Raw genomic sequence first — 72089 nt, 5'->3', positions numbered from 1 at the left:
AAATTAAAAAGTCGACACTGATCCCTGTTGCAGCAAACACTATCTACACCCTCCATAACACATACTTGTCAAAACCTAACCCACGCCCCAACGGACAACACCGCTCCTCCCCAAAGCCATAACTGGACCACCCCGTATATCCAATACCTAAAAACCGGCAACCCCCCATAGGATGCGGACAAAACTTGGCTGGCTAAGGCCGCCAGGTATACCATGATAGGCGATGATCTTTACAAACGCGGGTACGGCCAACCCCTCCTCAAATGTGTCATGGAAAAGCAAGCACAGTATATTATTAAAGAGTTACACGAAGGCATTTGCGGCTACCATTCCGGTGCACGTACCATGGCCACTAGAGTACTTAGAGCCGGATACTTCTGGCCGACCATAAAAGCAGACTGCTAGGACTATGTCAGAAAGTGCAAACCATGCCAAAAATATGGCAACCTCATCCATCAGAAGTAGGAACAACTCCATCACATAATATCCCCATGGCCCTTCGCAAAATGGGGAATGGATATCGTTGGCCCCTTCTCACCCGGCAAGGGACAAGTGAAATTTCTGATTGTAGCCGTCGACTACTTCACCAAATGGATAGAAGCCAAACCACTAACCACTATCACGGCCCAGCAAGTCCAACAGTTTGTTTGGAAGGATATTGTATGCAGATATGGCGTCCCACACACCATCATCATCGACAATGGCCGACAATTTATAGATAAGGAGCTAGCCAAATTCTACACTTGCCTGGACAGCAAACACATCACAAGTTCTGTAGAACACCCACAAACTAATGGACAAGCAGAGGCGGCCAATAAGGTTATCCTAATGGAACTGCGCAAACGATTAGATAGCGCCAAAGGCCGATGGACCGAAGAGTTAGTAGAAGTGCTATGGGCTTACAGGTGCACCCCTCAATCAACAACAAATGAATCCCCTTTCAGCCTAGTTTATGGTGCAGACGCCATGATACTAGTTGAAATTGGCGAACCATCCCTGTGCCGAGAACTATACGACCCAACCCACAACCATCAAAACATGGCCACTCATCTCGACCTCCTACCCAAACTCAGAGAAAAAGCCCAGATACGCAATTTAGATGCCAAACGAAGAGCTGCCAGAAAGTATAACATAAACCTATGTCCACGATCGTTCGCAATCGGGGACTTAGTATGGAGAATGACCAGTAGTGCAAGAAAGAAGGATGGCAAATTCTCCGCCAACTGGGACGGCCCATACCGCATACGTGAAGACGCAGGAGGAGGAGTTTATCGCCTTGAACATTTCTCTGGGGAAGAGATACCTAACACTTGGAATGTATCCCACCTTAAACTTTATTTCAGTTAAATGTATGTTGCAGTAAGCCGAACACTTGTAACCTTGGGTGTACTCTTTTTCCTCACCTGGTCTTTTTCCCCTAAGGAGGGTTTTGGCCAGGGAGGTTTTAAAGAGGCACCCCATATTCAATAAATAAAACGAAGGGTTCTCAACTGTACAACTTTCCTATGTTTTTACTCTCATTCGTTTAAGTTCCCCACCTTTACCACAAGTAAGCGGCCTGTAACTTGATGTTAATTCATTTAAGTTCCCCAACCTTACCACAAGTAAGCGGCCTGGGTCGAACACCCTTAACTTGATGTTAATTCGTTTAAGTTCCCCACCCTTACCACAAGTAAGCGGCCTGGGTCGAACACCCTTAATTTGATGTTAATTCGTTTAAGTTCCCCACCCTTACCACAAGTAAGCGGCCTGGGTCGAACACCCCTAACTTGATGTTAATTCGTTTAAGTTCCCCACCCTTACCACAAGTAAGCGGCCTAGGTCGAACACCCTTAACTTGATGTTAATTCGTTTAATTTCCCCACCCTTACCACAAGTAAGCGACCTGGGTCGAACACCCTTAACTTGATGTTAATTCATTTAAGTTTCCCACCCTTACCACAAGTAAGCGGCCTGGGTCGAACACTCTTAACTTGATGTTAATTCGTTTAAGTTCCCCACCCTTACCACAAGTAAGCGGCCTAGGTCGAACACCCTTAACTTGATGTTAATTCGTTTAAGTTCCCCACCCTTACCACAAGTAAGCGGCCTGGGTCGAACACCCTTCACTTGATGTTAATTCGTTTAAGTTCCCCACCCTTACCACAAGTAAGTGGCCTGAGTCGAACACCCTTCACACACGATATTGCACGCAAACAAACATCTCATACATACACAAATAGAACGAGCAATTAACCAAGAAGTAACTGACATTCATATCAAACATCAAAATAAAGCAATGTACGAGTTATTATAGACTTAGAATCATTAAACCAAATTGGAAATATCAAATTGAAAACACTAAGCCTCCTTCTGCTCGGCCTCTTCTGTCACCACCTCGTTACCACCAACATCAGCATCAACCGCATCCTTCACCCCATCCCCTTCTGGGCTAGATTCCGCCTCGTCTATAAGCACACCATCAACGACATCTTTATTGACATCAAACCTAGCGTCATTACCGTCCACATTCTCATAAAAATTGACGCTTGACGAACCCCCTTCTAAAAGCCATTGATGTGTTCTTGAATTATGCAGCTCTTTAAGTCCTCTAAATCACCCTCCAGCCCGTCGTGTTTTTCTTGGATATCGTCATAGTCGGCCTCAAGCTCTGCAATCCTGCCCTTCAGCTTTTCTTCAGAATCAAGGCATCGTACCCTCCACATAGCGAGCCTCTTCCTTTCCACTTCCCACTTCTCCTTCTCCTTCTCCCAAGTTTCCTTCTCTTCATCGTGCTTATCAACTTTCTCCTGCAACTCTTCCATCTTGGTCTGGCTTCCTTCTTTTAGCTCTCGTTCGTATAAAGAACCCACACACCGACTAAGCAGCAAGGTCTTGCTACTAATTTCAACCATGGCCTTCACCAAAGCTCTTGGCTCCATATTGTTAATTGAATTTATCAGCGATTCCGGCACATTAATCTCAATATCTTTCCTAACAGTAGTTTCCGGAAGCTTAATCAACCCAGCTTCTAGCCCCTTCACCCCACTGGCCGAGCCTGCCCCCATCATAGCAGCTCGCACTTTCTTCACGTCCTTGCCCTTGCCCGCCCTAATAGGCAACTCCGCTTTCCTTTTTGTACCTCCATGCACGTGGACGTCTACTAGAGAATCCTGCAAATTGGGAACCACAGTGTTCCCGGCAGCTATAGCCTTCACCGCCTTCTCCTTACGAAGGGTTTGGAAAAGTGTCAAGTTCTTCTTGCCAAGTTGCGCCATATGCCTTGAAGTACACAACACACAAATCGTCAAAATACTCCAATCAATAACAATGCTCAAAGTTACAAAAAAATACCTTTAATATCAATAATGGGGTGAACTGAATTATACACCCTAACTAAGCCCTTAGTGGGCATCTTATCGCTAAATTGCATCAAAGTATCCACCACATCCTTCTCACCCACCGACAGATCTTCCCTCGAAATCACCTTATATCTCCAAGGGTTGCTGGTCCAAAAGAATGGGAACTTAGTATTACCATCAGCAGTATAGAAATGTGACCGACCAGCCGATTTTACTATAACTTTGAAGAACCAATCTTTGAAATGCTTGAATGACTGAGTGAAGGCCTCCAATTTGTTGAAACCAGGCTGGCTGATTAACGACAACCATGTTATCGGACTCTTCGGTCTCGTGACAAAAAAGTATAGGAACGCTCGGGGAGACGGTTTCAAGTACAGCGCCATGCACAGTAATCTGAAAGCTTGCAAGTACGCCCAGCTGTTCGGATGAAGCTGAGTAGGGGCAACGTTCAACAATCGCAGCACTCCCATAGTGAATTCGTCGAATGGTAGTCGGATGTGCAGTTGTGAGAAGTGGCAGATATACATATAGAAGAATTCTTCGGCTGCTCCTTCTCGGCCATGGCACGCGCATTCAACAGTAGTAACCCGCTCTAGAGCAATTATGTCCCTTCGCGCCCCCTTTTCGAAAATAGGTGTACAATTCAACCACGATTTTAATAAACGCGACCATCGGAACAACGATCGTTGAGTCCGCACATCTGCCGCTACCCATTCATATCCGGTCTTCGCCGGCCAATTACTCTCTGCCAGCTCCTCGGGCGGATCTTCCCTAATTTCAACCACCCTCTCCACTGGGATTCTCCCTACACTACCCACTTCTTCCCTATCGCTATTATCATCTCGACTACTCCCGTTATCCCTAGACCGCTCACTACCCGAGTCTGACAACGAAAAACTATCGCTACTACTAGACATACCTGATTTCTTTCAAAAAGATGACGGAAGAGCAAGAGAAGATATCGGACAACTCTAAACGCACGCGAACAAATTTTTTGCAAATGAGACAGAGTGAATGAACTGCCAACATCATCTTCATTTATACACACGAATTTCAAGCGTCATAACCCTTTCCCGCCAAAAACATAACTCTTTTCAATCATCACAAAGTACCAAAATGGCGGCGCCAAACCTCCCTAAGTCAGCCTTCTTACGCCTTTTCACCTACCACAAACCTTTTCAACTGCCACAAGCCTTTTCACCTGTCACAAACCTCTTCTAGCCTTAACATTGTTCATCACACTTAAAGGCTGGGGGACTGGTGTATCACACCTAGCCAATCTCGACTAGCATATCAATACATATCATCTTTCACCGACACATCGTATCGGCAAAGGCTGGGGGACTGATGTACTGGACCTAGTCAACTTAACCATATAAATGACAACCCTTACATATATGCCGGAAACAACCCAAGTACACGACTTGGGTCGGCATGGACTTAAACTTGTAACTGAACGAAGGCTAAACTAACAACAAAACGGCCAACCTAGGACAGTGTGGGCAAGGACGACATCCGACAAGTTGAGAAGTAAACGGATCAGACCGCTCCTAAAGACTTAGCAAAATGAAATCCCTTCTGCCATCCAATGAGTCCACAATAGTCGAACTAAGGGCCTGGGCCAAGGCCCAGGCCCACTTACAGCCCAAACTGAGGCCCAAACCAAAGCCCGGCCCATGCCATAACCAGACATAATTAATACTCTATAAATACACGTGGACCCCATTAATTAAAGGTACGCATTCATTAATCACTGATTTGACCTTTTAAGAGTTTTGACTCACTTGAGCTTCGGAGTCCCTTATGTAGGTAACCCCTCTTGGGTCCAAACCGACATGTACCAACCGGGAAGAGGCCAATTGAGGAGATAGCGGACTACATGGGTAAGGTGACACTTGTGCCTAACTTATCTTGTTTGTTCTCTGTAGGAACATGTATATTTTTTTAATTATTATTACTATTCATAATGGTGTTATTATTATAAGTGTTTTTTTAATTATAAAAATTGTTGTTATACTAAATACTTTTGCAAAAGAGATTTTTAATCTTTTAAAGTTTTTATAATTTATAATTTATATTAATATTATTATTAGTCTTTTAATGGTTAAATAAATACAATAACAATTATATTAATATTCTAAAAAGATTTAAAATAAAAAATAAAAATAAGTTATGCGTACATGCGCATGTCATAGACTATTATAATTATTTCGTAAAATCATTTAATTGCATCATATTTACAACTTCATTACTTTAATAATAACATTTACTAGAGTTCTCAAAATGAATTGAACCCACGAGCCAACCCGGTCCACCACGGGTCTTGGCCTGGTTGAGTTTATTTTTTCTTTTACAAATTTCAATACGAATTAATTTTTTACCCTTCCACCTAGAATCCGGCTCACTCAGGTTGAACCTGTGGTGAGTCGGGTTGGTCACACAAGTGTTTTTAATTATGTTGGACTTTGAATTTGGGTTGGATTAGGTTGTTTTTTTTAGCCAACACATTGATAATTTGTATTTTTGTGATTTTGGTTTGTAATTGGAGTTTAAAGTATTTTTGGATTGCATTGAAGTTTATTTAGATTTTAATCAAAATTGTAATTTAGATTTTTTGAGACTGAAGAAAAATATATATATTTTTTAATTAAGTGAGTCAATGAGTTAACCTGTTTAACCCACCAACCTATGGTGGGCCGGGCCGGGTTCAAATTTTTTTGGATCACTAATAATTGTGCCGGATTGAATTGGCTCACTAAATGGCCAACTCATGGTGGGTCGGGTCGGACCTGGACGCGATACCCGTTTTGACAACCCTAACCTTTACAACAATATAACCTAATTTTCATGATATTCATTATTTTATTTTTATATTATTATTATTATCAATTATAACTATAGTTATTATTATCAGTTCTAACTATAATTACAATTATTATTATTAACTATAATTATTGTTATCATTATTATTATCAACTATAATTATTGTTATCATTATTATTATCAACTATAATTATTATGATCATTATTACTACTAACTATGAGTATTATTATCATTATTATTAACTATAATTATTTCTATTATTATATTACTATTTTTATTATTACTATTATTATTAAGAACTATAATTATTATAATAGTTATTATTATGATTATTTTCATTATTATGGTTAGATATACATTTTACCTTTATTTACTATGTAGGGATCATATTTTAATTACTTGCCTTTTTTATTTGTTTTGTTGTTCATTTATCTTTATATTGGAACAATTATTTCAATTCAAAAAAATAGTTACTAGTAAAATAATAAAACTGAAAAATATTTTTTATTATAAATAATTATTTAAATTTAAAATATAATAATTAAGAGGATAAAATTGAAAAAACAAAAAAGGTACCAAAGATGTTTATCTCTTTATATATATAATTGCATTATTATTATTTTACTTTTATCACTACGCGATATTATTATAGCGTTATTATTATTATTATTATTAATTATTATTATTATTATTATTTGTTCATTTTAGCTCTATATTTATTATTAATAATTATTTAAATTTAACAAATAATAAGTAAGAGAATAAAATTGTAAAAATAAAAGAGGACACAAAAAAAATTATATCTCTTTATATATTTAGTTATTGTATTATTATTATTTTTATCACTACGGGACCAGATATTATTATAATGGTATTATTATTATTAGTAGTAGTATAGTTACATACACATTTTTATTTTATTTACTATGTGATCATATTTCAATTAGTTGTCCTTTTTATTTGTTTTTATTTTTTTATTATTGATGTATATCTTTATATATAATTATAGATTATTATTGTTAACATTAGTCTTAGTATTAGAATTGACATTAATATTTATAACATAAACATTATTATTATTATCAATAGTTTTTTATTATTGGTATTATTATTATTTTTATTATCATTATTACTATTCATAGTGGTGTTATTATTATAAGTGTTCTTTTTAATTATAAAAAACATTATTATACTAAATACTTTTTGCTAAATAGATTTTTAATTTTTTAAAATATTTATAGTTTATAATTTATATTAATATTATTATTAGTATTTTTAATAGTTATAAATATAATAACAATTATATTATTATTCTAAAAAGATTTGAAATAAAAAAAAGAAAAAGAAAAATGTGCATACACGCATAAGACTTTTATAATAATTTCGTAAAATCAATTAACTGCACCATATTGTGATATCAATTATATTTATTATATTTAAAACTGAAATTATTATTACATCACTTAGATTTATTACTTCATTATTTTAATAACAACATTTACAACAATATAACCTAATTTTCATGATATTTCATTACATAATATTTTCACTACTCTATTATTTTAATATACAAAATAAAAAAAAAATACAACTCGTGGGTACGCACGGGTTAGTCTACTAGTTATATAGCTAAAATTAAAGAACAGTTGAAACTCCACTAACTTGGAAATCCTGCTAAAAATTGATCCACTAATGCTCTTCTTTGCTCCAACTAGGGATGGTAACGGGATGGGTGGGGACGGGTTTCATTATTTCATACCCATATCCATAGAAAAATTCCATCACCATACCCAAATGGGTATCAAACTTTTGTCTCATCCTCATCCCCACCGGGTAACGGATATAATCTCGTACCCATACATACCCATACATGTTTTCTTACTATTTCAATATTAATTTTAATTAATTTTTATAAAATAATAAAAAATTATGGTAAAGGAAACATAATATTATCAAATATTCAATATTAAGAATATGATTGTTTATTTGATATCAAATACTTTGAAATAAATTATAATGGTTTACATTTTAGATTATAATTCCAAATAAAATTTCATGAGAACCAAAACATTTATTAAATTTGCAAACATTAAGGAAACCTAGTTGATAAAATTTGAAAATATTTTTTAAAAAATATAAAAAGAAACAAATATTCAAATTAAAATATATTTTAAATGTTTGTTTACTTCAATTTTTTAAATTCTAATGAATATATTTTGTATACACTAATAAAAGTTATAATACATCACTAGATCAAAATGACGCAAAGAACAAATAATAAACATAATAATAAAATTTTCACATAGATCTTGTATCTTTTGAGCTCCAATATATGTTGGATGGTGATAACAAAAATTCATGGCAATTACATTAAAATTTTATATTGTAGTAAATAAAAGTTATTTACACAATTATTGTGAAAAATTACAGTATGATTGATAATGAGTTAGAAAATAAAAAATAGTTAGATAAAATATATCGAAATAATATTCTACATGATGAAAATAAATATCAAATAAAAATATTAAAGAATTAACAAATGTGTGTCTTCTTAAAGAGACTATTGAAAGAAATTGCACAAAGAAAAACAAATGTATAATTAAGGGTATGATGAGATGAAAAATATAGAGATCTAAGAAACTTTTCAAATATCAACACATATACTCAATGATTAAAATGGTTAAGAAATAACAAAAATTGTTTTAGCGAAACAAAACAGTTCTTCAAATGAAACAAAAATTAATAATAATAAATAAATAATTTTATTTTTTATATTACCTAGTAAGTGAAAGGTTTATAATATTAAACACTTAAATTGAGAGTATTAAACATTCTCATGTGAAAGGAAAATATGTTAGAAAATTGATTACTCAAATAATACTAATAATAATATAAATATGAAATAACATAATAATAATTATTAAACCAATAATAATACTAAGTCAATATATAAAATAATGAATTTTAATCAAAGATCAACAATTATAATAACAATAATAAATAAAAGATTAAAGGTAAGAAGTAGAAATATCCTAGGTTGAGGCACGCATAACGCTATCCTTAGAAAGAAAACGCCCCTACTACACAGGGCTAAAAAAATACACAATCATATGTGTTTCTTATCATATGCGTTTCTCTCCCAAGATACAATAACCCGTCAGATCGATCGAGTGTAGCGAAGGATCTCCGAACCTTATGAACACCACTGTCTTAAAGATAATATAAAGAAGAAAAGAATAACACTTTTAAGAATGACTCTGGTGTTTGTTTGTTTGTTGTCTTTGTTGTTGTGTCTTTCCCCATGCACCTAGGTGGTATTTATAGGTAGAAAAGAGAGACAAAGAAGTAAATAGTAATAAGAATATAGCCGTTAGCCATTAAAAACATTAACCCATAAATTAAAGATCTATAAAAACATGAGTAACAGTAAGTTTTTTATTTTAATTATTTATTTTTTTAAATTATATTAAAATATTTCTAACAAAATGTACAATAAATAAAAGATAAAATGAAAAACATATTGGAGATGCGAATGAGTTTCATGACAAACTAAATAATTATAAAAAAATAAAAAATAGAAGGTATATATATATATATATATATATATATATATATATATATATATATATATATATATATATATATATAAGTTTACTTAATTAATTGTGAATATTTTAGTAATTATCACTCATCACGATGAAACATATTATTTAAAATAATAAACAATTAAAATAACACACAAATGACATCCACATAACTCAAACCCCAAGTCCTCTCCATCTAGTCAAATACCGTTGATAAGCTAATACTATTCCACAGCATTAGATGTAATAAAAGTTCCCAGTATCCATATTTATTAAATTAATTAAATTAATCTGGTCTGTACTCAAATAACATGTAGGATATGGTTTTTAATGTTTCACGTTTATAGACAAGAAAATATATATGCTGATATTTTAACTAATTTTATGATTGTTAATGTGTGAAATTTTATTAAATTTAATGTTGTACCTTCTGTTATTGTTTTTTTTAATATGTTTGGCCTCATTTTTGTTTGTTTATGCATGAGTTTGGTTTGATCTATCGTGTGTTTCTACATTTCTATTCTTTTTAACTTTTAACTTTTACTAGGATGATATATATAAAATACTACTTTGAAATAAAATTACATGTTTATGTTTTCTATACAACAATGTTTAAATGTATATATAATTGTCGTTGTCTATTATATGGTCTGGAAACTTAAATTGCGAAAGGGGCAAAGAAACATAGTTTAAAAATTGTTATACTAAGTTTTCATAAGATTGGAACAATAATATATGGGTCATATTGTATAACTAGTCAAACACCCGCATAATAAGCGAAATTATAAACATAATTCACAATAACGTTATAAATTCAGCATGTAATTCTTAAATAATATAAACTCAATTAATAATTATGTGTTAGAAGTCCAATCACAATGTATCTATATCTCCCAGTATCTCTCTATCATATACACACTCAGTTCAAACATTCGTTTCATATCCGGTTTATTCCCGGAAACGTCTTTGCGGGAATCCAATTAATTGAAACCATAGAACTTCATAGATAATTTAAATCGTGGTCCTGTAAATTGGATATATATTTTCATTAAGCTATAACAATATGTATTCATCATTCTGGGTTTTTTGTCTCCGTTGAGGATTGGATAGCAAAGACTTTTTTGTTAACATCATTCTTAGAGGAAAGTCCTGCACATTGTAAACAATTTTGTGTCCTCCGACAGAGAAACACCCCGAACATGGTCCCCAAAGAAAATTGAAAAAGTCCCCTCAGCATAATTTCCTTCGATCCTTCTTAACTATTTTGAATCTATATAACACAAAACGTACATAGGTGGAGGAAAACGTGATATCATAGAGGCCCTTATAAATGGCCATAGCTTTTATAATAAAAAAAACTTCAAAATAAAGATGTTACCTCCTTTTTTCAAGCCCCTCCTCATACCAACTTCTGGTTTTGAGATTGTCTAAATAGTGGTTCACAAAATTATATATATTGACCATTCATGGGCATGTAGTCCATACTTCCTATTTTCCCCCTTATTTTAAGTATGCCAACTTTAGTTGAAATATAACTTTTTTTACCTACAAATTTTCTTACACTATTTGGGCATCACGTCTATTTCAATTTCAAACGAATATTTTATATTTATTTTTTTCATTTTTGAATTTTACCATGAGCCCTTAAAAATTCTATCATTCTCTCTTCCAAGTTTTATACTTTCCCTTCTTGCTCAAGTCCATCCCTCTTCTCATATTCTTTCCTACATCTTCTTATTACAAAACACTAACAGAGACATAGTTGTAGGGTTTGGAATTTCCCTTATTTTTTCATATCTCAAAACAAAAAATTTACGATCAATATATAAGGATTTTCGGTCCTAGACCTACATTCTCCTATTAATTTAGTGACTTGTCTATGACTAATTTACAACAAACATATTATTGACAAATTCTAAATATAGAAGGGATTTATATGATTGACAATCAATCAATAATAATTTAACACTTCTTCTTTTTGATTCGGTGTACTTTTTCAATTTTTAGGACTTTTTAATCCAGTTAGTTATTTTTGCCTCAATCCAATGGGTCAAGACTAAGTTTTATAGGATGAGCCAAATTAACATGTTTATGTAAAATAATAAATGTTTAAATTCATGTACCCACTCTTGAAGTTGTTTACCATGTAAACCTTAATACAACTTTTGTTCTATAGTCATAAATAACCTTTACGTACTCGATTAGAACTAGCATGGTGTTCCCTTTCTTTATCTTAGGAGAAGACAAACAAATAACTTGAAGTGACTTTATATAGTGATATGTAAGTCAAAAGTGATAATACTTGTAATCAAATTTGATTAGTAGAGTCTTTGAAGTTGACAAATGAGAACTAAATATCACCTACACCAGGGTGATAAACCAATATAAACTAAAGTATTCAAAATTATTTTTCATTACTTGTATACAAGGCCTTGTTGGTTTTATCGTGTTGATTTTATCAAATGATGGTGAAAATATTTGAATATATTTTAGAATTATCAAATGACTTGCTATCAACCTCCACACAAGACTGTCTTGGGAAAATTTTTCAAAGCATTTTAAAGCTTTATTCAAACCTTTACTTCCTTTTTAGATTTAACCATTTATTTTGGTTGGTATTAGAGTTAAACTCTTGAAATTTGTGCAACAAGAGGAGCATATACATTAAATATCAAGAAAAATAATTTTTTAATAACTAAATTTTGACAACTTTCTCTTACAACCTGAGATGACATCTGCTAAGTGGTTTTTCATTTTTCCATTTTCTTACTTCTCTATATTCTAAAACCACTCAAAAGATATCACCTCATGTTGTAAAAGAAAGTTGTCAAAATTTAATTGTGAAATATCATTGTCCAAATATCAAAGAAAAACTCGAAGGGTCGAATTGTGAAGAGATTTGTGTATGAACAAAAAGTTTGACTGCTATAAAGAATGTATGATTGTCTTCTTCAGGTATTAACGCATATGCATGATAGATATTATAACGAATGATATATACATTCCAGTAAGAAAAGATGATGAAGCATGTAAAATCATGTTTTCATATTAGTGAAATGGAAAATATAAAAGAAGGTTCATTCCCTACATTTCCACCTCTTCTCAACCCACTCAATCTCTATGATGGAAAAAGTGTAGTTAATGCTAATCAATATATAAGCATCATAGGTGCTCTTCAGTTATTGTCAATGAAAAGGTCGGACATAGCCTACATAATCAACAGGCCACAATTCATTGAGAGTCCATCGTCACATTCGATACCTAAACCTAAGAAGCTATTAAATGTTATTGTAACCGATAACAAAGAAGCATGAAGTAATATTTAGAATCAATTTAAAATTTTCAATTGTTATGTAATCTACGTATGAAACGTATACTGGGCAAATAATATCAATAAGAATAATACCATTAACTTTTTATATGTAATCATATCCTAAAACGATGTTTACGAAGATAAGATGATGTAAAATATTGCTTAACTTTATACAATTCACCCTTCTGTGTGCTTATTTCTTTCAAAATTGAACTTGGGAAGATTGATGACTCATTCTTGTTTAAAATTAAGAGTGGGCAAAAGATTTAAATTGAGATCAATCTATAATAATCTAAATTCTTATTGTTTTAAGTCTGCTTAAATGGATTTGTTCCAAACCCAAATTCAGTCCTTTGGGGCTGTGAGCTCTCTTAAACCCTAAGGTTGCCTTACCATTCATTTCAAGCTTTTCCCACATTCTCGGCTAAAGTAAATTTTTATGAATTTCTACAATTTGCACTCCACTTTAAATTTGTAAACACAAAATAGGAATTTTTAATTGTCTGACTCATACTCTTTATGATAATGTTTTTGATAAATTTTATTTTTTATGTGTGTTAAACAGAGTTTTACTTTATCTATTTCCTTATTTATTATGCGTCGAGGAATAGACGCATTTTTTTTTTGTTACATTGATTTATAATTATTGTGTCTCCTGTTTTCGATAATTCTCCCCTTTTTATATTTTTCCAAATCATGCTCGAATACACTCGAAAATAGTTTGATATTTCTAAAATCGTAATATATTGTTCATGGCCGATTTTGAAACCGCTGCCATGAGTCAATGAGAGGTCTAAAAAACTGTGTTTTTATTTGAATTGTAATAAACAATAATTAATAATAAATTAAATCATAATAAATATTGGTATATATTAATCATAATAACAGTAACTAATATAATAAATAATAATAAATTATTCATAATAAATGATAATATATTATAATAAATAATGATATAAAGTAATAATAAATAATATAAATATAAATAAAAAATAATAGTAAAATGATTCATAATAAGTAATATTGATAATAATAAATATAAATAACAGTAAATAATATAAATAAATATAATAAATAACAATAAAACTATTTGTAGTAAATGATAGTAAATTATAATAAATATAAATGATAATAAATAATAGTAAAATAATTTGTAATAAATAATAACAAATATATAAATATAAATAATAATAAATCTGGTGTGAGTTTATTTTCTAAGATCGATGTTTTTCATTAAATTTTGAAAAAAAAAACTTTAACTTTGTTTCTTTTATTATGTAAGATTAGTGTTATAAAAATGGGTTAGAACATCTGAGTTAATCCGGTCCAACGTTAGTTTTGGCCAAGTTGGTTCAAAAATGTTTTACAAATTTCAGTACGGATAATTTTTGATTTGGTTCACTAAAAATCTGGCTCATCAACCTATAGATAAAAAATTAGATAAGTGTTTTTTATTATGGCTTTGCATTTAGGTCTAGTTGGGTTGTTTGTAATTTGTTGTTAGATAGTAATTTGTATTTTTGCGATTTTGGTTAGTATTTGGTGTTTAACATATTTTATATTGTATTTGAATTATATTGAAGTTTATTTATAGTTTAATCAGAATTATAATTTAGTTTTTTTTACCGAAGAAAAAAAATTGTATTATTTTTTAATTAATTGAGTCAGTGAGTCAACCCATTTAACCTACCAACCCATGGTGAACCGACTCAAATTCAAATTTTTTTTTTGCTCGCTAATAAGTGAGCTAGGTTGACTTGGCTCACTAAGTGGTCAACCTATGGTGGACCGGGCCGGGGCGAGTGACCCGTTTTGACATATCTATGTAAGATGTTAATGATTTTGTGTTTTTGTTTGATTTGTGTTTTTCCTTTCCGAATGAGATGCGAATAATTTTGTTTTTAGATAATAAATTTTGCGTCTTATTCAAAACTACTTTTAATGGGTTATGTCTTTGTTATCATCTATAATCTATAATTATATGTATATATATATATATATTTATATATATATATATATATAATATAATATAATATAATATAATATAATATAATATAATATAATATAATATAATATAATATAATATATAAAGAAGATTCTTTCTTTTATGTCCATATTTCATAACTTCAATTTTATCCTTTATAATATAACTATTTGTTAAATTTTTTTAAACTGTTATTTTTACATGTTTTATATAAAACTATCTTCTCTTCTTTTTTTTCCTATCCATCAATAGTTACTTTCTATTATGTTCTTCATTCATCTCACTTTGTTTTTAATAAATATAAATTTATTTTGTATATTAACTTAATAACATTATAATATCGTGACATACTAATATAATATCATGCATATTTTGTTTACGCTAATTATATATAAAGAGGATTTCCACTTTTGTATCTACAATTTTTTTTCCTATTTTACCCTTCATAATATAATTATTTATTATTTTAACAGTTACTTTTACATGTTTTTTATAAAACTATCCAAATAGTTATTTTCTTTTTTTCATTCATCAACATTTATTTTATCTTCCTTTCTCCATTTATTCTACTTTGTTCTTTATGATATAATTATTTATTATTTTAATAGTTACTTTTACATGTTTTCTATAAAACTATCCAAATAGTTATTTTTTCTTTCTCATTCATCAACAGTTATTTTCTCTTCCTTTCTCCATTTATTCTACTTTATCTTTTATAAATATAAATTTACTTTGTATATTAACTTAGTAATATAATATTATATATATATATATATATATATATATATATATATATATATTTAAAAAATATGTATACACAAACGCTATCGTGTATATGTTTACACTAGTCATGATAATGACAATTCACTTTCCACTAAATTAAAAATTATATATTTTTATTATTTTGATTATTTTATTTTTTAATTTAAAAGGTTAATGAACGTTATTAATATTTTACCAAGTAAAATGAATGATGCCAAAAAAATGTTTTTTCATATCGATTTATCTATCTTTCTTTTGTGTTCATATTTGTTTTTCAATTTTTTTCTATATAAAAAAAAGTGAACACAATTATCCAAAATAACGATACTACCGTAGAGAATGTTTTTCATTTACAACTTCAGGAACTACAATGTTTTTCAAAAGATAAAATTAAAACATAGCTCCTAAGATCCTATATTTACACTATATTTACACAGTTGCATCAACATCTTCCTCTAGACGTAACTCAACACTTGTTTCCTTATCAATAACAAGGTGCGCTCAACACTAAAGCTCACAAGGCTCACTATTAAAAGAGCACTCAACGAAACAAATTGGTGTTCAACAATGAAAACCCTAAAGCTCTCTAACTTGAGAGTGACCAGCAATGAGAACCAACATTCAGCATCAAGGCCACTAGAGCTCTCTAAGTTGAGCATGCTCAGTGGCAGGAACTATTGCTCAACGTCTTGTAACAAAAAACCCACTAACTTGAGATTTTGAAGTTAGCACTCAACGCCATGATAGAAGAGTTATGAATTGGCATAATTTAGCTTGCTCAATTGCTCAAATTGGGACTTCTAACTCTTTTCTACTTTATAGTTATTGCAAAACACTTCTCAAATAGGACCAATTTGAGCAGTTGCTCAACTTATAATTCTTCCATTCACAAAATACTAAAACCACCCAACAAATCAAACAACATAATTTAGTATCACTTAATTTACATGTTATATGACAGATTCAGTAAACAAAGTCCAATATCATTCCCCAACCAAAGCAAAACTCCTAATCCAAGTTCACAACATATAAAATGAGAGAATTAGCTTCCCTCACCTCAAATTGAGCTCTCACTACCAAGATTGTCTTAAAACCCTTTTTTATATCCCTCCAACGCTTTCTATAGACATAGATATAACCCTAGATTAATGATCTAAATGCATATTTGAAATTACACGACGGTAATGCTTTATAAGGATTTCCTAACTATCCCATGTAAGTGCTCATATGTTCATAGCTATACAACACAAAAGACCCTATAATTAAGCAAAAATTGGGCATAACCTATAAAAGAATGATTGGTTTGAATGATTGCCCTCACTGCAATGATCATTGAGATGTACTTGGATCTTGAAGAAGATGAGAATTGAAGTCAGAATCAAGGAAGAAAGTTAGAGAATATTTCTAGAAATATTGGAGTTTCATGTATAAATTGGTTTTGTTTTTATAGTACTCCTATCTCTAGAAAACAAAACTAAGATGTACTATAAAAGTAAAACCAGTTTATACATAAAACTTCAATATCTCTAGAAATTTATATATATATATATATATATATATATATATATATATATATATATATATTTCCTTTTAACTAATGAAAGATTTATGTACCCATTTTTATATACCTTTTTATTTCCTAAAATATTTTCTAAGATATTAGAGAATTTGTACGAGAGGTGGAATAAATAAAAGAAAGAATATAAGAATGAAAAAAAAATTGTAATATAATTTATAATTACATATGTTATTATTTTAATGGTTTAAAGATACATCGAATGATATATATATATATATATATATATATATATATATATATATATATATATATATATATATATATATATAAATAAATAACTAAAAGTACAATATTTTATAACATAATTATTATAATTGAAAATAATATAATTATTTTAAATCTTTTTGAAAAATACAACTCGAAATAGAAAATGAGTTTAAATATGAATTTCAAGTATTAAATGTATATTAAATAAAAATTTAAATATTTGTAAATGCAATGTTAATTAAAAACAATTGAACAATTAAAATAATAGAATAAGAACTTGAATTGTATCATTGAAAAGTGAGAAATTTTGTAGACAATAATTAAAAGGTGATTAAAATTTCAAACTCTAAAATGATGACCAATTTTACACTGATGACGACATCTTTTACATAGTGGTGGGTTGTGTCATTGTAACTGATGTTGTTGCCGTTCAAGAATGTTGAGTCCATATAATACAAAACACCATAATAGACAAAATTTCTAAATGGTTTTCTATGATAACAAAATACTATATAGAAATAAAAATATAAGTGGTTATTGATCTTACATGTTTAACACTACAAATCTAAGTTAAAAAAATGTGATAATGCCTATATATGAAATATTTTTGTTTTAATTACTCAAATAGTTAGATATGGAAAATAACCTTTTGTGTTAAAGTGTTTACACTATGATACTTTGATTATCTAACATGTTCTTTTGTAGACTAACAAATATTTATCAAGTTAAAAATCATCAAATGATATATGATTAGTCTATTCAAAATAACTCGGTTAGATGATACATCAATTTACTCCATCAGACACTATAGGATCAACAATCAAATGATACAATTAGACAAAATAATGGTCTTTTAGTCAAAGTTCACATTTGTACTAATCACATGATATAGTAAAGTGAATTACTAGACACCCCAAAAGAATGAGATGACTAGAAGACTCATTAATGAATCAAAAATACTATATATGTTTAGATGATACAAGATCAGAAGAAAAGGATTAGACGATATGAGTACAACTCATTAGATGATACAAACTTCATCTATAAGATGATATAGGTTTAACTACCTATCAAATGATAAATTTTTGACTTCCTATCACACGATACAAGTTTGACTACCTACCAGACAATATAGGTTTGGTTACTTATTAAATGACATGATTTTGAACTTATTAGACAATATGAAGTTGAACTATTCATCATACGACTACAACATATCGTCTGACACATTAATATTATTATCTGGTTGAATTTATCTATTACTTTGCTAATTTTCAATGGTTTATCTTATGAACTAATTGATAACCACAATGATAAAAGAATCTTTAGAAAAAGAAATTAATCTTATTAGCAAAGATTTGTGTTTAATTAAAATTGCTTCAAATTTAAAACGAAATCATTGCAAAATCAAATATCAGTGATACTGAAGTATTCAATAGTTATATGATTTAAAGACTTTAAATGAAGAAATATAAATATAGAAGTTACATAGAGAAATCAATCAAAAGAAGAAATCTACGTTCAATGAATTTTAAAGAGAAAACGTTGTAGCATGTGTTGAAGATTATATAAGAAATTCCCTTATCAAGTACTAAATATGAAGATAATTAATCCCAAAGTTACATCAGTCATTTACTTATGATGAAAATCATTCATCGTAAACAAATGTCTCTGTGTTGCCACAATCATTTACATTAAAAATGGAAGAAAGACAAAAAGAAGAAAAGATCCAAAAAAAAGAAGGAAAGAATCAATGAGAAAGGAAAGAATAAAAATCCTTCAAGATTATATCAAAATGAAGATGTTGATATGAAGAAAATTAATCTGAGAAGATTCAAAAATAAAGAAACCTCAATAGTTATATTCGCAACACGTATATAAAACAAGCCCAAGTTGAAGAACAAATAGATCATATTATTGAAGATATAAAGAGTAGTAGAAAAAGATATTTACATGAACACAATAGTAGAGAGCAAGAACGAGAAAAAGGAAAAAAGAAGATATATCAAGAAGTTGTGCATTTACAATGTCTATAAACCATCATCAAGTGTGTTAAAATCAATAGTCTAAACTGAGTGAAAACAATAGGTGTGTGATAAACCTTTGTAATATTTTTCACTTTGTGAAGTATACCTAGTGAGCGTAAATTATACTCTCATGTTTTGAGAGTGTTTCTCATTATTCCATTGAGAGTTCTTGGTCTTATGAGTATATTAAAAATGTGTTACTTAGATAGGTTATACTTATGTTACCTAGAGAGGTTGATGCTTGTGTTATCTAGAGAGGTTGATACTTGTGTTATCTAGAGATATTGTACTCATGATACCTAAAAGATTGATACTCATCTATAATCAATTGTAATTGATTAGTGAAACCTCTTAAGTGATGTACTTAAGAGAGATTGGACGTAGCATGTGTGTTTTTGTGAATTAGTATAAAATTATGTGTATGTGTGTTCTTTATTTTATATCTTCTAGTCAAGTATATCTATGTGTGAAAAGCTTTTAAAATATCTATAAGATTTATTCATTCCCCTTCTAGAGCCCATTTGCACTATTTTAACATTGACACCTAATATAACACATAAAAATATAAACATTTGAACACAAACACATGTTAAGATAAGTGTCATTCTATAACCACATGTTGACATGTGTCGCATGAAATACATGCATATCAACATGTGGTTCAACTCATGTCATTCGAAACACACACATCGACATGTGATATAACTCATGTTAATGTAAATGCATGAGCATTAACACTATTACCGAGCCATTTAAAAAAAACAAATAATAATTATTTTTAAATAACTTTGTTTTTACTTTCTAATCAATTAAAACTTATTCTCCATATTTTTAATTAATTATTTTAATTTACTTTGTTCTAAAATTAATTTTATTTTATTTTTCTTATTCTTATTCTTATTCTTTTAGTTTTTCTTGCCTTTCCACCTAACACACAAAATAAAAAAAACTAAACAACTAATCCATAATTTGAATTTCAAAACTGTATCCTGGAGGGTTTCTTTGGTCGGAGGTCCAAATCGAAGATGAGAATTCTAAGATTCTAGAAAATTATAATAATTAAGAAAATAAATAAGGTTAAATAGATATTTTAAGAAAATAATAAAAGGGTTTAGTAATTATTTAATTAAAAAGATATTCTTAGATATAGCTAGTACTATTAAATAAATGAATATACAAGTAAAGGAGGTTAACTAGTATTGGTTTTTCTTTTGGGTGTTGATTGAGTCCGTATTATTGCTTTGTGGGCTTTGCTATGATAAAGGTTATTTTTTTCTAAAAAGGTATATAACATGTTCACGGACTATGTGTGAGGAAAGCTAACTATCTTGCTTGTATACATGTTGTATTAAATTGTGAGTGTAAAGGAAGCTAGATCATGATTTCTTTTGAGTTTTGTGTGCGGTTGTTATTTGATGAGTAAAATGTGTTCTTAGTAGTGAAGGTGTTGAAAGTTTTGATTTTAAATAATTAATCTAAAGTTGAAAGTTTTCTTGTTAAATGGTGGTTGTAAGGGGAGCTAATATTCTTGTTCTCTTTTTTGCTTGTTTTCTTGTTTATTGCTTTGATGAGTTAATGTGTTTTTGAATTGAAGATGCTGAAAAGTTTTGGAAATTAACATGCCTTTTGTTTTGGTGTTCATATGATGTTAAAAGCGTGTTTTCAAAAAGGATTGGATAGATAATAGGGAATTGTGTAAAGTTTTGTTATGTATTTGTGTGAGTTGTATTGATTTGTAATTTTATTGAATGCATGTGTGATAGAGGGCTACCTCTTGATCCAATACAAAGATGAAGGAATCTTCAAGTGACACGAAGTTGAGGACAATTTTGCTTCAAATAGGAGGGTATGATAAATGACTATCTCTTGATCCAATACAAAGGTGAAGGAACCTTTAGGTTACACGAAGCTAAGGACAACTTCTCTTTAGGAGGGACGGTATGATAAAGGACTATCTCTTGAACATATATAAGAAGAACTTGAGGAGGACTTTTAGCATTAAAAGGACATGAAGACATGAAGACCATACAATTAAAGAATAATTTATATAATTAAATTTAATTATGAAAATGATCTAGCTTGACATGAATACACGAAGATCATACAATTAAAGAATAATTTATATAATAACATTTATTAATTAAATTTAATTATATAAATGATCCAACTTATATTTTTTATAGTTTATTTTATCTTTTGATATCTTCATTATCTTTTGATATATTTGATATCTTTTGATATTTTTCATATCTTTTGATAGTTTTTTTTATATATCTTTTGATATTTTTGATATTTTAGATATCTTTTGATTTTTTCTATTTTTATCTTTTATCCTTTAAGGCCTATAAAATCCAAGGTCTACAACATTTGTAATCACTTTTCAGTCATTAATAAAGTTTTTTCATTAAAGAGAGGATTCTCTTGCTTCTTGGCTTAGGCTTCAAGGTTCTTATCAAAGACAATGGTCTTTGTGGCAAATCTTCCTTTATCAAAGACTAGGTTCTTTGTAGCGTTAATATTATTAGGTTCTTATCAAAGACATGGATCTTTATGGCGAACCTTCTTTAAACTTATCAGTTTCGATCGTGGCATCTAGACTTATCTATCTTTGATTCTGGCGTCTACCCTTTTTTATTGGATTCTTATCAAAGAGAGACCTCTTTATGGAAAATCTCCCTTTGCTTATTAATCTACTAGATTGTGGCGCATTTCATCTCTGTCTTATTTTGTGTTCTTTACTCTTATTTTAATTGTTCTTTATAGAAGATATTCAAATTTAAAAAAGATCGTAATCTTTTTAGTAAGGATTGTATCAATGTGAGTAGCTCCATGTGAGCATTATGTGAGTTCTAGTTAGAGTTGAGTTGTTTCTTAGGACTAGGCCTTTTTGAGCATTGTTTGAGGCTATGTTCGGAGCATGGTCCTCGAGTGGGTACCTTGAAAGGATCCCTCTTGGTTGGTAGCTTGATGGAGTGGAGGATTCTTAGAGTGTCAAAGATAGAGGGTTGATGTCTTTGGGAAGATAAATTTATGAATTATGTTTAGGTGTTCTTATTTATGAAGGTCTTTTGAGTGTCTAAGCAAGAGGATGAATGTTTATGGGTAGAAAACTCTATTAACTGGTTTTTGATGCTTGGCTCTTGAGTGTTGAGGACAAAGAAAGAATATCTTTGGATTGAGAACTTTATGAATGAAGGCTTTGTTGCGTTTTAAAAATTATTGGTAGGTTGTTTTAAATTATCTCAATTTTCGAATGACTATTAAGACGTGTGAAAGTTGTAAGACCCGAGAAATTTAAATAATTAAATAAGTAATTATTTAATAAATACAGGTAGTGGAAATCTTATGAAAATTAATGTTAGCTTTTATGACGTGGAATAATACTAGCTCAAGTGGTTGAGAGTACTTGGTTATCTTGAGAGGACTTAGATTCAAGTCCTATGTAAGCCAATTGTGTGTTAATTATTATTATTTTTAATAATAATATGTGTGATCATGAGGAGTGATAATAAAAGCCTAGATGTATAGGAATTATCATGAAACATGAATTGGTTGGATGGTTGTGCCTTGACTTGACATTGGCATGGTGGTGTGTTTGAACCTTGGTTAGATTTAAATCATAACAAATTTTTTTTATGCCTTGGGACGAATTGAGTAGATGAAGAGCAGCAGATCGGTTCTACGAATCTGGACACAAACAAAGAGAAGGTGAATTGGAAGGAAGAGATAGTGGAGATCAAAGAGAGGGCAACTTAGAGCAAGGAAAAAGCTAGGCACATTTTTTGAACGTCGAATCCAGGTTAGGGGAGTTGTACTTCGTATTTTGTACTAAATTGTATAATTTTGGACTGAATAAAATGCATATGATCCTTGAACTCTGCTAAAATCGCGTAACCTATTCGGGTTTCTGGAAATTTTTAGAAATCGCTTGGCAGCGTTGAAGACCCGCCAGGTGACTCATGCCTCCAGAACCCAATTTCTGGGTTTTCCTATGAACCGCCTGACGGTTGTGTATGGTTCGCCAGGCGATGCAAACTGACTTGTTCAGTTTTCTAGTTTTCCTAAGTTTCTATGATGTTTACGATACTTTGAATTGATTCTCTATGTATAATTATATTATTGGCAAGGTATTTATATGTTTGGGATTATATTAAATGATGAATGGTATGAATCTTTGCCTAATTGGAGGTTAGGGTTCATGTTGGGATTGGGGATGAAGGTACAAAATATATGTTTATGATTGATGTTATGTTTCATGAAAATGGTACAATGTTTGTTTTGGAGTCTTTAATTATGTCCATTGGGCTGAAATTCAGTGTGGTATGTTTACTTGGTAAAAGATTATGTGTAAGGGAATTACCTTGATAATTGAATAACTGCATGACCTCAATTATGAAACCATGAATTTGTTGAATTGTGTTTCAGTCAGATGATTATGACTGGATAATTGTAGTGGTGCTATGAATTGTGTGATGTATGATTAGGGATTCATTAGAACATGTTCAAAAGTGTCAAAAACTAGTAGCACTTGCGCTACTGGTATGGCGCCTAGCGACGCGGGGCGAGCCGTCAGGCGACAGGGACTCAAAACAGTGGTAGTGGTCACTAGAATCATGTGGCGCCTAACTGCAAGGGTGGTTCCGCTAGGCGGAAGTGGACTAACAGAGGAATTGGAAGGCGCATGGCGCCTAGCGGCGCGAGGTGACCGCTAGGCGATCTGGAGCTCATTTTCGCCCAACGACGTGGATGAGGCGCCAAGCAGTTTCAAATGCAGAGGTGGACTGCGTGAGGGATTCTACACAGCTTTGGATGACAATCTTGATACAATGGCTTGTTAGGGGTCCAGTTACAAGTGCAACTTGGTAGTCTTGGAACAAATACAAACTGCAGTTCGTATTGGGGAACTCTGCTTGGTGTTGCAAATTATGGTCATGGCAAGTTTATTCTCGCGTGTGGTCTATCAGGTGGTGGCCTATAGTTGGAGGGGCGAGTAAACACTCGGGGCAGCAAGGATCAATCAATGTAATCATCAAAGGGTGTAGAATCAAGAGGCGTCCAAAGGAAGATGTGAATGTTGGGTTTGACTGTTGGGTTTTATGTTAGAGTAATGGGTTTAAAAATTAGTACTTTATTGTATATTGCATTTCTTTTATTTGAGCTCACCCCATCTATATGTGTTTGGCAATGATCATGTAACTCGTTACATGGGAGCAGATGTTGATGTAGGTGAGCCCGTGGATACTTAGAGTCGAAGAGGGGCCAACTTGGGACTTTTTCATGGATTTATTTTTCTATGGATTTTCGTATTTAATTTGTAATCTAGATTTTTATTTGGATTTAGAGATGTAAGGATTAAATTAAAAGTTATGCTTTCAACATTTTGGCGCTTATCATAAAGTTTTTATCTTCACACGTTTTGGGAAATGTGTGGAATAAATTTTATCTTTTTATTTATTTGTTATCCATTTTTATTTAAATAAATAATATTCAGCCAGGACGTTACAAAAGTGATCTAGGAAAGAAAAGATTTTAGTTTTTTTTCATTTGTGACTCACCTTTCTTTCTTAAGAGTCTAACTTGGTGAACTCTCATATGTTTTACTTTTAACAAAAGAAATAATTTTTGGAAAAGTTGTTATTTTTCATATAGATTTTAAACACTTTCAGAGTTTTATTTTTAAAATTGAGGTTTTACTTTGTTATGTTAGCTTACCTTTAACTTTGTAGTTGTGGTTTCCACCTAGGTGATTGTATTTTTATACGGGAGCGGATGATCATATAGGTGTTAAGGAAGATTCACAACAATGAAGGATTTTATGTAAGACATTAATTTTCATTTTATTTGAGTTTTAAATAAATTGGTCACGATTTTATTTTTAAAAGTAAATGTTCTTATTGGGTTTAGATTCTTGGACTGTATAATGAAGCTCCACGGTGGAATTTGATGGTTGAGTGAAGCTTCCTTGCAACAAAATGGATGAAGCATCGAAGGTTGGAGATGAAGTGGTAACGAATGTAGTTTGGTGAAGGTTCCTGAGAGGTTAGACCAACTTAGGGAGGAGGGCTAGAGGAGACATCTAGGAGAATGCTCTATGATTATGTAGCCATGGATCTTGGCCAACCACACTAATTAACCATGTCCACTATGATTCTAGATCTAGATCTAGATCTCCTTATTTGGTGGATCAAAGAACATATGGTAAGTCACACTTTACACATTGTAGCATATGCTTAATGTGTTTAAGTGTGAAAAGCTTGCATTCAGCCAAAGTTGAGTCAATGAGGCCGAGGGCCCATTTGTACTTAGTCTTGGTGAATTTTGGTCCATTTCCATGCTAATGCACACATTATTAAAAGATGAACTAATTACATTGGCCAAAATGCAAATTAATCGCAATTAGCAATCTAAATATTAATGTCTTCCTTGACCCATTTGAATAATAATTGAATGGCTTTGGACTCAAATGGATTTTGAGATTCACCTGCTTTTTCAATTCTATTAAGCATTCCTCTATTGATTGAGCCAATTGGGCTTGGGCCTTGAGTTGGGCTTGGGCCTAAGTCATCATTGTATGACATGTGGCAGAATCCTAATGGTGCCTTTATGAGGTAGGTTGGTCCGGATAGGGGAAGATCCACCTGTAAAAGACTTTCCCATGCTTAAGCAAGAGCTTAGAAATATGTTTAGAGTATAAGTAAAAGTATGAAGAATGTTTCAGTGCGTTGTACTTCCTGGTCAAGCTCGTTATATGAAAATAGAAACACTCTCTTATATAGTGTGCGTGAACATATAACTATTTGTTTCTATATTTCTATATGGTATCAGAGTAAGGACAATCCAAGGAGGTGTGAGAAAACTCTTGACATTTGTTAACAGTGGTGAAAGGTTCGACAGTTAGACTGTTGTGTCAGGACAACAAAGAAGGCACTGTGCATGAAGTAAGGGTGTTACTTTTCCAAGGTCGGAAGGTGTAGTCTCTTGAAAGTGATCAAGAAGACAACAAGGAATCTTAGATGGGTCAGAGGAGGCATGGTGGGATTCAATGGAATCATACAAGGTGGTATACCCATATTTTACAACAAGCTATTTGATGAATGACATATCAAGATGTTGGCCATTTTTTGTTTTCAAGATGTGGCAGAATTTATCACTATCGGGTTAGAGAGTTCAGGAGCAAAAGCGATTGACGAAGAGAAACATGCTTACAAAGCACACCAGGAATTGGACAACAAAGCAAAATTTTTGCTCTATCAAAGCGTGAGCCCCAAGATCTTCAACAAAGTCTCTAAAGGAAGCACTGCTAAGGAGATATGGGATATCCTAATCAAGACATATGGAGATGGTGACAAGAACAAGAAGGTGAAACTTCAAACCCTGTGCAAACAATTCGAGTTTATCACCATGAATGAAAATGAAACAATTTGAGAGTATTTTGACAAAATATAAGCACACATGAATGCTATGAGGGCGTGTAAGGATTGTTAGCATAACCAACCTTGGTGAAAGGATTTAATGAAGCAAAGTGCATGAGATCACATGTGATTGATGAAGATTGACGAATATCCATTTGATGATCATGTTTATATTGTGTTAAATGTGGAAATTGAGTGTAAAATATGATGTTTACATATTGTACCATATTCGTAGGCTATATGACATATGTTAGATGTCTTGCTAGTTATGTGTGTCCTTTTTAATCTATTAAAATGGGTTTTAACAAGTTAAGAAGCTTGTGGTATATAGTTTCTGATGTGAATGTATTCAATCAGTTGAACTGTTTTTCAATCGACTAATTTCACTTAAGTCAAGTGAAATCAACAGATTGTACGGACAAATCAACTTGTTGAATTCACTTAAGACCAAACTATATAAGTTGTCTTTCAAAGAGTTGAGGCACAATTTTTGAGTTTTTGACAGGGTTAAAGTTAGGAAAGGAAATTCATGATGACACCAATGTAGAAAGGGTATTTGACAGCGGTTATTTTTACTATTCTGCCCTGGTTCCAGAACCGAGACACATAAGGCTAAGGCAAAAAAGGGTAAGCTTTTGGCCTTGGTTGTTACCTAAGGCAGAAAACCCCCTTTTTGCCTCAGTTCTGTAGAGAACCGAGGCCATATACTGTCTCTTTTTGCTACCATAACGCCACCATAGCAACCACTACCACCGTAAGAAATCCTTCAATAGAGGTGGCGCTGAAGGCCAAGCCAGTCCTTTATTATGGTCCAAAACCAAGTCAATGGTCTCGAAAATCACGGAACCAACCTCCCCCAAAGTGACGTACGCCAGTCAGATCAAGGTATGGCCTAAAACAATGACGTGCAGAAGCTAGCAATCGGTGATGGAAGAAATAGAGAAGTGGAACGCGTTTTCAAAACGAAAAAAAAGGGAACGCATTTCAACTTACCCCTTGCGAGAAATGACGGCACGACGATGGCTGGAAGTGGGAAAGAAGGCGTTGCAAAGGCTCGTCGAAGTAGTGGACGCATTCGTCGAAGTAGAATGGTGGCACTATGGTGGATGTTGGTTTCCGAGAGAGAGAAAGAGAGAGAAGAGAGAATGGAGGTTATAGGCACGAGGAAGACAAAAAAATCCACTACAGGATACGTCTTTTTCTATGGACAAGCTCCAATCTCTTAGAGCTCTATGAAGGAACCGGTGGTAGCTTTGTCTTTCACGTGAGGCTAAATACATTGCAGCTCTCAAGTTGCATGTCAAGCTGCCTGGTTAGTGATGCTGGTAAAGGAGTTGAAGGTTGAAGTAGCTCAACAACCCAAATTGTTTATGGACAACAAATCTGCTATAGATTGGGCTAAACATCCAACTGCACATGGTAGAAGCAAGCACATAGAAACAAGGTTTCACTTCCTACGTGAACAAGTCAATCATGACAAACTTGAGATTGCCTAGTGCAAGTCAGAAACACAACTTGTAGATCTTTTTACAAAAGCCTTGAAAGGAGAAAGATTCAGATTCCTTAGACACTATGTAAGTGTTGTTAAGATTTTCACTTAAAGAGGGATGTTGTAATTAAGTCAAAGTGGTGTGACCGTTACGACGATTATATACTTTGATATCAGATTCTATATGTTGTTATTCTTTGTGTACATATAAAAGTCTTGTATCCATTTCTTTTTTGGTTTAATGAGAATAGAAACATTTTCTAGTTAAAGAAGGATGTTGTAGTTAAGTCAATGTAGTGTGACCGTTACAACGGTTATATACTTTGATATTAGATTCTATATTTTGTTATTCTTTATGTACTTATAAAAGTCTTATATCTATTTTTTATTTATTTAACAAGAATAGAAACACTTTCTTCTGTGTAAACATATAACTATCTATTTCTATATATATTTCTATAGTAGTCAAGGTATCTTAGAAAAAAAAATGGGACCTTATAATAATTCAATTCCAAATTTTCAACATGTTAATTTGAAAATTTATTCTTACCGGGTCTGTTTGTAAAATTGTTTTTAAAAAGTAGATTATTTGTAGAAAAAGTTCAATTTTTTACACTAGAAACAGTAGTTCTATTTAATTAAATTAAATTATGTGAAAATATGGAAAATAAATAGACATGAAGCTGTTTAATTAGAGTAAATTATGTGGAAGTATGGAAACGATGCAGATGGTGGTGGGTACAATTGTCATTATGAATATGGTCATTTTAAGCCCTATTCCCACAGGGCACTTTTTCAACCATTTTCTACCGATAACTGAGAAAAGTCACTGTTTCTTGTCTTGTCATTTAGCACTTAGCACGGTGAGAGAGAGGGAGAGGGAGAGAGAGAGAGAGGGAGAGAGAGAGAGAGAGAGAAAACGCGCCAGCAAGACAACCATTCATAAAGAACCATTTGGTTAGGGTTTTTAGGGTTTTCGGGACATGGGCTCTTAGTAAACAACAATGCAAAAAGGAAAGTTGGGATTTTGATTCCTTTATCCTTCATTATTTTGTGCTTATACCCATTTTATTTTCTGTTTTTCAAATAACAAATAGTTTCAATGTTTAAATAACGTCCGGATTAATATTGTTATTATTACTGGAGCTATATTCAAAATAATAAAAATATAAAATACAATATTTTTCTATTATATTTTTCTATAATAATAATATTATTATTATTGTTATCACTGGTAGTAAAATAGTTTTAATTGTTTAATATATCTATACTATTTATTAATATAATATGTTAGTACCTCAATGTTGCTTTCTGATGTTAGAAAGTATCTTAATCTATCATCTTGAACAACTAAAATATGATTATTCTTTTAAGTTAATTGGCGTTTGTAGACTCTGTAATCAAAAGTGTAATTGATTTTAATTATTTATATTTACTATATAGCTATATTTTTTTATAACATCATGAATAGGTTTATCTTTATTATAAATCTAGAATTTATGAGATTTTTCTTTTAAATTACATTTTTTTGTATTTTGAGACTTTATTTATGGGATTTCAGTCAATTTCTACCTGCGTTATGGAAAGTTTAATTCTGCTTGTGTGAATGTAATGTTGGTTATTTGCTTTTAATTATAAGAAATTACTGACGAAATATTTTCACGACAAAATAATGTAGATAATAAAAATAAACTTAAATAGGTAATATATAGCAAGCTAAATAAAGTTTGCAATATTACTTTTCTAATAATGTGCTAACTAATAAAACATTGATTCTTATTATAATGAATTTATTAACTTTTATAATATTCTTACTTAATTATTTTATAGTTCTGTAAAATATTTTATAGACATAACATGGAAATTAATTAATTTTTTAATGTGTCTATTATTGAATAATTGATTGAATTCAAGTAATACAAATTTGACAGTTAAAAGAAAAATATTAAAATGGTTACATTCACATCTGTCCATGTTTATTTTCTAATTTATTATCATTAAATATTTTTATTCACATAAAAGTTAATTATGTTATTTTTTTTCATATTTTTTTGAAGTAATTAATATTCTTCTTATTTATGATAATTATTCTATATAAATAATCCAAAATAGCTGTCATATTTTGGTGTGATTTTGGTCACTTTTTCTACAATTACTTATAGCAAATGTTATTTACTCTCTTTCATGTGCTTAAATATGAAAGCAACAAATATTGTATCCAAATGGAATAAGTCTTTATTTCAATATAAATTTCTAAACATAAGGAAAAAAAAAGTAACAACTCTTGTGAAAGATTAATTTAAACATTTGAGCGGTTTTTTAAATGAACTATGTATTTGAAAATTTCGGTGTGTTAAAAAAGTAACTGAAATTTATAAAAAAAAAAATTAAATTGATCTTTTGAGTATAAAGACCTGTAGTTTGTGATTTCTCAAAAATTTTTTGTTTTAGTTTTATTCATAAACCTTTTCTTTTATAAAATCTATTTTTATTACATTCAAAGAAAATTAGTTATTTTAAATTCACTTTTAATAATTCCTACGAACAAAAAACATTTTAAATCATAATAATTACGTATATAATTAAAACTTAGATATGTTTCTAGTCATCGTAAAATTAACTAGCTATAATTTTGGTTTCTATAGTTTCTTCCTTTACTTTTTATCTCAAAAGTTGAAATGACCTTTTTATTTTCAGTAACATGTATCAATTTTTATTCTAATCCTTATAAAATATTTTTCTATTCTAAAAATTTTCATTTTAGTTTTCAATATATTATTTTTAATAAAAATAATTAATATTCATTTTATGAATATTAAAATTTGTTAAGTAACAATATATTAACAAGCATTTAATAATCGAAATGATCATTTAAATTTTTAATCAACAGATAAAGTTAATTAACATATATAATAGCAAGCCTTAAAAATAAAAACTTTCAATTTCATACAGCAACCAAAATCACCAAAACCAAAACTGAGTGGTTTCCCACAACACAAACACATTTTCGTTATAATCGTCAGACAAGAAAAAGGAATAACAGTGAATTAATGAATAAACCGGTAAAACAAATCGAAAATGCAGAGTAAGATTTTCTGGTGATTATCTATTTATTTATTTTTATTTTATTTGAAGATTTTGATGAGTTATTTGATGAAGCTTGTGGAGCAATTAAGTGTAGTGTACGACTGAATTGTCTTTAATTGTGGCTACCCTCCCCACCATTCCTCACCTTACCACATCCTTTCTTTCCTTCTCTCGCCTATTCTTTCTTGGTAACAGTAATATTTGTATCTTCAGCTGCCAGGCGCCGTTTCCTTTTACTCTCTCTTTCTCTCTCTTCCTTTTTCAAAATCCAGTTTTTACTTACTCTCATCATGCCTCACTCTTCTCCATAACCATTCGCACACACCCAATTCTTTTTCCTTCTTCTCCATTCTCCACCTGACACACTCACACACCCAAATTCAAATTTCACTACCAAAAACAATGGTGGGTACATACACACTACACACTCATACACATCTTTCTGCTTAAATTTAATGACCTTTCACACACCTCACTGCTTTCTTCTTTAGCTATACCATTTTTATGCCTCTTTTCAACTTAATTCGCTTCACTCTCCTGACGCAAACACTCCTCAAAATTCAAATTGCAAAGGGAAAAAAATAATCATGGTGGATGTCCTTTCTTCCTCTTAGGCTTTCTCACTTTGCTTCTTTTCTTGCTTCCTGTTTTCTTCTCTTTTGTTCTTCCATTTTCTGTTTATTTTGCTGAATTTCTTTTAATTCACTTCGTTCCTTCCTTCAGTCACCCGTGCAGTTCGTTCCTTCCTCGTCTCATGCTCCTCGTTGGCTTCAAGTCCTCCTTACGGAGAAGTTCTACAACGCTTGCATAATTCACGAGGAGGCGAAGAAGAACGAGAAGAACGTCTATTGCTTGGATTGTTGCATCAGTCTCTGCCCTCACTGTTTGTCCCCTCACCGCTCTCATAGACTCTTGCAGGTACTGTTTTTTCACTACGTTGCACAGAAGATGCAAACAAATCCGATGCTCAATTCTTTTAACTTCTGTTTACACCCTTTTTTGCAGATTAGAAGATATGTGTATCATGATGTTGTGAGGTTGGATGACGCTGCAAAATTAATTGACTGCACTTCGGTTCAAGTATGTTTTTACCTTTGATTTTCATACACAGGTTCAGTTCATTCGGCATAATTGAGCCAATTATCAAGTTTCGTTAAAAAACACGCTTAAAAAAAATAAAAATTATGGCGGTGTCTAATCTCCTTCGTGCAACTTCACCCTCAACCTGGTGTTTCAAGCAAGCTAATTAAAAGGAGCAAAGTTATCAAGTTTCGTTAAATGTTTTGTTTTTTTCCTTTCATGTCTGTCTTACATGATTGTGGGTGGTGGAAGTTGCACAAATGGATGGTTGGGTTTGTGAAATGTTTTGAGCTCTATCACTCACACCCACATGGTTACTTTCTCTCTCTACAGTCCTACACAACCAACAGTGCAAAAGTGGTATTTTTAAACCAAAGGCCACAGACAAGGAACTTCAGAGGCTCCGGCAATTTCTGCAGCACCTGTGACAGAAGTCTGCAAGACCCATACCACTTCTGCTCCCTTTCTTGCAAGGTCCTCTTTTATTACTCCTAATATATAATGCATTCCCATCCTTTTTTGTGCATATAATTTTTTTTTCCTCTCACGGGTCTTTTTCTCATTCATATACCTGTATTGTTTTTCTCACAGATCAATTATCTCGTCAGAACAACGGGTTCTCTCTCCGGTTACCTCTTCGAGTGCAACTACTTGCCGTTACCAGAATCTGGGCTCGACGATGGTCTGATGACCCCTGACTCGGTTCTGGAACCGGCCGGTTCGGCCCGAACCTCGTCAGGCTCCGGAGGGTATGGCGGGGTGGATTGCAGGACCACCCTGGCTTGCACTGCAACCACTGAGATTGTGAGGAAGAAGAGAACCGGCGGGTCTGGTTTCCGGCCACCGTGCCGACCGGCGTGTTCGCCTGTGTCGGAAATCTCGTCGGGTCTGATGAACCGGAGGAAAGGGAACCCCCAGAGGGCCCCGCTGTATTGAAGGACTAGCGAGAGGGTGAGGAGGTTCTCTCAGATGAAAATGAGAAATGAAAAATGAAAACCGTCTCATGAAAGGAAACAACTTTTTGGCATTTTGCTATTATCATTATCAATTATTCTAAATATTACTATGGATTTTAAATCTGGGATTGGAACTTAATACACTTTACGGGGAAGAAAAACCTCCTAGTTTTGTAGATTATCACCCTCTGCTTCGTACGTTGCTGCTGCTATGTATCTATGTACCGAGTTTGTTAGAACAGTGTAATGATTTATTTTGAGGTTTATCAGTGTTAATTCGCAGTTTTATATGGAGCAAATTGGTGTTGGATATTGCGGAGGAAAATGTGATATTTGGTTGGATTAGGAGGTGCAGATAGAGCAGGGTTTTTAAGAGGAAGTGGCTATGTGTTGAGTGTGTCCCACACTAATCTTATGGTAATCCCAGAATAGCAAGGATTGGGTTTGTACTGCACGATAATTTGTCCTATTTTTTTCCTTCTCGTTTCTGCTTCCTAGTGCAGCGTCGTGACAAAATTCAAAGACAGTGCTCTTTAATTTATTGCTATTTGTCCCTATCCCATTGCGCTGCATTTGAGGTCTCCTATGGCAAACTTGCAACTTCTTTAATCAACTCCCAACCATTCGAATCATATTCATTAAATGGTGGGTTTTTCTTGTAACTTTACGTCACCATAAATATCCTCAGTTTGAGGAAAATGAATCACCCAAATGCTCTTTCAGGATGTTCCTTTTTTATTTTCTTAAAAGTCTTTCTATTTCATTATTTTACGCAAAATTAAATTATAAATTATAAATTATGTTATTTTTATAGAAAATAATTCTGATTAAGCAACACTATAAATCGAGACGTTATTGTACGACTGTTGACTGAAGTACTCTTTCTAGTATTCTAATTTTAGATTATTGAAGTCATTAAATGTAAATGAATTTTAGTGTAAATGTGTTTAAAATGTTATTTTTTAAACAAATACTCTTTTCTTTCCTTGAAATACTTTCAATTTATTATTTTAATAATATTTCAGTTTCTTGTGCCATTAATAGAAATATATCTCTATCTCTGTTTTATTTATATTTTAACTTATATTAAGACTGTATATAAATATAATAGTGTTAATTAATCTAGTTATACATTTTATAATTATATACTTATATACTAATGTTTTCATAAATGTATAACTTCTTTATATTATTATGTAAAAGACTAGTTGGTCTTTGACTTATTTAACATTTTGGTTATAAAAATAAAAAAGAATATTTTTGAAAACATAAAGTACCATATTAATACTTTTAAGCATAGTCCATGGTGAAGAGTGGATAATAGAAGAATCGATAAGTGTAAATTGGATGTGAGAGGGGGTTTAAGATGTTTTTGCAATCCTTGCAATGGAAAGTAATGGAATATATGGCACCAAATAGGAGAAAGTGTGGAAATGTCTTAATTGCTGGTTGGCAAGTGGAGTCCATTTGACCCACCTTACCTGAGCAAAGGTCACAGCTACTTGTCCTTTTCATGTTCTGGGTAAAAGGGTGACTCTTCATGTATCATATCCCATTGGATATCATATTGGCCTAAAAGCATAAAATGACATAACATCTAAGAACCCTTTATTTAACGTCTTGCATTTCAACCAACAACTACGGTTCAATACCCCAAAACCCCTTCCTCGTTATCACATCACTGTAAACAATAAAATATACATATCCTTTTCGATTAATTTTCCTCCCTGTCCTATGCAGCAAGGCTTTATGTGAGTTCATTCAGTTTTGTCTTATGCTTTCTAATTTTGTCTCTTTCACCTCGAACTAAATCTTTTGAGTTGCTATTCAGCTGTTGCCTTGGAAATATTCGACTTTATTAACTACTAATCTATTAATGCTTTTTTGGCGTGTCTAATTTGTATTTTGTTTCTCCGTTTTTTGACTCAAATCGGTGAAGTACTTTCTTGGACGCACATATTATTTTAGCTGGACATTCGTTTGTGAGTATGCACAAGAAGTTAGCTTTAAATAATAACAAAAAGATCTTGTTCCAATCCAAGTATGATCACATAATTATTAGGATCAATTATTGTTGGAGTTTAGAGTTTTTGTCATGGTTTTTTTCTGCAGAGATAATAACAGATTATTATGAGACTTAAATCTCACCTTACCACGATCTTTGAACATCTCGGATGGACTTTCTCCGGTCCTATTTGTCGTGTTTTTGTCTCTTAGCACTTTGCGGAGCGTGCGAGATTATCTGCAGAAAGGACTCCAACGATCAAGTTAGCAAAAACTCTCAAAGTCAAGTCTTAACTCTTGCACCAATGAAAATGTGTACCTTTAATTGTCTTGGTCCTCTCTTATTTATAGAACATTAATCATATTTTGCTTGATTTAGGTTATGGGTTAGGCTTTATTAGGCTCGTATGGGCCTAATTAAGCCCGGACATCAAGTTCAACACTTTGCCCTAATGGTTTAACTATTTTATTCCAAGTTAGGATGGGCGGCCCTGCCAGTTACGAGAAGATCGTGTAGTTAGCGAATATGGTCGTCATGTAAATATTGTTTCACCGTGTACTATTCCTTTAAGTTCGATGAGTATTTATTAGTTAGCAGTCTTTAGGGTTAGCAACTTTCCTAAGTTAGCGGTCTTATTTGAATATTGTGACATAACAGATAACTTAACCATTGGTTCATGGTGGTTGATCCGGCCACTATGGTGACTTTCCTAAGTTAGCGGTCTTATCCGAATATTATGACATTACAACTAACTTGGCCATTGGTCCATGGTGGTCGATTTGACTATTATGGTACATTTTGTCTTTAAAATGTGCCTCGTTGGATTGAAGGAGAAATGAGTATTTAAACTTCCTTTGACCCCGACTTCTAAGCGATGTAAGATTATTGGGTGTACCGGAACACAAGCCCCCTAGTTGAGGCTAGAATGAGGGTTCATCCCCCAATGGAGGGCTAAGGTAAATGGTTTTCATTTTTCACAAAGGTGGCACCAATGTTCTGAACCCAAGTCCGAGGAGATAGCATCGTTCTGTACCTAGAATTCACGAATTCAACTCAAACAACAATCTTTTACATACAAGACTTATTCCAATCAGTATTTTTAACAAGTATACAACCTCAGATTACACAAGAACACATTAAATCACACCAAAGATCAAATTGCTTGGTTTTCTTGAGTTTTTAAAGAGTTTCAAAGAGAGTGAGATGAGGAAAAGAGAAATGCACAACTGTTTTTATACTGGTTCACTCAATCACAATCACAGAGCTACATCTAGTTTACCAGAAAAACCTAAGCCTGGTTTCCACTATATTCAAAAGTTTTACAAATCACACTCCAAGATTACACTTTTGAACAACAAAACTCACAAGATTTTTGACTCACAAAAAATATAGACACACACCCTACAAGAATCACACTTACAGACCTAAAATCACATCAGGCAAACCAACCAAAGGCACAAGAACATCCAAACCTGATGGTGGCTATCCCTAGCCAACCATACATGTGTTCTTCAAGCTACTCACAAGCCAAAATGCCTCCAAGATCAACCAAGATCAACCAAGATCTTCAAAACACGAGTTGCAGCTGTGTATTGCAGAGAAAGCTTTTCCAGAGAAGAATGACAAAATTTCGTGCACAAAAACTCATATTCGCACCTCTGCTCGCAAAAACAATGCTTATATAGTCTAGTTTAAGTGAAAACAGTCGATTGAATTTTTCGTACAGTTAGCTGATTTCACCTGACTTAAGTGAAATTAGTCGATTGAAAAATAATTCAACTGACTGAATACATTCATATCAGAAACTATATACAACAAGCCTTTTAACTTGTTAAAACCCATTTTAACAGATTAAAATAGACACACTAAGGCACACAAGACATCTAACCTATGTCATATAGCCTACCAACAAGATATAACACTAACATATTACATTCAACATGTTATTTACAGATTTAACACACTAGAACTTAATCTTCAAGAATCTTCATCAATCTTCATCAAACACTTAAGATCTTCATGCACATGGCTTTATCAATTCTTTGCTTCAAGCTTGCTTGTGCCAACACTTTGGATCTGGCAATAATAATGTATTTTGCATCGGGTAGGTTCATAAGCCTCTCGAGCTTGAAGGTTAATAACTTTTACAGGTAATCAAAGGTCTACAAATCAACCAAGTTTAAGTCATAATAATGAAATTCAAACATAATGAAAAACAATGAAAGGGATGAAGGATTAGGGATTGCTTCCAAATCATGCTTAGTCTTCTTAAGCATGTGTCTCCATCCTTGTTTGGGGTTAAGACTTCATCAAGCTTTCACCTTGCTCTTGTAATTGGATGATGACTCATAGGCCTACAACCTCATTTCTTTCAATTTGTTGATTTATAGCTTCTTCTTTTACCCTACAAATTTTAGATCAAAATTTAAGGCTTTCATGGCCCATAATGCCTTATGCTCTAACTCCACTAGTATGTGAAAGCTTTAACATGTACTAATTGAAATAGAGTTGGTCCAATGGAGGTCTTGGATGCACTTTTATATGCACATACTATCTCATCAATCTTCAAGGAAGAGTCTCTTCTAGAACTTGTGACAATTTTTTCCAGAATCATCTTAAGCTCACTTTTAGAGACCTCTGTCTGGCCATTAGTTTGAGGGTGATCAGGAGTTACAAGTTTATGCTTCAGTTTATAGTGTTCTAACACCCTCCTTAGCTACTCATTGCAGAATTGAGTACCACCATCACTGATGAGTATTCTTGGTACATAATATGTTATTCAAGGAATTTAATCATTGTTCAAGAGCCATCTGTTTTTACAACAATACCTTCAACCCATTTTGACACATAGTCCACTACCACCAAGATGTATTCTTTTGAATAAGACATTTATAGTGGTCCTACAAAGTATATTCCCCAACAATAAAATATTTCTAATTTAATTATACTTTGTAGGGGAAGGACATTTCTCTTTGAAATTCCCCCAGCTCGTTGACACTTATCACAATTCTTGTATTGTCTATAAGCATCTCTAAAGATAAAGGGCCAATAAAAACCGGATCGTAACACTTTCATTATTGTTCTTTCTCCACTTTAATGACCTCCATAAGGCAAGTTATGGTAATGCCACAATACATCCTTGATCTCCTCACCAAATATATATCTTCTTAATAGTCCATCAACACCAGTTTGGAATAAGTGAGGATCATTCCAACTGAATTGGTTAGCAACCATAAACAACTTCCTTTAATGCCAATTCTATTCTTCTATAATTACTCCAGTCTCCTTAAAAAAATTTACTATGTCAGCAAACCAAGGTATCACTTGTATTGGAAATAACTTCTCATTAGGAAATTCTTCTAAAATTTCTCCTTCATGGTTGGTGACATTTTAATTAGAAAACCTTGGTAGGTGGTCTACAACTAGGTTATCACTTCCCATTTTATCTTTGTTGGCCAAATCCAATTCTTATAGAAGAAAGATCCACCAAATCAATCTTGACTTGGAATCACTTTTAGTCAAGAGGTACTTGATAATCGCATGATCAAGTGTAAACTATGATTGATGATCCTAAGAGGTAGGCACCGTAAGACTCGTGAAATTTAATTAATTAATTAATAAATGCGGGCAGTGAGAGCCTTTATGGCATTTAATTCTGACATGTACAACGTGGAAAAATACTAGCTCAAATGGTTGAGAGTACTTAGTTGTGTGAAAGGACTTGGGTTCAAGTCCTATGTATGTCATTTTTGTGTTATTTAATTTATTATTATTTTAATAATGTGCTGGATCATGATGAGTGATAACATAATCATAGAATTATATGAATTATCACGAAACATGAATTGGTTAAATGATTGTGCGTTGATTTGGACATTAGCATGATTATGGGTTCAAATCTTGGTATAATCAAAATTAAGCTTTCTTTTTGCTGAACTTATCTTTGGCATGAATGGGAAAGGACAAAGAAATTAAAAGTGGGTGTAATGTTAATTTTCGTTTTATCCATTAAACCAATTAAAAGTGTAATTGAAATTGGGATTAAAGGCAAAACTAATGAGAGAGAAGCTTTCTAAAGTTAGAACAATAAGTTGTGCTAAAATTTTTGTGTGAGGGTGAATTTGGAGATCAATTGGAGAGGATTAGAGTTGATCAAAGGGAGGTATTACCATCAACAAGGAACTATAGTATTGCAATTTTAAGCAAGGGAATCCAGGTTAGGAGAGCTAGAACTCGCTACTTCTGTGTGTTAAGTTTAATTGTTTTATGAATAGCTTGTATATGTATGAATCATTTTTTGTCACGTTGAAATTCTAGGTTTCTGAAAATTTTCCAGAAACTGCCTAGTGGGCATTCAAAGCCGTCAGGCGACTTATGTTATTTTTGTATTGTTTCTAGGTTCCAGAGATGGAACCGCATGGCGGCACGAGTCTATCCGCCAAGCGATGCTTGGTGGCTAACCTAGTTTCTGGGTTTCGGCATGAACTACATGGTGGTGATGAAAACCCGCCAGGCAACGCGAACCAATTTTGGTTCGATTTTGATGTTTTGGGTGTTTTGGACGATTCTAATCGGGGAAAAAGGTTGTTCTAATTGTGTGAGAATGATTACATGCTATATTTCATTGAATTATACATGCTTAGGGGTTAAATTCGATGAAAATCTCATGAATGTCGTCTTAGGGTTTGTGAATTTGGGACTTTAGAGTTGGACCAACTTGAATGGGAATATCAATGGAATTTCGTGTGATTAAAAGTTTTAGGGATGAATTGTAAACCTAAACACTTGAGTGGTGAGTATTAAGTCAAAAATTGAGGGAAATCGGAATAGATGGGTTGGTTGAGGTTTTCACAAGTGTAGAGAAGAATCCTGGATTGCCCAGGACTGAAGCACCGCCTGACGACAGGCTATGTGCCGCCAGGCGCCAGCGAAGAGGCAAGTGGTACTACGTGGTTTTTGGTACAATTGTGAGTTTGGGTCTCTAGGGAAGTAGAATTAGTTATGAGCAAATCATGGGACATGGGACAGAGGATGAGGATGGTCTATTCATGATATAGCTGTATGTATTAACTAGGGGTTAATTGAGATTTGGGAGAATTGTGATAATAACAACATTGTCGTGAAGACATAAGAAACTTAGAGTTCTGTTGGATTGGAAGGTGTCATGCACTTAGGAACTAGAGTGCCAAACGCAGATTGCATCAGTTCATAAAGAAATGATAATAGTGAATACTTGAGATGCCTATACGATGACATATAGGGAATGAATGTATACATGAGGAGTTATGACAACTAGAAATCATTGTTGATAGTAATCAACTAAGTTATAGAACTCTAAATGAGTGACCATGTGGGTAGTGTTTGTGTAATTGTGCTTGAACACAAACCAGAACTAGAACTGTGCGTGTACTGGTTAACGCCTGGTGGTAAAATCGGCACCGCCAGGCAATAGCGTCAATCATAGTGGGCTCCTGGAACGCGTGCACTTGGCGGTGAGTGAGGTCCCACCAGGCGATGTCTATAGTGTTAGTGTGCTCGAGGCGCTTAGCGCCTGACGGTACGTGTCTCCCACTAGGCGGTCTAAAAGCCTGATGCGCCTAGCGACTCGTGAGCTGCGCCAGGCGATACTGTTGAGGCAAATGTGCTTTGCTTACTTTGGATGTGCGTGGTTTACAAGGCTTTGGTGATACTTCAAAGCTTTGCTTGCTGGTGTTCCTTGAGTTGTGGCTCGGAACGTATCTCTCGAGTTGTGGCTCGGAACAAGGGGTTAAGCACATGACATTCCTTGAGTTGTGGCTCAAAATGACGGATGAACATGAGGGACTCTTGAGTTGTGGCTCGGGTCAGCGAGTGTTACCGGTGTGAGTGTGCACGTTGTAACGTGTACGGATGGGTCCAATTAGATTACCGTCCTCAGTATTAAGCTTACAGTTTGGTAGTCTTGGGACGTTACGAATGTTATTCGTATTGGGAACTCCACTTGGCGTTACAGAGTACGGTCTGTAGCATGGTTTCCCACACGTGCTCTACCAGTTGTGGCTGTAGGTGTGGCAGCAAGACATCACGAGGTACTCATCAGAAGATGTAGAACACGGTTAACATGGTGGTGGCCATGTGGTATAGAATCAAAGGATGGATTTCCTTTGGTGTGTTTGTGATATATATATATATATATATATATATATATATATATATATATATATATATATATATATATATATATATATATATATATATGATTGTTTATATGATTATTTTATTATTAGCTCACCCTATGTGCTTGCTTTTGGCGATGATCGTGTACACGTGAGCAAATGATGTTGCAGGTGGATCTGGTAAGGCATAGAGCCGGAGCCGGGCTAGTTGGGAGAGGATTTTCTTAGAGTTTTATTATTTTCCATAATTTAAGGAATTGTGTAAACATTTGGAATATTGAACATGATTTTTATATTTGAATTTTATAACATATGAAATTGAGATATTCCACGATGAAATAAAGTTTTAAATTTCCCGTGTTTTTGGGAAATGGTGTTTTAATAAATGACGCTGATGTATTAATTCTTTATTTTTATTATTTAAATTCGTAATATCTGGTCGGGATGTTACAGGCACAAAACTTTTCCAATCCATGCATTATAACTAGAAGCTTTTTTTCAATTGTAAGTTTATTTGAGCTTTATTGGGCATTTTACTAACATAAAAGTGTGTTTGGATAGAGTATTTTAATGAAGCAATTCATTTTTTTGAAGAATTTAGATTTCTTTGTAATGAAATGCTTTGTTTGGATACATAAATTAAAAAGCATTTCAAATGTAAGCCTTTTTTTGAGGGATTTCAATTAGCTAAATTAGTAGAAATTAAAATACCTTCAAAATAGGTGGAATTTGAAATTCTTCTCACTCAACCTCACATTCTAGACTCTCTAGTAGGCCCGATGACACAAATGAGGCTGACGATCCAAACGGGTCTGACGACCCGAACGGGCTCGATGACCCAGACGGGCCCGACTACCCGAATGAGCTCAACGATCTACATGGGTCCGACGACCCAAACGAGCCCGACGACCCAGACAAGTTCCACGACCCGAATGAGCTCGATGAACCAGACAGGCCCGACGACCTAAACGGGTTCGTCGACCCAGGCAAACCCAACGACCCAAACGAGCCCGATAATCTAGACGGGCCCCACGACCCAGACGGGTCCGACGACTCGAACGGGCCTTACGACCAGAACGAGCCAGATGACCCAGAATGGCCCGACGAATCGGATGGGGCAGACTATCCGGACAAGACTAATGATCTGACGGGCCCGACAATCCAGACGGGTCCGACGACCCGAACAAGCCCGACGATCCATACGAGCTTGACGACCCAGATGAGCTTGATGACCCGGACGAGCCCTACGACACGGACTAGCCCGACGACCCGAAGATGCTCTTCCAAACCGTCGGGCCCGACGACCCGGACGGGCCTGACAACTTGGACGGGTCTGACGACCTAGATAGGCTCGACGACCCGGACTGACCCTTCCAAACTGTCAAGCCCGACATTGAAATGTAAGGTATTTTAATTTTCTTATCCAAACAAATTATTTAAAAAATGAATGAAATTTAATTGCAAGCAATTCAAATGCAAAGTATTTCAATTTCTAAGCATTGTTGAAATGTTTCATCCAAACATAAGGTTAGACTCCTTCAACAGTAAATTTCTAAAAGGTTAAAATTTTTAGAGGAATCCTTTATAAATCTACTTTAAAATCCACCATGACCTAGGAATTCTAATTCCTCTAATATTGGTTGGAGGAGGAAGCTTGGATATTACCTCGACCTGGGCTGGATCAACCTTTATGCCTTAGAAATTTTGTGACCAAGCACAATTCCTTCTTTCACCATAAAATGGCATATTTCCATTTAAAGACAAAATTTTTCTCTACATATCTCCTCAGAACTACGTTAAGATTCTCCAAGCATGACTCAATTGATGATCCAAAAATTGAGAAGTCATGCCTGGAGATTTCTATTCTTTTTTTCACCAAATATGAAAAGATGGCAAACATGATCTTTAGAATATGGTTGGAACGTTGCATAACCCAAATGACATTTTTCTATAAGCAAACACTCAAAATAGATAGGTGAATTATGTCTTTTCTTGACCTTGTGGATCCATTACTATTTAATTATAACTAGAGTATTCATCCAAGAAGCAATAATAAGCTTGACTAGCTAACCTCCTCAATGTTTGGTCCATGAAAGGAAAGGGAAAGTGATCCTTTCTAATTGATTGATTAACTTTCTATAATCAATACCCATTCTCCATCCATTGTGGCAGAGTATTATGGATGCACGGGGTGCCTTGGCACCCCCAAAAATTTTGAAATTTATTTTACCATAGATATTTTGATTTTTTTTTATTATAGATATTAGTATTTTGATTTTATTTTTTTATAAATATTAAATCAAATATTTTATTTCCTTTATAAACATAATAATTAATACTAATAAATAATAAAATATAAAATCAAATATAATAAAAAATAAAGATTAAAAAGATTTATCAAGATATTTTATATTATTTGTTTTCATTATAAATTGTGTTTTTCATAAATTGTTCTCATATTTCATTCTCATTTGTTTTCTTTTATTTCTGAAAAGAAAAAGATCTATTATTTTTTCTCTTATTTCTCCTTTATTCTCTTCCATCCTCGAGGAAGAAACGAAGAAGGTAATTCTTTCGTTTCATTTGATAGTGAAATATTAATTCAATAATTTATTTAATGAGCCACTTTTATATGTTTATGCCTTGAATTTCTTACAAATTGTTCTCATCTTCCATTCTTACATATTTTCTTTTGTTTCTGAAGAGAAAAAGATCAATTATTTTTGCTTTCATCTCTCAACTGTTCTCTTCCATCCTTGAAGAAATAAAGAAGGTAATTCTCTATTGTCTCATTTGATAGTGAAATATTAATTCAATAATTTATTTAATGAGCCACTTTTATATGTTTATGCCTTGAATTTCTTACAAATTGTTCTCATCTTCCATTCTTACCTATTTTCTTTTGTTTCTAAAGAGAAAAAGATCAATTATTTTTGCTTTCATCTCTCAATTGTTCTCTTCCATCCTCGAAGAAATAAAGAAGGTAATTCTCTTTTGTCTCACTTGATAGTGAAATATTAGTTTAATAATTTATTTAATGAGCCTCTTTTATATTAATTTTTTATTTTATCAACATAGAAGAAAAAAATGATTGTACTGTGTGTTTTTTATAATTGGATTTTAAGTGTGGTTTGATTATCATCGAATTTTATTTTGGTATTTATGTCTCTCAATTTTTTATTAAATTATGATAAATCATTTTTTAGTATTTTTTTAAAATAGGTATATTGATGAAGAATAAAAGAATAGATTCATTTTTTAAAAGTGATAAAAGGGAAGCTACCCGTGAAGATGAAAACAGGACAAATTCAACTCTTCCAGATATTCTAAAGCATGATACTAATGTTCCAATTGTTCAATCAGAGGAGCCCCCTTTTAAGGTTCAAAAAATTATAGGTGAGGAGTTTCATATTAATTCTTTGGAACGTGATCCAGGAAAACGTCTTCAAATATGGGAATATCCAATGAGTCAAAGAGATGAGATTCGAAGAGCTTATTTAAAATGAGGTCCATATCAAATGCAACTTGAAAACTATCCTTATTCTAAGGAAAAACATTCAAGGAGATTTCAATCTAGTTGGTTTAAAATGTTTCCTTCTTGGTTAGAGTATTCCCCGGCTAATGATGAAGCTTATTGTTTGGCATGTTATCTATTTAGTTCAAAGCCATATGGTCGTTTTGGATCAGATGTGTTTACTAAACAAGGTTTTAAATCATGGAGAAAGGTTAATGCGGGAAAAAGATGTGCATTTCTCAACCACATTGGAGATAATCCTTGCTCACCGCATAACAGTGCAATGAAAGCTTGTGAAGACTTGTTGAATCAATCTATGCACATTAATAACATTATAAATATTCAAAGTTCAGAACAAGTCTGCAAGAATCGTTTACGGCTCAAAACCTCTATTGACACAATTCGTTGGCTAGCATTTCAAGCTTGTGCATTTAGAGGCCACGAGGAAACACCAGAGTCAAGTAATAGAGGTAACTTTCTTGAAATGATTAAACTTCTAGCATCATATAATGATAAAGTGGCACAATTTGTGTTAGAAAATGCTCCTTATAATGCTAAGTATACTTCTCATCATATTCAGAAAGAAATCTTGCACATTTTCTCTAGAAAAGTAAGAAGTCACATTCGAGAAGAAATTGGAGATTCTAAATTTTGCATAATTGTTGATGAAGCACGTGATGAATCTAAAAAAGAGCAGATGGCTATTGTTTTGAGATTCGTAGATAAGGATGGTAATATAAAAGAACGATTTTTTGATATTGTGCATGTTAAGGATACAACAACCGCCACTCTAAAAAAAGAATTGAGTGTCGTTCTCTCTAGGCATAATCTTGATGTTTCCAATATCCGCGGTCAAGGGTATGATGGTGCTAGTAATATGAGGGGAGAATGGAATGGGTTGCAAGCATTATTTCTCAATGATAATCCTTATGCTTATTATGTGCATTGTTTTGCTCATAGACTACAACTTGCTTTAGTGGCTGCTTCAAGAGAGGTCATTCCAGTTCATCAATTTTTTTCAAATTTGGCTTTTATTGTAAATGTTGTGTGTTCCTCTAGTAAACGTCATGATGAGTTACAAGCTATTGAATTAGATGGAATAACTCAATTGTTAGAAATGGGTGAACTTGAAACTGGTAAAGGAAAAAATCAAATTGGCACTTTAAAATGAGTTGGTGATACTCGTTGGAGTTCACATTTTTATTCCATTTGTAGTATGATGAAGCTATATAATGCATCTTGTCTGGTTCTTCGAAAAACTATTGTTGATGGATCAACTTATTCTCAAAGGGGTGATGCTGATGCTGCATTGAATATGTTGTCTTCATTTGAGTTCATATTAATTTTACACATGATGAAAGAGATTATGGGAATTACTGACGGTCTTTGCCAAGCTTTGCAGAAACTATCTCAGGATATATTGAATGCTATGCAATTGGTTTGTTCTACTAAAATTTTGATTCAAAAGTTGAGGGATGATGGTTGGCAAAATCTATTGAAAGGTGTGGTATTCTTTTGTGAACAACATGACATTGATATTCATGATTTTAATTCTACTTATGTTGCACGTCATGGTCGTTCTCGACATCAAAAAGATCATGTCACTATGGAACATCATTTTAGGGTGAATATATTTCTTGTTACAGTGACGGTCTTTGCCAAGCTTTGCAGAAACAATCTCATGATATATTGAATGCTATGCAATTGGTTTGTTCTACTAAAATTTTGATTCAAAAGTTGAGGGATGATGGTTGGCAAAATCTATTGAAAGGTGTGGTATTCTTTTGTGAACAACATGACATTGATATTCATGATTTTAATTCTACTTATGTTGCACGTCATGGTCGTTCTCGACATCAAAAAGATCATGTCACTATGGAACATCATTTTAGGGTGAATATATTTCTTGTTACAGTGGACAAGCAGTTGCAAGAATTAAATGACAGGTTTAGTGAGCAAACAATGGAACTTTTAACTCTAAGCAATGCTTTAGTTCCTAAGGATGCTTATAAAGCTTTTAACATTGAGGATATATGCTCTCTTGTGAACAAATACTATCCTTTAGATTTTAGTGAGCAAGAGAAGATTAGTTTAAAATTTCAACTTCAACATTTTCTTATTGATGCTCCTAACCATCCAGATTTGAAGAATTTATCAACCATGCTTGAATTATGTCAATCTTTGGCAAGAACAGGAAAGTCAAGGACATTCTACTTGATTGATCGTTTAATTCGTCTTATTTTAACTCTCCCTGTCTCTACAGCTACAACAGAAAGATCATTTTCTGCAATGAAGATTATCAAAACAAGATTGCGGAATAAAATGGAAGATGAATTTCTTGCCGACAATATGATTATTTACATTGAAAAAGAAATAGCTGAAAATTTTAGTTCTGATTCAATTATTGATGAGTTCAGGGATCTGAAGGAACGAAGGGCAATCTTTTAGATATTTGTGATTTCTTTTTTAATTATCGTTATATTAAGTTATGAATTCATTTTTATTGTGTTAGTGACAATAATGAAATGTATAAATTTTGGATGTATTATTTGGGCTCCCCTAACAATGTTGGTCAAGATCCGCCACTGTCCATCCACTAACGCTCTTTGAAGGGATTAATTCTGTCTTTTCATTGTGAATTATTGTCATTCCTCCCTTCTTTGGAACTACCTAGACAAGACTGACCCAATCATTATCTGAAATTGGATAGATCATTCCAAATTCAAGTAATTTTATTACCTCATTCCTTACAACTTCTTTCATACTAAGGTCAAGGCATCTTTGTGGTTGAGTTACTGTTTTATAATCTTCCTCCATTAGGATCTAATGCATGCACTAGGAAAGATTGATTCCCTTCAGATCTAATAAGGTTTATCCAATAACTCCTTTGTTAGCTTTCAATACTTCCACCAATCTTTGTTCTTTATTTTTGGTCAATAAGGTGATGAGAATGATAGGCTTGGCACTTTTTTGAAGGAAAACATTTTAGGCTTGGCACTTTCATCATCGTGAACACATATTTTTAATTTGTCCTTATCAACATCTATGATCACCTTGGTTGTCTTCACAAAAAGTCTTCCAAGGATGAGAAGGAATTTATAATCCTCTTCCATATAAATAACTACAAAGTGTATAGGAAAGAAGATTTATCTACCTTAACCAGTGTTATAATTTTGGCAAGCGCACTAAATTGTTTAAGTAATAAAATGGAAAGTCCAGATATCGTAATCCTAGGAGACTTGCATTGTTTAGAAAACTAGGATTCTTTACTAATTTCGGTAAAAACTTTGAAGGATAAAATAAATATTGAATATTGAATGTTCGGATATTTTAAAATCTAGAATGCAATTAAATTGGTGAAAGTTCTTATGTGGCAAATACTTTACTATGGTTGAATTTCATGCATCAAATCAATATGAAAACACTAACAATATATTTTTAATTCCCGACTCTAGAATTCACACCACTATCTAACAGGTCTTAATTTCTTAAAGACAAGTGTAAACTTTAATAAAAACCCTAATGTCTCAAACCTTTTCTCATTAAAATATCGCATTAAGCCTTAAGTTCGGATGTTTAAGAATGGCCAATGATGAACTTTATGTCTAGATGCCTAATTAGTTCTTCTATTATAGTCTAGGTTCTAATATTGTGTCTAATGATTAGATACCCAAAAATATTAAATCAATCAATTCATGTAGTTAAGATTGAGAATAGAACACAAGAGTATGGGAAAGAAATATATTGAATAGCAAAAATCATAAAAAGTTAAGATACATTACGTCCAACTGATGAGTGTGAGTTTCATACCCATTTTGCAATTTAAGAAAATAGGGGAAAATGCATGCAAGGTTCGGTGAATGGATGCCAGCCAGAAAAAGCGGATGGATGAATAAAACCACAAACAGATACAAATCACATAATTGAAAAAGGGAAACACGAATTAAACCAAAACGTGAGTGGATGGTGAGTTGGTATGAAGTTGAAACGCGAATCGAACGGAGAATGGAATGAATGGAAGAAGCCACGCCACTTGGGGATAACACCAAGATGAGCAATAGAGGACGTCACTACTTGAGCTGAACACTAAAGATAAGACCATAGATGCTACTTATAGTCCCCAACAACAGCGGGGAAAACTTGTTATGGAATTGGCAAGTGTACAAAATCGTACAAGTAATAAAATGGACAAGTCCAGATATCGTATCCCATAGGGACTAATGTGGTTTATATTTAAAGGATTGTTTACTAATAAAGTTGCAAAGAACAAAACATGTTTGGTTTAGGGAAAATAAAGTGAGAATTAAATTGTAAAGAATAAAAGGAATTGACATAATGGAAACAAAGAGCTTGATTTAGAAAAATATAATATAAAAGCTTCACCGGGATTGAGTTTCATAATTTCATTGAAAGTAAAAATCAATAAACAATATAATTCAATTTTTGTCTCTCACATTCACATCATTTGTAACATGCCTCGATTTCGTCGCAAACAAGCCTAAACTAAAATAATAAAAATTTTGTCTAGCAATTTTTATGATTACGTTTGCATTAATGAACAATACGTTGATGTTTAAGAATGCCCAATGACCACATCTATGTCTAGCATGTGAAATCAATAGTTGTTTTATCCTACTTATGTTTCCCAAACTATCTTTTAAATCAGCCGGTACTCCCACATATGCACCACATCTAGAACATGTAGTTAAAGATCATAAACTAGACTTGTAAACTATCTTTCAGATCAGTATGGAAACTCGTATGTGCAAAACAAGAATTATATTGAATGAAGTTAAAACAAGAATAAAATATAAGAGATTATGGAAAAGAATTATATTGAATGAAGAATTCACAAAGAATTAAGAATACATTGCACCTAACTACCGTGAATGAGGGAGTTAGCTACTCCTAACCATACTGAAGACTATGCTGATATTGAAATCGAATGTCTCCATCCGTTAGAATGCCCTTCTACCTTCAAGTGAAGAGATATTAATCTTTGAAGATTCCATATCTTTGATACATTCCTCAAATCTTATCATTTGTAATTTGAATAACTAACATTGTGGGTATATGATATTGTTGATAACCTTTGGCTAGTCAATATTTCACTTATTCTGTTGATAATATTTGACTAGTTAATATTCCACTAATTATGTTGATAATTTTCTTAAATCTCTGAGATTTTCACTTATTTGTAAATGATATTCCAAGCTTTTATCTTTTCCACTTTTATTCAATAAAACTTGAAATATCAAATAAAATCCAAAAATAAAATAATAATGAAACATAAAAATAAATAAAAAAAAGCGCCTTCTATTTATAGATTTTTAAAACGCACAATTAGTTGCGCGAATGGACCTCTTTTAGCTGGGTGAGTTTAGTTGGCTCGTTGGGCGAACGGGACGAATCTACTTTGGGCATGAAATTTATAATTGGAGTAACCAATTTTTGGATTACTAATGTTGTTGATATTTGATTTATCCAATCCTAGTTATAATCTTCCTAAATCTCTATGATTTCCACGTTTGGCATGTTGAAAACACCTACATGAATTATTTGAGAGCCTCATCCATTTTGGTTAATTTGTCCTATTGATGGGGTTGCTGACTCTGGTAAGTTGCTTGCTTTTGATAGGGTTTAGCATAGTAATTATAATTGTTCCTCCAATTTGAATTGTTTGAGTAACCTTTTAGCCACCTAGAGTTGTTCATGTAGTTGGCATCCTCTATTTATGTTGGTTTAGTTGTTGTGCAATGACCATTTAGATGGTCTCCAGCACATGAGTCACATCATCAAAACTATGATTAGGAATTCTCTTTAGTAGTTATTTGAATCTCTCCCATGCTTCACAATCTGGTTCATTTGCTCCTCTAGAGAATGTTTTTATTACATATTTGACACTAATATATCTAGATGGGAAGGGGAGGGGGGCAAATTCTGGTCAAAAACTTCTTCTCCACATTCTCCCACCTAGATAGGTTTTGGCTAGGATTTGATTGCAACTGTGTCTCAGCTCTTTCCGTAAGTGAGAATCGAAATAATATAGGATAAATTGCCTCCTCGTCATCACATGGTAATTCCATGGTGCCAATAAGTTTGTAGAAAGTGGACAAGTGGTTGTAAGGATTTTTATAATCTAGTCTTGAAAACGGTTTGATGTGATCAAAGATAGCAGGGTTGGTTTCATGTCTACTCCTTTTATTGGTTTGACTATGCTGGAAAAATGTCTTGGTCCTTGATTTTGAGCATAGTCTCCCAATAATCTTCTTTGTACAACATCTTTTGCCATTGGTTCCTATTGAGGTTGTTGAACTAGGGTTGAAGTGCATGGCTCTCTGTGTTGCGTACTTAACCTTTCTTGCTTCTTCTGTTTTCTAGTTTTGCTATTATCTCTTATTGTTCTTTCTATCTCAAGGTCAAATAGGTAATTTTCAACCTATTTTCTTCTTTGCTTACATGAAGCACTAAAAGGCAATTGAGCATAGAAAAGAAACTATTTAAACCTAAAAAAATTGAATTCACAACCTTATACATAGATTTACAACAAATCTGAACTTATTATAGCTACTGATTAATTTTACTCAAATCCTTGACAAATCTACACATCGACCTCGTTATTGGTAAAGTCCAGCTAGTGCACTAGTTCAATTATAGTAAATAAGTGTTGTATCCACAAGGATTTGTTCAAATTTATTAGTAACCTTATATCAATCTTGATTTGGAATAAAATTGTACTTTGGTGGTTTAATATTGATCCAGACAATTACAAATTAAGTTGAATAAAACTAATGAGAATGAGCATGTTGGGATTGACTTTCACTACTTTGTTCCTACTGCACTATTATTGTTTTTCTAAGTATTAAATCGTTATTCAATGTTCCTAGAAGTATTGCGTTAATTATAACACCAGTGCATAAAGGATATTTAGCAGCGATTATCTTTGTCATTATGCCCCGGTTCCAGAATCGAAGCATATAAAGTTGAGGCCAAAAAGGGTCAGCTTTTGGTCTCAGGTTTCACCCGAGAAAGAAAACTCCCTTTCTATCTCGGTTCTACTAAGAACTGAAGCCATATATTTCCTCTTTCTACCTCGATTCAACTAAGAATCGAAGCCATATACTATATTTTTCTGCCTAAGCAATATAAAATACCCTATAGGGTGCCTCCTTAAAGTCTCCAACACCACAACCTTCAAATAAGGCATCCTTTTCAAATGCTCTTCCTCAATCTCTTCATCACCTTCAACAACATTCTTAATTTCATCAAACACATTCTCTTGCACATGCTGGTACTTCACCAAATTCGCCATGCACCATAGCCAAGTCATCACTGTTGTATCAGTTCCACCTATCATAAACTCAGCACACATACTCACTAACTCTTCATCCCTCAACTTGCTTCCATTGCTCGAGAGCTTCATATAAAAAAGGGCATCCACATAAGCCTTAAACTCTTCAACAACAAGCTCGCCCTTTATCTTCTCCTGGCGTGCTTTTATGATAGGAAGGAACACATTCACCTGATCTTCATGAATTTTCAAGATCTCTCTCCACAGCCCTCTGAACACGATCTTAGACAAGAAAGGTGCAACATTCAACATATTAAATTTAATGAAGTTGTGAAGAAAACCATGATGTACCCTTTGTATATTCCTCACGGTTCTCTCATCAAATTTCTCTCCGAAACATATGAAAGAAAATAGCGCATACAATGCATAGCTGAAATGCTCATCCATTGGTACTACCTTGTTTCCAGACTCAATTTCCTCCGTAATGTGTCTCTTTAATATGTTCAATGCCCACTTGCGACAATAAGAATATGATTTTAATTGAGAATGTCAAAAATAACATAGAAAAGCAAAAACAACCAAAAATCTCAACAAAACGCAAAACAGTAAACCAAATTGTAAAAAAGAGTATACAAAACGGAAAAAAGGGAATGCGTTTTCAACTTACCCCTTGCGAGAAATGGTGGCGCGACGATGGCTAGAAGTGGGGAAGAAGGCACCGTAGAGACTCGTCGGAGCAGTGGCTGTAGAGGCATTCGCAGAGTGGTGGAACTGTGGTGGTCCGTAATTTCCAAGAGAGAGAGAGAGAATAGGGAATTGAGGTTGCAGGCGCAGGGAAGAAGAAGAACAGTGAAATGGGTTCGCGATTTGAACCCTAATTAAAGGATATGACCTTAGTTCAATTTTTAACCGAGGCATAAAAGCCTTTTTGCACCGGTTTCCTTGACATCTGAGGCCAAACATCAAACGCCTAGTGGCATTTTTGGAATATTAGCAAAGCTTTTGGCTTCGAGTCTTTAAAGTCGAAGCATATAAGGCCTTTTGGCATTGGCTTTTTTAGAACCGAGGTAGAAAACCCTTTTTGGCTTTGGGTGAACAGTGAAGTGAGGCATAAAAGTTAGTAGGAATTGCAAAAATGTCATCGTGTCATTATATGCTTCGATTCTTGGATAACTGAGGCATGTAAGGCGAGTTAAAAACACAAATATGCACTAGTGTAAAGCAACTCCTTAACTTTAGAACCTAAGGAGTTCAAACTTAGTTGGATTCCTCCAACCCTGATTGAATGAATCCTTACAATAAGAACAAGCATTTATAACCAACTAAAGCATATAAATATATTCCTAGCATCTAACAACAATAGATGATTTGATTGGATCTTAACTTAGATCAATTTCCCAACTCAATCAAAGTTGATGAAATAAAATGAGTGACAAGTTAGTCCAAGCATTAAACATGAATCAAATCATTAACATCTGAAGCATTTAAATAAATAGAAATCAGTACTAATACAAAGAATCCATACAAATTACATTCAATTAAAACACAAGTGAATTCAGTTGCTCATGATGGATCTAAAGCAATAATTACAAGTTGTTTTTCCTTTCTTCTGTCTCTTACAAAGTTGTTTAAAATTTACAAGAGATGTGTTTGAAAGAAGTCCAAGAAAGAAGCTAAAATCTGAATGCAAATATTACTTTGTCTTTATAGACTTCTAAGGTTTGTGTTTAGCTCCAATCACGGTGATAAGCACTTGGGTTTTCCTCCATGGTAGGTTTCTTTCTAACTCAAACCCTTTTTGTGATGGTCAGCTACGGAGGTTTCCTCCTAAGGTTGGTTGCCTCCATTGTGCAGCTCCCAAATGTGGTGCTTAAGGTTTCTTTGTTATGAAGTTTGTGGCTTAAGCACCAACATTGTTGCTTAATTGTTAAGGCAAAATTTGAATCCTATATAATCACCTTCCAACATTCGGCTACAGTTTTGGAACTCAAATAAATATTCAGTATATATTAACAAATAAATATTATTAATGGGTTATGTTTTTATCATATATCAAATATTATCGTATATCTTGTAAATATCATATTTCTCTTTTTTTAGAGTGGTTAAAATATTACATGATCTCATATTTAGATTCTTAATGATCGGACGTATTTTGGACTTGCTAATATACACTATTATATATTATAATAATGGGTCAGATGGATACATAAGATATTTCTAATACATTAATATATTTTTTTCTCTTGTAAAGAGTTATCCTTATATTTATTTTTCATTTGAGTGTAAATTTCTGGAACTTTTAGATATTTTAGTTAGATATAGAATTATGTTTCTATGGATAGTTGATTTATATAATTATTTTTTTGTTAAGATATTTTTTTTTGATGATTTTAGAAATATAAGAATTATAATTTTATAAGGATGACTTAAACATTAAAAAAATATAAAATGTTTAGACAGAAACATAAGTGCATTTATACTAAGTATCTTTTATTTTTCATTCTAACTTATATGGTTATGTTTTTTTTATCCAATTTTAACATACTATATTATTTGATTTTGTGTTTAAATATTTAAGTGTAAAACATGCTATTTTAAGCATAAGATTTTGTCATATGTAAGCGTTTTTTTTAATACAATTGATGTAGTGTAACTACAAATTGTGTGACTAAATAGATGTACATACTTGGATTGATATATTTTGTCCAAACAGATACAAATTATTACAACCGAGATTGTGATAGGATGACAAATAAAAAATACGAAATTTTTAATAGAATTTTAAAATTTTCACCTTAATTTATTCTGAAAAATTATTGAGAAACCATAAAAAAATGTATTCTACAAAAATTAAATTTTAGATTCAAGAGTTCGCTATACCTAGAACATATGTTAACACCGCGGAAGAAATAAAATTAAATACAGAGGATGAGGGTGAAAACATAAAAGTATTATGAAATTAATGGATGTACATTGACTTGCTCAAAGTTATTGGTGATTAATTATTATTGATGTTATCATTAACTATTGTAACCATTGAATTGTAACCATTGAATTATATCATTTGGGTTGTCTTTTGCATATATAAATAGGAACTTTTCTTATTGGTAATGAAACATAAAAAATTGTCTCTACTATCTCTTCTCCTTTGTTTTCTAACACGTTATCAGTATGAGTTTCTAATCAACTGAGTCACCACGAGGTTCTAATTAACTGATCTAATTCTCTTCCCTTGTGACTCACTTGTTCGGATCGGTTCTTTTGCAGAACATTTCTGTAACTCCAGATTTCAATTTCTTCTCTCTCACATTCATTTTAATTTTCCATTCATAAAGCACGTTTTCATTTCGAATTTTTTTCTTTTTCCTTCTCAATTTCAAAGCCTAGCTTTTATGTCTTCTTTTCTTTTCTAGGTGATTTCTGTTGTAAGGCCCACTTTTTCTGTCCTAAGGTTTAAGGGTCTAACCTTATCTGTTTGGCCTAAGGCTAACCCATAGGGTGCCCCAAAATCCCTTTTCTAGCCCTAACCCTCTCATTTTGCGTCCATTTCGCAAGACAACTCCTTTCCTCATTCTCTCTTCTCTCATTTCAGAGTTCTGCTGGTTTGAGCCAATTTCTCCTATGGGCTAGTCAGAAGCCTTCTTCAAGTAAGTCGAACACCCTTCTTCTTCCTTTTTCATCGTGAGCGCGTCAGTATTGTATAAGGTGTATCCTTATAACCCTATCTTCGTTCTTGTATGAATTTTCCAGCTCACGAGTTTGTTCTTGGAGTTGTGGTGCTTGTCTACTGGGTGTCAGTGTTATTTTGCTAGCCTCTATTCAAGTAAGGGAAGCTAGGGTTCACTATTTTTAAGTTATTTTGCATGTTTAGTCTGTTTTACATTATGGGTGCTTGATTCATGTTGTTGGTCATGTGATAATACATTGCTTGTGTTGATGATATGATTTGAATCTGGCTTTGCACGTGTGAGAGTTGGTGGATTCTGCTGAACTCGCCCAAGCGCGCTGGGTGGTCGCTTAAATGAAAAGACTCGCTTAAGCAAGGAGCTCTCGCCTGAGCGAGAACAACTGCAACCCATCCCCCCTCTCTGTTTTGAGGGCTCACTTGAGGGAAGGCCACTCGCCTGAGCGAGAGTAATCTCGCCTGAGCGAGAGTAATCTCGCCTGAGCGAGAGTAATTTCACCTGAGTGAGATGGGCTAGCTTGATTGAGACCTCGACGTGCCCTCTGTATACAATCTCGCCCAGACGCGAGCTAGTAGCTTGAGCGAGGGGTTCCTCTCGCCTGAGCGAGAGCTCCTAAGCCTAAGTGAGATTGACAGAGTTGGTTACATATGTGTATGTTTCTAATGATTGGTTGGTTTAACGCATTAAACAGTTTAAGTATGATGCCTGGTATGTTCTATATGATATAATGGGATTGAAATTGATGAGCTTGGTATGAATAAATTCATGAATCATGGTTTGTTGGTTGGATATTGGCATGAGATTGTTATGTTTGATAAATTGTGGTTGGTTGGAGAGACATGGTAGTGGTATAAAATTGACGTAATTCCATGAAACTCTTGGTGAGATTTCGTGGTGGTGTTGGTTGAGATAGACGTAATTCCATGAATCTCTTGGTGAGATTTCATGATGGTATTGTAGTGTATATAATTAGGTAAGGATTCAAGTAAGGATCGCATCCTAAAACTCTAAAGAGTCAGTTAGTCTCACGTAGAGCGGACTGACTCGAGTGGTGAGAGTAGCAAGACGCCCTAATCTTCGACAAGATAATGAACTTTGATGTTTGAAGGCTAACCTTGTGCGTGGTATGGTGAAACCCATTGGCAATGACTCTGCAGAGCAGTAGAGGCCACCACAAGTGCAAGCATTCAGTGAATCTGATCGAATATATGTATATGGATAAATTAAGTCTTAGAGTCTTGCTTGTTTGCTATCACATGCTTGGATGATTGATGTGTACTTGATTTTAAATTGCATGCTTAATTGTATGATAAAAATCTTTTTACTCTAGCTTACCCTTCTTGCTTGTGTTTGTCTTGTGTGGTTTTCCTTTCTGCAATGATTATCAATTCCTTGGTGTGAGCAGATATAGGAACCCTTGGTGATCGTAGTGACGATGGGAATGTTGTAACTTAGTTGGTCATGGGTTGATGTTGGGCTCATGTTTGAAGGACCTTTGTTATATTGTAATCTCTTGCTTTGTGAGCAAGCTTTTGGACATCTGTTGAACCTTTTATATTTTGTTTCTAGCATTGTGTAGTGCCTTGATTTTCCTTTTTGGTATATTTGGATGATTGTAAAATCCTTATACTATAAGTCGCGTGCTCTTTGGATATTATAAAGTATGCGATGTTTTATTTAATTAGATTTATCTGTTAAATGGGATTGTCTGGAAAATATGTTAACACCCTGTAATGTGCGCGGAAGAAATAAAATTAAATAGAGGGGATAAGGATGAAAACATTAAAAGTGTTATGAAATTAATGGATGTACATTGACTTGCTAAAAGTTATTGGTGAAAACATCAGAAAGCACGTTTTCTTTTCGAATATTTTTTTTCCTTCTCAATTTCAAAGCCTAGCTTTTACGTCTTATTTTCTTTTCCAGATGATTTCTGTCATAGTTATATATATATATATATATATATATAAAGTTAATTCTGTAACGTCCCATTTAATAAATAAACTTACTTAAACGACATGTCACACATTATAATATGAAGAGCAAAGTTTTGGAGTATAAGTCAGTTCTACAAGTATCCAAGGTACTAAAGAGAAGAGAAGGCACACCACGATGCCAATACAAGGTGTAGTAAAGAGATCAACAGTAGTAAAAAATGAAACCCAGAGGCAAGACAATACATGGGTCGTAGCCTTAAAAGAAAAAAATCCAAGCAAAAAGGAATCCAGCCCAAGCAAGCTATGCAGCGGAGTCACCATATCTCTGTTGACCACGAGGATTTCTCGCATCTGCTCACATCAATAAATTGATGATCATCGCAAAGAAAGAAGATCACACACACAACAATCAAACAAGCAAAGGGTAAGCTAGAGCAGAAAATGATTTATCATATAGTTACATACAATTTCATAGTCCAAAATGCATATGTCAATAATTCATGTTATGACTTGCAAACGATACACTAAGACTCAAGACATGACTCATCCGGATACATATAATCAATCAGATTCAGCGGATGCTTGCACTTGTGGTGGCCTTACCTGCTCTACCAAGCTAATTGTTACAGTGTTTCATCCCCCACACATAAGGTTAGCTCTTAAAGTGTTCCAGGCCTCCTCCTACTCTCAACACTCGAGTCAATACGCTCTATGTGAGACTAACTGACTCTTTAGAGTGTCAAGATGTAATCCTTACCTTGAATCCTTACTAAATTATATAAATAAGACACCACCATGAACTCCCACTAACAAGGGTTATGGAATTTCGTCCTAACCAATTGAGGCACCACCATGAGATCTCACCTAGAGATTCATGGAACTATGCCCTAACCAATGAAGCACCACCACAAAACTATCGTGGAATTACGCCCTAACCACATACAAATCATGTTTCACCAACCAAGAGTGTACTTGTCATGCATACCAGTTTCATGCCAACATTTTTATAACCAACCTTCATTTATATTCCATACCAAAATCACACCAAACTCATTATATTCAGCCCATGAACCATTCCATACATGCAACATCACTCAAAACATGCTTTAATACAGTAATCTAACTAAACATGTGACATTCATCCAAGAACATAGAAGTAAACAAAACAAGAACGCATCCTCACCCAGCTCCTCGCTTAGGTAGAAAGGCCTCGCTCAGGCGAGAGGATTCTCTCGCTCAGGTGAGCTCCTTTCGCCTAGGTGAGAGCTCAAAAAGAGGAATAGTGGTGCCATCGCGTTCTCTCGCTTAGGCGAGACCTCCTCGCCTTCTCACTCAATACTGGAGCTCGTCGCCTTAGCGATAACTCGCGCAACACCTGGGAGGGTTTTCTGATACTTTCGCTTAGGCAAGCTCCACTCGCTTGGGCGAGATTATAAGACTTCCTCCACTATTCACGCATACAGCAACCAAAAACTCATTAAAATAGCACCCAATACATTATCATACCATCATAAGCGCCACACAAACATCAGAATCACCAAACGTAACTAAAAATGAACCAAAAAGATAAAAAGACGTGAAATCCTAGCTTCCCTTACTTGGAAAGAGGCAGCAAAATACTTCGACACCTAAGCCCACAAACACAGCAGCTCCAAGAGCAGATTTAAGAGTTGGGAATACTGACCCAGACAGAAAAATAAGGTTAAACTCATGAGTCTCTGTTGGCCCATGAAAAATAGAGTTTAAGGGAAGAGTATAAGGGCTAGATGAATTATGACCCAAAACTACTTCTAGTAATTTTACAATTTATTTTCAAAGCATGGCCTAAACAATTGGCCCAAAAATAAATTTATTCTAATGGACTTTTAGGAAGTTTGATGTCTTCTTTGGCCCATGGGAGAAACATTTTGAGTCCTTTAGGCCCATTGTAGTCTTGAAGCTATTAGGCCCATGAGACAAATACATTAATTGGTCTTTGATTGGGCTTAATACAATTATATGTATAAAGAGATAAACTTTTTGGATGTCCTTTTTTGTTTTTTCAATTTTATTCTCTTAATTATTATATTTTAAATTTAAATAATTATTTATAACAAAAAAATTGTTTTTTGATTTTTTGATTTTACTAATTTTAGTAACCATTTTTTTAAATTGAAATAATTATTCAAATGTAAAGATAAATGAAAATAAATAAATAAAAAGCATAAATAATTGAAACATGAGTCTTATATAGTAAGTAAAAGTAAAATATGTATCTAACCATAATAATAAAAACAATAATAATAATAATAACTATTATAGTAATTATAGTTCTTATTAATGATAATAATAAGAATAATAGTAATAATAATGATATAATAATAATATAAATAATTATAATTAATAATAATGATAATAATACTTATAGTTGGTAGTAATAAGATCATAATAAGTATAGTTGATAATAATTATAGTTAATAATAATAATTATTATTATTATAATTATAGTTAGAGCTAATAATAATAATAATAATAATAGTAATTATTATTATTATTATTATTATTATTATTATTATAGTTGTGACATCCCATTTAAATAGAATATGTCTACTAAATAAAATATCGCATAATTAAAATATTTTAGAGCACATGACAACAGTATATAAGAATCTACAGAATACAACCATCCTTAATTATACTGGAAGGGAAAGTTAAGGCACAAACAATGTCAATAACAAAACATAAAAGACAACAGTTTAGTCAAGATTTGCTCACAGAGCAATTAAAGCAACAAGGCAAAAGTGCCCACAAAAAGATGCTCCTAAGAGCGAAAACCAACCCATGCTAGACTAGGCTGCAACATTTCCATCCTCACTGCAATCACTATGGGTTCTCATATCTGCTCACATCAAGGATTTGGTGATCATTACAAAAAAGAAAAACCACACAAGAAGACGAACACAAGCAAAAAGGGTAAGCTAGAGTAAAAAGAGATTTTGAACATGTTATAGCAAGCAGATAATTAAAACAAATTATAACAAGCAAAATAGTAGGCACCCAATCATGTGATAGCAAACAAGAAATATGACTCTATGACTCAATTATTCGGATACATATAAAGAGATCGAATTCACTAATGTATGCGCTTGTGGTGGCCTCTACTACTCTGAAGAGCCATTGCCAATGGGTTTCACCCTATCACGCACAAAGTTAGCCTTCAATCATCTAGGGTCATCATCATGTCAAAGACTAGGGTCTCCTGCTACTCTCACCACTTGAATCAGTCTACTCTACGTGACTAATTCTTCAGAGTTTCAGGATGCAACCTTACTCAAATCTTTATCTAATTATATACACTACAACACCACGATGAAATCTCACTGAGAGGTTCATGGAATTACGTCTATCTCATACCACATTCATGTTTCTTATAAAACCTGTGAAAATTAAATAATTAATAAATGCGGTAGTGGGATCCTTTATGACATTTAATTCTAACTTGTATGATGTGAAAAAGTACTAGCTCAATTGGTTGAGAGTACTTTATTGCGTGAGAGGACTTGTCAAGTCCTATGTATGTCATCTTTTTGCTAAAATTAGTTTTGGCTTGAATATGAAAGGGTAGAGAAAACCCTAGCTATAACAGCCAAGAGGGGCTGGAAAATAGTAAATAATGAATCATTAAATTGCAATTATCACATGCATTAAGCCATTTTCTTTTTGGACCAATTAAAGTGCAATTAAAGAGGAAATTAAGGGTGAGAGAAGGGTTTTGTGAGCTGCCATTGATCAGCATTTTTAAGATAGAGAATTCAGAGTGGAATTGGTGTTTTGAGTGCAGTATAGAGGCTAATTGGAGAGGACCAAGGCAAACCATTTGGGAGCAAGGAAGAATTAAAGAATATTCAAGTTTAAGCAAGAAAATTCCAGGTTAGGGAGCTGGACTACGCTAATTTTACGTGTTTTGATTAAATGCATGATGTATGTATTGAATATATGTATGATTCCCCTCTGCCATGACCAATTTTCGTGTTTCTAGGAATTTCCAGAAACTGCCTGGCGGGTTACTCATAGCCTTCAGGCGACGTATCCCAGTTTTAGTGTTTTCTGGGTTTCTTTGAGGAATCGCCTGGCGATGAAGCCTTGTACCGCCAGGCGAAACAAGTCTGCAACCCAGTTTTTGGGTTTCTTGATGAACTGCCTGGCGATGATGAATACCCGCCAGGCGACGCGAGTCGAATTGACTCAATTGTTATGTTTTTCTTATTCGGGGAGGATTCTGATCGTAGAGAAACCAAGTTCTAATGGCTTGGGAATAATTAGAAATTATACGCCTTTGAAATTTGTGGATATGGTGGTCAAATTGGATGAACTGGTATGAAAACGAATTTAGGGTTGATGATTTGAGGTCATCCCAAATTTCATCAAGTTGAGTGGTAATTGTTATAAAAATTGCATGTATTGGGAAATTTAGGAATAAATCATGAACCTGAACAATTGAGTGGAGCTTATTGGATCATTAATTGATTTAAAATCAGAATAATTGGAGTTAAATAGGGTTCGCAGGTGTCGGGAGAAGTGCTGGGTTTTTGGAGCAACAGGAACCGCTTAGTGGCACCCAGTTTGCCTCAGGTGCCACACCAGAGTTGCTGGTTTTATATGTTTTGGTGCACAGTGGTGGTTGGGAAACTAATTTGGGTGTTGTGCAGTAAAACATTAGAGGTTGTGAATATTATAGGAAGTTGCCTAAGTTAGAACTTAGGGTAAATGGTACCAATGTTAATTGGGAAGTATTGGGATATGGATGACTTAATGTAATGGAAAATTATATTTTTAGGGCTTTGCAAGACCATATGGTTAAATCATTGTGCTGGAAGGATGGTATGAGGGGTAAGAATTCATAAACGCCTATAGGGGAGATTAGATGAATAAACTTGAATTATAACCCATGGAATAAATCAAAGTCCTAAGATGAATGAAATGATATTAAGACTAGAATATTAATAGTAGCATACCTACTTAATTTTGAGGTTGAAATTAGAGCAGTGGGGTAAAGCATAAGAGTGACTTAAGGCTATGTGTTACTAAGGATTTTAAGAAGATGATTGTGCATGGGAAATTCTGTGTGTAGTAATTATGGTGTTGGTAGTGTATCGTAGGTGCTTTTATTGAGCCAAGACATAAAGACTGGATTGGTTGAGTAAATATGTGAGTAAGGGAGTGAAATACAGTACCTGAAACCAAACCAGAACTAGTACTGCGCGAGTACTGGTATGGCGCCTAGCGGCAATACATGACCAGTCAGGCGGAAGCTACCAAATAGAAGAGAACTGGAACGCGAGGTGCATGGCGGCAAGGGGAGTCCTGCAAGGCAACACTTGCAAGGGCAGTGGCATTAGAGGCGCGAGGCGCCTAGCGGCACGTGTCCCCCGCCAAGTGGCCTGGAAGCCCTATGCGCCTAGCGCCTAGAGTGTTGCGCCAGGCGATACTGTGAAGCAAAGACGTGTTGTTTTCTTTGATGTGTGTGGTCTACAAGGCTTTTAGGAAATCTTAAAGGTCAGATTGCTAGTGTTCCTTGAGTGGTGGCTCGGAACGTATCCCTTGAGTTGTGGCTCGGAATAGCATCTCTTGAGTTGTGGAGCGAGATGGCAGATGAACACGAGGAACTCTGAGTTGTGGCTTAGGTTGGCGAGTGTTGCCGGTGTGAGTGTGTTGGTTATGGCCCGCACGGATGGGTCCAGATAGATTGCCCTCCTCAGTATTTAGTTGAGGAGTTTGGTAGTCTTGGGACGTTACAAACTATGTTCGTATTGGGAACTCCACCTGGCGTTACGGTGTGTGATCCGTAGCATGGTTTCCCGCACGTGCTCTATCAGTTGTGGCCGATAGGTGTGGCAACAAGACATCTTGAGGTACTCACTAGAAGACATAGAACACCGTTAACATGATTGTGGCCATGTGGAATGAAATCAAAGGATGGAATTCCTTTGGTGATTGTGTTATATATATAAATGTATTGTATATATGTTTATTCTGTTAGCTCACCCTATTTGCTTGTATGTGGCAATGATCGTATACGCGGTATACGTGAGCAAATGATGTTGTAGGTGGGTCTGGTGAGGCATAGAGCCGGAGCGGGGCTAGACTTGGGAGAAAGATTTTCTCAGAGTTTTTATATTGTTTTTATGATTTAAAAAAACAAAATTGTAATCATTGATATTACTAGACTTTTGGACAATTATAATAATATTTATTATTATGGATTTTGGATTATTATTGAGGTAATAAAAGATTTAAAATTTCCCGCATTTTTTGGGAAATGATATTTCATTAAATGCAATTTAATTATATTTCTTTATTTTAATATTTAAATCCGTAATATTCGGTCGGGATGTTACATTTCTTACACCAAAATTACAATTTTATCTCAAGCATTTTAATTTGATGCCAATGCTCAACCAACTAATCAATCCATGATTCATTCAATATCCAGTACAACATAGTCTCAGCCCCATTTAATCTCATAAACCATACATGACATCATACTTCATGCATTTAAGGTAAATCACTCAATCATGCAACCAAACAACCAAAACATAGAAGTGAACAACACTAGAGAACGTCTCTACACTAGTCTCACTCAAGCTATGAGCCCTCACTTAAGCAAAAGGAGTCCCTCGCTCAAGCTAAAGGCTCTCGCTTAGGCGAGAGTGCGATAAAAAGTAATACGAAGTTTCGCAAGTCCTCACTTATTCGAGATCTCCTCACCTAAGCAAGATTGCTCTCGCTCAAAACTAGAGCTCGTCGCTTGAGCGAGAGTTCGAGCGAAAGCCAGGGGCGAGCTTCTGCTATCCTCGCTTAGATGAGAGCTCCTTGCTTAGGCGAGAGCTTCTCGTAGGCGACAAACCACTCACCTAGGCGAGCTTAGCAGATCTCACCTGCTCTCACGCATGCAAAACCAGAAATCCATCCAGAACAACATACAATTTATTTTCACACCATCAAAAGCACCACCCATTCATCAAGAGCACGAAACAGATCCAAAGTTGTCACAAATATTTTAAAAGCACGAAAAACCTAGTTTCCCTTACTTGGAAAAAGAGAATTACAGTGGAAGAGAGCTCTAACAAAAGCTCACCATAGTAAAACAACAGCTTAAGAAGCTGAAAACAGACGCATGGGTATGAAAAATAAGACCTTGACAATGGTTACGTGAGACTAGAGCTTAGGAACATAAACAAATGGAAAAGAGACGGAGGTTTTATTCAACTTATATGGAGGAATGACGTTATGCTAGCTTATGGGAGAAACTTGCTCAAGCCCTAACAGAGCCTCTATTGGAGAAAAAGAGAATGAGTGAAGGAAACGAAAAGGGAAAGTGAAATGGAATGAGCTGAAGAGTTTTCTGAAACAGCCACAAAGCTAATGGGCTGACTTGGGTCTTAACACTTGGTCTGACCCATCTCATAAGGCAAAAAAAGGTTTACAATAGTTATAATTAATAATAATAATAATAATAATATACAAATAAAATAATAAATATCATAAAAATTAGGTTACATTGTTGTAAATTTTATTATTAAAGTAATGAAGTCGTAAATTTAGTTTTAAATATAATAAATAAAATTGATATCACAATATGGTGCAATTAATTAATTTTACGAAATAATTATATAATAGTTTATGACTCGTCCGTGTACGCACAATTTTTTTTTATTTCAAATCTTTTTAGAATAATAATACAATTGTTACTATATTTATTTAACCATTAAAAATACTAATACTAATATTAAAAAATGTTATAAATTGTAAAATTTTTAAAAGATTAAAAATCTATTTAGCAAAAGTATTTATTATAATAATGTTTTTTATTATTAAAAAACCACTTATACTAATAACACCACTATGAATAGTAATAATAATAATAATAATAAAAATAACAATGATACAAATAATAACAAACTAATGATAATAATAATAATTTTTATGCTATAAATATTAACGTCAATGATAATACTAAGGCTAATGTTAACGATAATAATAATCTATAATTATATATAAAGATATATATATCAGCAACAAAACAAATAAAAATGACAAGTAATTGAAATATGATCCCATAGTAAATAAAATTAAGTTGTATGTCTACAACTAAATATATAAAGAGATACACATTTTTGTGCCCTTTCTTATTTTTATAGTTTTATCCTCTTAATTATTATTTGTTAAATTTAAATAATTATTTATAATAAAAAATTATTTGTCAGTTTTATTATTTTAGTACCTATTTTTTCAATTCAAATAATTACACAGATATAGAGATAAAATAAACAACAAAACAAATAAAAAGCATATGTAGGTGAGATATGATCTCGTAGTAAATAAAAGTAAAATATGCATCTAACTATAATAATTATAATAATAATAATAATAATACCACAATAAATTATGGTGGTTAATAATATTAAATTTTTGGAATACCAATTTTTTAAATTAGATATGATAGTAATTATAATAATAATATGATAATTATAGTTCTTAATTATAATTCTTAATTATAATAATACCACAATAAATTATGGTGGTTAATAATATAACATTTTTGAAATACCAATTTTTTAAATTAGATATGATAGTAATAATAATAATAATATTATAATTATAGTTGTTAATTATAATTCTTAATTATAATAACTAGCGTAAACACAGGCGATATCACGCCTGTATGTACACATTTTTTAAATATGAATGATATTATATTAGTAGGTGATAATAGTGTAATGTTATTAAGTTAATATATAAAATAAATGTATATTATTAAAAATAAAATGAAATGAATAGAGAGAATAATCGTTGATGAATAAAAAGAAAGGAAAAAAGATAAACTGTTTTATAAAAAATAGGTAAAAGTAACCGTTAATTTTAAAAAATTTAATAAATAATTATATTGTAAATGGTATAATTAGTATTATGAAATGTTGACACAAAAAAGAAATTTTTTTTATATATTGTTATTATTAATGATAACGATAGTAATAATAAAATAATAACAACAATAATAATAACAATTTTTTTAGTACTTCTTATCTCATATCAATAATATAGAATAATAAAATTAATATATTACGTATTAATATTATTAATAACATTAATAACTTTACTACTAATAATGTCAATAATACTAATAATAATAATATAAAATAGTAACATATAATAATAATAATAATAATAATAATTATTATTATTATTATTATTATTATTATAACTAGCAAACATACAGGCGTTGTCACGCATGTGTATTTACATTTTTTAATTTTCAAGAAATTTAAGATTAATAACAAATATATAATTTTTAAAATAGTTGTTAAATATAAAATTTTAAAAAAAGATATGTAAAAAGAAAATTTAAAATTTAAGACAAAAGAGAGGAATGATTAAAAGAAAAATAAGATATGTAAAAAGAAAAATGATTAAAAATAAATTATTTATAAAATAATTAATTTTTAAAATAACTAAGGGTAAAACGGATATTATGAAATATGAACACAAAAAGATGAATCCCCTTTGTTGTTATAGATAGAAGATTATAGATATAGTAGATATTGGTTATAATTTTACTAATATCACTACAAATAATATTTATAATCATATTACTAATAACTGGAAATACTAATACTTATAAAAATATTACAAATAACAATATTACTTATAATTAATATTATAGTTGAAATCATAAATAACTGAAAAAATAAAAACAAATTGACTTTGGTAGGATTTGAACTTGGGTCCTTTTGTACTAGACTTTTAAAATGACGAAAAAATTAATTTTTATGACACGTGTCAATAAAAAATATTGGCTAATGTATAAATTTTGATAGTATCTTCTTTTCTTCATATGTAATATATGAGACAAGTAGTAATTGTGTTAAGGTCTATAATTCAACATTTGCGACAAACTTGTAGCCTATCATCGAGAAAAATGGAATTAACAACTATATACAAAGACAATATTTCATGTATTTCTCAATTGAAAGAATGATATATTAAAAGTGATAGAATAAAATATATTCTTCTAAAATTCTTTTTTCACTCGTGTTCTTCAAAGAATTGGTAATATATAGATCCAAAAGATTTGTTCATGTGAAAATTTGACAGATTTATTGACAAAATCTATGTCAAAAAGAACCTTTGAACAATTGATTCATAAGATTGAATTTTGTCATCTTAATGATATAAATTTAAAAAATGAGAGAAATAGAATATGTCATGATTAATATTATATTGAACACTAAAAAATAATATATTATTTTTTCTTCTTTAAGTTTTTATCCTAATGGATTTTTTTTAGTAAGATTTCAATAAAACACATTCTTTATCGATAGAAATTCAAAAGAAAGTATTATAAAATTAGTAGATGTTCATCTACTTAAAAGTAATTACCAATGATTGATCAGTAAGGATGTTATCATTAACTATTATAACTATTAAATTATATCATTCGAGTTATTTTTTATATTTATAAATAGAAACGTTTTTTATTAACAGTGACAAAAAAAAATCTAATCTCTACTATCTCTTCTTTATTAACAGTGAGTAATGAAGCATCGGGGAACAACAAACATTCTGGGGGTGCGAATGGAAGAGCCTAAAATAAAAACAAAGGGTGTCGAGAAGTAAAAATAAGGGGTGGAAACAGCAGGGGTGGCCACACCTCCACTTTCTTCATCTTTCTTCATCTTCACATGATGGTTTCCCACGTTACTCCGTCACATTCCCCCGTTGGAGCTTCTTCCTGCCTTCCACAGCTGCGTCCGCCCTCGACCGCTGCGACATCGCTCCCCACCGGAGCTATCGCTGGCGCTACCTGTGCCTCCCTTCCAAACAAGGGCCGGAGCAACCGGAGAGCTTCTACCTCCCAAATCCAAATGCACCAGCCACCAGAGAGCTTCTCCCTTCGTTCGCTGCCACAACGCTCCCCATCGAAGTCGTCACTGCCGCTGCCGGCAGCGTTTTCTTCCGCAATGTTTTCTCTTCCATCATAACATGGAACTTCTTCCTTCCTCCATTTACGTGTGAAACGGTGAGTCTCCAGTCGGTGGTGGCACAGCCGCTTCTACCTCCCTGTCGTGTGCCACCACGGTCCCCGGCGAACCTCCGTTCACTGTTTCTCCTCCACCAAATATATAGGGCTTTTTGCTACTTTGTTCTTGCGTGTGGCTACTACGCCCACTCAGATACAAGCGCGACTTGAACCCACTCCCACCACTGGCCCGACGACGATGGAATAGAGTGATTGGCGGTGTAGCGGGAGATAGAAGGAAGGATTGCGAGGGAGCTGGAGTTGATGATTGATGGAGTGAATGGATGACGTTAAAGATGTGGGTGGATCGCATGAGGGGATATTAATGGATGTCTTAGTAATTTTGGGTTATGTATATGTAATACATAATTAAATTTGTTAGGACCATTATTTATAAAGCCAAATAATAAAGTGATATGACTAAATTAAAGATTTGACTAAAGACATATGTCATGAAAATAAATATTGTGTAGAGACCAATTAGTATTTTCTAATTTGATGAGGGACCAAATTAGAAATACTAAAACTTAAGTAATTCAGTTTATAAATGGTCGTGGTCTCCTACTGAGAGTACAACTCCTCCTGTTCCTCGTGTTCCTTTCTTCCTATACCATCAAGAGAGAAAACAAAAGGGAAATAAAGGAGAGAAAACCAAAGGGAAATAAAGGTGCTCTACAGGAAGAAGATCATTGTATCGTTTAGTACTCTACTATAATATTATCATTATGGCCAATTCAGATACGCTTCTGTTTATTTTTTACAGCATGATTATCAGTATGGGATATTGTTTATGATTGATTGTTAGAATCAATAATAGGATCATATTCTACGTTTATGCTTACATATGGTATCAGAGCCACCCAAACTTACGTGGTATCAAAGCCACTCAAACTTGATTCATGTTTGTCTTTGGTTAATTTAATTAATTTCTATTCAGAACCCTAAATCCCTAATTCTGAAACCCTTAATCCCAATTTTGTTTTTGGGAGAAAAACCCAAAATTGAGAATCCTAAGTTTCTTAAAACCTTAATTCAAGTAAATTATTTTAATTAATTTTGAATTTTTGGTTCCAGACATTTGAACATAAGGATTTATATTTTAGAATATAAATATTTTTATTTATTTTATATATTTTTTGGTTGTTTAATATATAAAATAAATATATGTGGTTTTGGAAAAAATATATAATCAAATTTTGGTTTTGTTTAATATTTTAAATGAATTAATTGAATCAAGAAGTCACCAAAGTGATCTCTCTTGAGTAGATAGTTCATGAAAAAAAAAAATGTTAAATGTTGGTGTTTATGTATGTTCATGCGAGTATTGATCGGCCCAAAGGAAGATTAATATTTGGCCGGATTGCATACTCACAAACATGTGATAATTATAAGGATTTACTTTGTCGATGATAAATTAATCCAAAGATTAGTTTGTTGTTGGACGTGCTTTATTATCAATGTTTGATCATTACAACTAGATACCTCTAGCAGTTGATATTACTGTCCAATGACTTGATATTAATGGTGCATTGGGTGTTTTGGGATGGATTAAACCATTATTTGAATATTTTTATAATGATTTATTTTATTATGTGAGCATAATAAGTTGTTCCTCTTGTTTTATATATATATATATATATATATATATATATATATATAGCTTCAGTTGCTTCTGTATCTGCCAATGTGAATTCTGTTCCGATCCTCAATGGAACAAATTTTAAGGACTGGAAGGAGAATATTGAAATTATTCTTGGCTGCATGGATCTGGATCTTGCGTTAAGGACTGAGGAACCCCTACTCCTACGGTGGAGAGTACTCCTGAAGAGAGGAGGGATCATGAGAAGTGGGATCGCTCAAATCGCATAAGCATAATGATCATTAGGCGCGGCATCCCAAAGGTGTTTAGGGGCACTGACGTTACTACTGCAAAAGAATTCCTTGCTGATATTGAGAAGCGCTTTGCAAAAAGCGATGAGGCGGAGACAAGTACTCTTCTTCAGAACTTGATCTCCATGAAATATCAAGGCAAAGGAAATATCAGGAAATATATTATGAGCATGTCTAACATTGTCTTCAAACTCAAGGCACTAAACCTTGAAATCTCAGAAGACTTACTCATTCATTTGGTGTTGATTTCTCTTCCTGCACAGTTTAATCAGTTTAAAGTATCTTATAACTGTCAAAAGGATAAATGGTCTCTTAATGAGCTCATTTCATATTGTGTGCAGGAAGAGGAAAGACAAAAGTAAGAAAAGACAGAAAGTGCTCATTTTGCAAACACCTCAGAAGCTAAGGGCAAAAGAAAGAGATCGGAGGATTCCAAGAAGGAAGCTGCTAAGGGTCCAGAACAAAAGAAACAATCTTAGGAAAGCAAATGTTTCTTTTGCAATAAGACTGGACACGTAAAGAAGAAATGTGATAAATATCATGCTTGGCGTGTAAAGAAAGGTATGTTTCTTACTTTTGTCTGTTCTGAGATCAATTTAGCGTCAGTACCTAGTAACACTTGGTGGTTAGACTCAGGTGCAACTACTAATATCAGTGTTTCTATGAAGGGTTGCCTGAACCGGAAGCCAACTGATTCTGAAAGATGGATATATGTTGGAGATGGCAAATCGGTGGAGGTGGAGGCTATTGGGCATTTTAGATTATTATTATGTACTGGTTTTTATTTAGACGAAACTTAATTTCAGTTTCTTATTTGGACAAATCCGGTTATTCTTGTTCATTTGGAAACAATGAATTTAGTTTGTCTTTTAATTCAAATATTGTTGGAACTGGTTCACTTTTG

General features: G+C 33.0%; 2 protein-coding genes and 1 pseudogene across 3 annotated transcripts; 2 read left to right on the top strand and 1 right to left on the bottom strand.

Moving 5' to 3' along the window:
• Positions 1–31721: 31721 nt before the first annotated feature.
• On the top strand, positions 31722–33921 carry LOC114184172. Of its 2 annotated transcripts, none has more exons than XM_028071439.1 (5): positions 31722–32014; positions 32333–32527; positions 32615–32689; positions 33023–33163; positions 33281–33921. In XM_028071439.1, the coding sequence occupies exons 1-5, from the start codon at positions 32012–32014 to the stop codon at positions 33623–33625; spliced, it is 759 nt and encodes a 252-aa protein (XP_027927240.1). In that variant the 5' UTR covers positions 31722–32011; the 3' UTR covers positions 33626–33921. The 2 variants fall into 2 exon arrangements, with proteins under 2 accessions (XP_027927240.1, XP_027927239.1); XM_028071438.1 differs by having other exon boundaries at positions 31723–32199.
• Positions 33922–45035: 11114 nt separating this feature from the next.
• On the top strand, positions 45036–47767 carry LOC114184544 (annotated as a pseudogene).
• A 4654-nt stretch (positions 47768–52421) lies between these two features.
• Positions 52422–53057, bottom strand: LOC114184542 (cytochrome P450 89A2-like). Its single transcript, XM_028071851.1, has one exon. The coding sequence runs from the start codon at positions 53055–53057 to the stop codon at positions 52422–52424; it is 636 nt and encodes a 211-aa protein (XP_027927652.1).
• Positions 53058–72089: the final 19032 nt, after the last annotated feature.

Source organism: Vigna unguiculata, chromosome 5 (genome assembly GCF_004118075.2).
Source record: "Vigna unguiculata cultivar IT97K-499-35 chromosome 5, ASM411807v1, whole genome shotgun sequence".
Classification (NCBI taxonomy): domain Eukaryota; kingdom Viridiplantae; phylum Streptophyta; class Magnoliopsida; order Fabales; family Fabaceae; genus Vigna; species Vigna unguiculata.
This window is presented reverse-complemented; position numbering and strand designations above follow the sequence as displayed.

Excerpts from the sequence above, each read along its gene's own strand:
- LOC114184172 (XM_028071439.1), top strand. Across the intron at positions 32,528-32,614 it reads GCTCTCATAGACTCTTGCAG|ATTAGAAGATATGTGTATCA; the intron begins GTACTGTTTTTT and ends CCTTTTTTGCAG. Across the intron at positions 33,164-33,280 it reads TCTGCTCCCTTTCTTGCAAG|ATCAATTATCTCGTCAGAAC; the intron begins GTCCTCTTTTAT and ends TTTTTCTCACAG.
- LOC114184542 (XM_028071851.1), bottom strand. The coding sequence starts at position 53,057 with ATGGATGAGCATTTCAGCTATGCATTGTATGCGCTATTTTCTTTCATA.